Source organism: Amblyomma americanum, chromosome 2 (genome assembly GCF_052857255.1).
Source record: "Amblyomma americanum isolate KBUSLIRL-KWMA chromosome 2, ASM5285725v1, whole genome shotgun sequence".
NCBI classification, from domain to species: Eukaryota; Metazoa; Arthropoda; class Arachnida; order Ixodida; family Ixodidae; genus Amblyomma; species Amblyomma americanum.
The window spans coordinates 122,219,265-122,280,490 of record NC_135498.1 but is presented as its reverse complement, the minus strand read 5'-3'; the positions used below and the strand labels follow the sequence as shown (position 1 = coordinate 122,280,490).

At 47.4% G+C, this 61,226-nt stretch overlaps 2 protein-coding genes across 2 annotated transcripts; both read left to right on the top strand.

Moving 5' to 3' along the window:
- The first annotated feature begins 13,851 nt into the window (after positions 1–13,851).
- Positions 13,852–29,144, top strand: LOC144120039 (uncharacterized). The gene is made up of 5 exons (XM_077652515.1): positions 13,852–13,970; positions 19,752–20,022; positions 23,936–23,998; positions 28,809–28,937; positions 29,130–29,144. Exons 1-5 carry the CDS (start codon positions 13,852–13,854, stop codon positions 29,142–29,144), a joined length of 597 nt encoding a protein of 198 aa, XP_077508641.1.
- A 400-nt stretch (positions 29,145–29,544) lies between these two features.
- Positions 29,545–44,802, top strand: LOC144120038 (uncharacterized). Its single transcript, XM_077652514.1, has 6 exons — positions 29,545–29,928; positions 30,483–30,645; positions 35,807–35,905; positions 37,352–37,587; positions 41,147–41,225; positions 44,357–44,802. The coding sequence occupies exons 1-6, from the start codon at positions 29,545–29,547 to the stop codon at positions 44,800–44,802; spliced, it is 1,407 nt and encodes a 468-aa protein (XP_077508640.1).
- The last annotated feature ends 16,424 nt before the right edge of the window (positions 44,803–61,226 follow it).

Here is a 61,226-nt window from a genome sequence, read left to right as displayed (position 1 = left end):
TTTGAAAACAGATAGGGGTACTGCATCGGCAGGCTGGCTGACACGGCAGCCTCCGTATGAAGTACTCCAAAGGGGCCTTCAATGCTTATGTTAGCAATAGGAAGGCACACGCTATTGGCTTCCACCGCCTGTTTAATCCAGGCACACTCCCCGGTGAATTGCCCTGGCTCTACATACGATGGGTGGACTACGTCCATTGTAGCTGCCGAATCTCGCAGCACGCGACACGGCTTTCCATTCACTACAAGATCTCGGATGTAGGGCTCTAGAAGCTTCAAATTTTCCTCGTTGCTGTCCACTGACAAGCAAACAGCTTTTGGGTTTTGGCACACCGCCGCCATATGTCCCGGCTTTTGGCAGTTATAGCACACCGGCGCCCGTCTCTTTTCAAATGCTTTCTTTTGGCGCTCTTCTGCTTCAGGTGCTTCCTCTTTTATCCCCGCGCCCTTCTCGGAAGATTCTACACTCCGTGCCTGCTCCTTCACTTTGAAAAGTTGCCCCCTCTCTCCAGATGCTTTCCTGTTCTGGTATTCTTTCTTGGGGCTTTCCTTTCTGTCGAGTGCACGGCGTGAGACGAACTCTTCTGCCAGGTCAGCTGCCTTCGAGACAGTCGTAACGTCTTGCCTGTCTTTCACCCAGTGCCTTATGTCTTCAGGCAACCGACGGTAGAACTGCTCGAGGCCGATGCATTGCATCATTTTCTCGCTTTCGTCATACGCCTTAGCTTCTTTTAGACATTCTCCCAGGTCAGCCATCAGCTTGTACGCGAAGTATGGGTATGACTCATCCCTCTGCTTCTCGGCGTTGCGAAATTTTTGACGGAATGCCTCAGCTGACATTCTGTACTTTTTCAGCAGACTAGACTTCACTTTGTCGTAGTTGTCTGAATCTTCCTTACACAAGCGGGCAATCACATTGGCAGCCTCACCTGACAATAGAGTCAGCAAGCACTGTGGCCACGTTGCCCTGATAAACCCTGCCTTCTCGCACGTGCGCTCGAAGTATACCAAAAACAGACCTATGTCCTCTCCTTTCCTATAAGGTTGCATGAGGTCTTTCATTCTGACCGACTTTTGCTCTCCTACGCTAGGTGCTATGCTCTCACCGCTTTCGTTTCGAGCCTTTAGCACCTCCAGTTCAAGACGCTTAAGCTCAAGCGTTTTCTCTAAGCGTTTATCATTTCTCTTTTCTGCTTCCCGCTCTGATTTCTCTCTTTCCGCAATTAGCTCCAGACATTCTGAGAGCTCATCGTCGTCTGCCTGAAGTGCCTCGATAGCCGCGATGATGGCTGGCTTTCTTGTTTGGTCCCGGACATCCAAACCCAAATTTTTGGCCAACTCCAGCAAAAGCGGCTTTTTTAATGCTTTCAGATCCATGGCTGCCTCTAGAGCTGCAAGATTTTCACTTTACCAGGAAATATTTCGATTGTAAGGCTAAAGAAGAAGATGCGTCGGATGATTTGAAAAGACGAAGACGAGGTGACAGTGTTCTCGAGAGTTTTTGCCAGCGCTACGCTTGTGTGTCTTTTGCCGATCTGATCCCAGACTGCTGCCGTTGCCGTTCCCGTCGCCCCAGTACCTCGTAACAAACCCCCCGTTACATTTGGTGGAGGTGCTGGGTATCGATCCCCGTACCTCTCGCTCCTGGGTACTGGCCCCCACCGAGTCAGTACTCTGTACCAGCTGCGCCGCCGCAAAGTCGTACTTCCTCGCCGGACCGTTCTACCCTCTCCAGCCGCCGGCCCTCTTCTCCACGACGCCGGTCTATTTCGCCTATGCGACGTCGCCCCACCGCTAACCAGGAGGAAAACTAGGCGCCGCAGTTCCTGAGGCGAGAACTGCGTCCACAACGAACTTCGAAAGGCCTCATCCGTCAGCCGCTAACCTCATTGAAATTTCCGTCGACGGCGTTTCTGTCATGGCGCTTGTCGACACTGGTGCTGCCGTTTCCGTCATGGACGCAAAGCTGTGTAGTTTTTTAAGAAAAGTAAGGACGCCAATTGCTGGACTCTCACTGCGCACCGCCAGCGCTCAGAACATCCAGCCGTCAGCAGCGTGTACCGCTCGCGTTGTAATCCAGGGGACCATTTATGCCGTCGAATTCGTCGTACTGCCCTGCTGTTCTCATGCTGTTATCCTGGGCTGGGATTTCCTATCGCGCCATGCTGCTATCATCGATTGTGCTCGAGCTGAAGTCGAGTTCTCTCACCTGCCCGAAGCTGTCTTGGACACTGCCCCTCCTGGTGCCTGTGTTAAGGCCCTAGTTGCCGCAGACATTGACCTGCCTCCCTGCTCTTCAGTCCTCGTACCCCTCTCTTGCGGCCCGCTTCGCGACGACACTGTCCTCTTCACTCCGTCCCCTATCTTCCTGCACCGCAAGTGTCTGCCTCTGCCATACGCTGTACTGACTATATCCGCTGGCCTCTCCGTACTGTTCGTGTCTAACCCATTCTCGTTCCCCAACGCCTTGCGCCTGGGTGAATGTCTCGGCACGGTACAACCATTCGCGTCTCTGCTCATCCGCGAAGAGACGGACGACGCGCCGCACCTCTCCATAGCCGCACTCAGCCCACCTACTGCTGCGCCCGATCCCTCCTCAACCGAAGCATTCCTTCGCTCCATCGACGACAACCTTCCAGCGCCGCAAAAGGCACAGCTTCTCACTTTACTTAATCAGTTTCGCTCATCATTTGACTCACATCAAAGTTCCTTGGGCCAAACTTCCACTGTCACCCATGCCATCGACACAGGTGACCACGCACCGCTGCGACAACGTCCCTATCGTGTGTCTGTCGCCGAGCGCCAAGTTATTGAAGACCAAGTCGACAAGATGCTCCAGAGCGGCGTCATTCAGCCCTCAAGCAGCCCATGGGCGTCGCCTGTGGTGCTCGTCAAAAAGAAGGATGGCTCCATACGCTTCTGTGTAGATTACCGCCGCCTTAATAAGATTACGCGCAAAGATGTCTATCCCCTCCCGCGCATAGACGACGCTCTGGACTCTTTGCAAGGGGCCGAACTCTTTTCATCTCTTGATTTGCGTTCCGGGTACTGGCAAGTTCCTATGAAAGAAGCCGATCGCCCCAAAACCGCCTTTGTGACACCGGATGGCTTGTATGAATTTACGGTGATGTCCTTCGGGCTTTGTAACGCCCCCGCGACTTTTGAGAGGATGATGGACACCATTTTGCGCGGACTTAAGTGGAAGACATGCCTTTGCTACCTCGACGACATTGTGGTCTTTTCCCCGGACTTTGACACCCACCTCTCCCGTTTGAAGCACGTCTTGACCTGCCTCTCTGACGCCGGCCTGCAGCTGAACTTAAAAAAATGCCGTTTTGCCGCTCGTCAATTAACCATCTTAGGTCATGTTGTCTCTAAGCAGGGCGTCAGTCCCGACCCAGCGAAACTTCGTGCTGTGGTTGACTTTCCCAAACCTACCTCCATCAAAGACCTGCGCAGCTTCCTGGGTTTGTGCTCATATTTCCGCCGGTTTATTCGCAACTTTGCGTCCATTGCTGCGCCTTTGACTCAACTGCTGTCTGGAAGTGCGGATTTATCACTGTGGTCTCCAGCGTGCGACGACGCATACACCACCTTGCGCCGTCTCCTCACGGCGCCGCCCATTCTGCGCCATTTCGACTCGGCCGCTCCTACCGAAGTGCACACGGACGCCAGCGGTGTTGGCCTCGGCGCTGTCCTCGCCCAACGAAAACCTGGCTTTGACGAATACGTCGTTGCTTATGCTAGCCGCACACTCACACCAGCAGAACGCAACTACTCCGTAACTGAAAAAGAGTGTTTGGCGATTGTATGGGCCCTCGCGAAGTTTCGACCTTACATTTATGGGCGCCCTTTTGACGTTGTGACCGACCACCATGCGCTCTGTTGGCTTTGCAACCTGAAAGACCCCTCCGGCCGCCTCGCTAGGTGGGCCCTTCGCTTGCAAGAATATGATATCCGCGTCGTGTATCGCACCGGCCGCAAGCATCAAGACGCCGATGCACTGTCACGCTGCCCCCTTCCAGCCGAGATCGCCAGCCTTTCCACCTCCGACTCTTCTCTGCCCTTGCTTCGCCTCAGCGACATGCCTTCAGCGCAACGCATGGATCCCTGGATCGCTTCCCTTCTCGACTTTCTCGCCAACCCGACGGCTGCTTCACCGTCACGTGCGCTCCGCCGCCAAGCTGCCCATTTTGCGATCCGTGACACCCTACTTTATCGCCGTAACTACAACTCCGAAGGTCGCAAGTGGCTGCTCGTTATTCCACGTCACTTACGCTCGGAGATATGCGCATACTTCCATGCTGCCCCCCACAGCGGTCACGCGGGCGTTTTCAAGACCTACACCCGCATACGGCTGCGCTACTACTGGCGCGGAATGTACACCTTTATCATGAAGTACGTGCGCGCATGCATTCCCTGCCAACGTCGCAAGACACCTCCCCATCGTTCTGCTGCTGAGCTGCAGCCGTTACCATGCCCTCCACGCCCGTTCGACCGCGTTGGCATTGATTTATACGGTCCGCTTCCATACACTGCAGACGGCAACCGTTGGGCTATAGTAGCGGTGGATCACCTTACACGATATGCCGAAACTGCTGCCCTTCCGGCTGCCACAGCGACGGACGTCGCCTCCTTCATTTTGCACCGATTCATCCTTCGCCACGGTGCACCTCGTGAACTGCTCAGTGACCGAGGCCGCGTGTTCTTATCTGAGGTGGTGAAGGCGCTTCTCAAAGAGTGCAACACGATTCACCGAACTACCACCGCCTATCATCCGCAGACCAATGGCCTCACTGAGCGATTTAACCGCACACTCGGAGACATGCTCTCCAAGTACGTCGCTTCTGACCACACGAATTGGGATCTCGTCCTTCCGTACGTTACTTATGCGTACAATACCGCTACGCAGTCTACCACCGGATTCTCTCCTTTCTTCCTACTTTACGGCCGCCAACCCTCTGCTACTATCGACACTATCCTCCCTTACCGCCCTGATGAATCCGAATATCGGCCTGTTTCCGACGCCGCGCAACACGCCGAAGCCTGCCGCCAAATTGCCCGGTCACTCACCACTGACACCCAGCATCGCCAGCGCTCCCGCCTCGACCAAGACCAAACCCCACCGAACTACACTTCTGGTGCACTTGTGTGGCTCTGGATCCCTTCAGGAACTCCCGTCTCTCCTCAAAATTTCTTGCGAAGTACCATGGTCCCTACCGTGTGCTGGAGCGCACCTCTCCGGTTAATTATATCGTGGAACCCCTCACGCCGTCTCCTGATCTCCGCCGCCGAGGACGGGAGACCGTTCATGTCCAGCGCCTCAAGCCCTACTACGACCCCGCCGTCTTGCCATCATCCTAAGTCGCCAGGATGGCTCCTCTTGTCCCCGGGGTGATTGTAAGGCTAAAGAAGAAGATGCGTCGGATGATTTCAAAAGACGAAGACGAGGTGACAGTGTTCTCGAGAGTTTTTGCCAGCGCTACGCTTGTGTGTCTTTTGCCGATCTGATCCCAGACTGCTGCCGTTGCCGTTCCCGTCGCCCCAGTACCTCGTAACAAACCCCCCGTTACACAACTTACTTTGAAACAACATGTCAAAGATAGCCACAATATACAAAACCTTTGTAAGCTAACTAAGTACAAAGCCTGGTGAAACCTCAGTGAAGAAAATCCCAGCACTCACCGAACTGTGCAACCATGATCCCAGCGGAGTCGATCCCGACGCTGCCAACCAGTTGTTGCGTTGTGTCTGCTCCGTTAGCGGACCCAACGGGTACCGAAGAGCCGATCGTCAGAAGTCGGGCAGCAGGCACTCGGGCATCGCGTTTGACGACGATGCAGAGACGAGTCGAGCAATAGAGAAAGCTAACAGAGATTTATTTACATGGTGATCGAAACGATTTCGGTCCCACAATGAGCACTACGGCTAGTTTTAAAGGGTCCCGTGTCCCCAGGTCCCTAGTTGGGGAACTTGGTTTAATCAAAAGCGTCCAATCACTACCCTTTTGGGTCACGTGCACTTTCTTCGGCAACCACCCACCGAGACGTCCCCGACACACCCTCGCCACTTCCGGCGCCTGGCCGTTCCTGCAGCAGCGATGACAAACACGAAAGGCGACCCAGGTGGAAGGAGCGAAAACAAGGCACAAGTCGAAGCAGCACTTGCGAACAGAGTTCCGCACAATGGAAAAGGAGGCGTCTTCAGAACGGCTGGTACACAGGTGGTGGGGCTCGCTGTAAACAACAGCAGCCGCGTCCGCCGCCGGGCACGGGCCACCCAACAGGACACCCAGACACACTCTCGCCGCCTCCGGCAACTGGTTGTAATGGGCTTTGCCACTTAGCGCACGACCCTCTCGGCGCCGCTCTCCCCGATGCACACAATTGAAAACATACGCGCGCCGGGAACCCGAGGAAGCAGCCTGGAGCAGTTTGGCCAGACCAGCGGATGTCGGTCCGAAACCCACTGTCCCGAGGCTCGGGATATTTCGAAACGTAACATGGCCCTTGGGGTACACAACATACTCTCGGAGCTGTGCGAGGCGCGCCTCGTTTCCGAGCACGGACGACTCACCCTTACGAGCGCGGGAAGGGCCATCCTATACAGACTAAAGATGTGCGAACAGCACGCTGAGAGGGACTCGAAAATGCAATTACCCACGCACATCAGGAAAGCTCTTTTGATTAAACCCCTACCCAAGAACATGCACCCCGCGCACCACGAAGGCCGACGCACAGCGAGGGCTCTCACCCTACACACCAAATACGGCCGGAACGAACAATGTGGCTTGCGTGGACGTAGCGGAATACCGACAAACCCTGAAAAATTCGTTTGAACTGGTCGCGGTGAACAGGAACGGCGCCCGGTTGGCGGCCGCGTCGATAGAAACCGCCTCCTCCCGGTAGTAGCCTTAGCTATATCGAATACGCGTGCTGATAATATAATCAACAACTCCAAAACAGCCATTTAATTTCGCGAGGGTCCGTATCACATCTACCTCACTCCGCATCCTTCAAAACACCCCCCTTTTTATTAGATAAGTTGAATTGATCTGGGTCCCGGCCCACTCGTCTAATGCAGGGATCGAGGCGGCTCACGCGCAAGCCCGAGGTTTCGTCGACCGGGAAGTGAGCGTGCCCTCCGACCCGAATTTCACGAGGGACGGGTTGATCTAATTTCATGACATCACCCATCACTTTAGGCTATAGAGGATTGCACATCCCCCCCCCCCCAAGTCGTTAACAAAAGCGCAGGAAGTTACCTGGCGCCGACTGCAAACACGCTCCTTTCTGAATCCGGCAGTGCTTGCCCTCATGTACCCTGGCCGGTACGACCCAAACTGCTATAAATGTGGTGAAAGGGCCATATACGACCACATCCTCTGGAGCTGCGCAAATGATCCGCCTCCGGCGGAGTTGATACAGCTCCCTTCTCCCGAGCGGTGGGAGGCCGTGCTGGTCAGCTCTGACCCTAACATTGAAGTACGGGCAATCGAGCGGGCCAATAAGGTCGCCGCCAGCCATGGCCTAGCGGCAATCTGGTACGTGTCTCCTGCAACCTGCTCTCGACGCAATAAATGTTTTACAATCCAATCCAATCGACGACCTGGAACAGCAAGCGTTGATAATCCAGCAAGTTCGCAAGTCAGCTGTCGCCAGTGGAGCCCTCATCACCCGGCTTCTGCGAATTGATCATCTAAAGAAAAGTTTTCTTTCTATCGCCCACCTGAGGATTTTTAACGTCCACTGACATCTCACAGCACACAGGCGCCTTTTGCGTTTCGCCTCCATCGAAACGCGGCCGCAGCGGTCGGGTTCTAACATGGGAATTTCATCCGCCCACCTAAATTTCTGCCGCCCACTGCTACGCTTGCTTTCTCTTGGAATCCACTCCGTTACTTTTAGCGACCAGCGGTAATCTTGCCTTCGCATTACATGCCACATGCCCTGCCAAAGCCGATTTCTTCCTTTTGATTTCGACAAGGATATCATTAACCCGCGTTTGTTCTCTCACCCACTCTGCCCGCTTCCGATCTCTTAACGTTACACCTACCATTTTTCTTTCCTTAGCTCGCTACATTTTCCTTAACTTTATTTTAACCCTTTTCATTAGCCTCCACGTGCCTGTTCCATAGGTGAGTACCGTTAAGATACAGGTGTTGTACACTTTTTTTTCTTGAGGGATATTGGCAACCTGCTATTTATGATCTGAGTGAACCTGCCATATGCGCTCCAACCCATTCTTATCCTTCTAGTTATTTCCCCTCTCATGATCCGGATAAGCTGTCAGTACCTGCCCTAAGTAGACGTATTCTTTTACCACTTCCATTATCTCGCTGCCAATTATGAACTGCTGTTCCCAAGCTAGACTGTTGAACATTACTTAGGTTTCTGCATGCTAATTTTTAGAGCCACCGTACTGCTCTGTCTGTCTAACTCATTGATCATGATTTGCATTTCACCTCTGAGTGACTCTGCGGGGAAATGTCATCAGCGAATCGCAGATTATTTAGGTATTCTTCATTAACTCTTATCCCCATCTGTCCCCAATTCAGGCCTCGGAATACCTCCTGTAAACAGGCGGTGTATAGCATTGGCGAGATCGTGCTCCCTTGCCTGACGCCCTTCCTTATTGGAATTTTATTGCTGACTTTATGGAGGACTATGGTAATTGTGCCGTTCCTATATGTATCTTCCAGTATTTTGACATAAGGCTCACCTACATCTTGATTCCGCGATGCCTGTATGACTGCTGGGGTTTCCACAGAGTCAAATGCTTTCTCGTAATCAATGAAGGCTATATACACGGGTTGATTATAATCTGTGCATTTCTCTATCACCTCACTGATAGTGCGAATATGATCTATTGTGAAATATAATTTACGAAAGCCTACCTGATCATTTGGTTGATTGAAGTCTAAGGTTGCCCTCACTGTATTAGTGATTACCTTAGTAAATACCTTATGGGCAACGGACAGTAAGCTGATCGGCGTGTAATTTTTCAAGTCTTTGGCCTCTCATTTCTTATGGATTAAGATTATATTTGCGCTCTTCCAAGCTTCTGGTACGGTCAAGGTCGTAAGGCATTGCGTATACAAGGTGGCTAGTTTTTCTAGCAGAATCTCCCCTCTGTCTTATATCCTCACCAGCTGCTTTTCCCCTTCGCATTGCTCCTAAGGCTTTATTTACTTTTTCTTTCGTTACTGGCGGGATGACGCATTGCTTTGCGCTACTGTATCTATCATTAACGTTGTGATTACATTGGCTGCTGTTTAAATTTGGGTAGAACTCTTCGGCTACTTTAACTATCTTATCCGTATTGCTAATGAAATTGCCCTCTTTGTCTCTTAACGCATCCATCTGCTTTTTACCTATGCCTAGTTTCTTCTTCACCGCTTTTAGGCTAACTCCGTTCTTTAGAGAATGCTCGATTCTCGCCATATTAAACTTCCTTATGTCGGCTACCTTGCGCTTATTTATTAACTTCGATAGCTCTGCTAGTTCTATTCTGTCTGTAGGGTTAGGTGCCCTCATGCTTTGACGTTTCTTAATCAGATGTTTCGTCTCCTGAGTAGCTTGACGGTATCCAGTCGGACCATCGTCACCACTTCGCGCACCTTTTGCGTGCGCTCCCAGACACGTTTAGAGCGCGTGGAGGTAGCGGTCTCGGTCACAGAGGACATGCAGATGCCCTCGACTCAGCGTGGCAAGCTCAGTCGGAGACCAGCTACCAAGTGACAAGGAGGTTGGCCGTAGGTGCCCAGCTTTCGCCGGTCGCAAGCCAGAGAATAAGTCGGATCGAAAGGTTCACAAAACAAAACAAAGTTTACACAGCAAAGAGACGATGCAGAGGATTTCACAATCACGAGCACAAACGGCGCGATTTACAAGCACTATGCAATTGGTGCAAAGTAACAATAGAGAGAGATACAATTCTACAAAATCTTTGCACCTAAAGTGCACTAACACAGAGAGAGACAAATAAGGAAAACACAATTTGTTCACCGCGCACTGCGACAGTACGACGACCTGAGGAGCACGACGGGGCCGATCCGCAGATTGGCGCACGTTGCCTCGCTGGTCCGTGGCTGGGCGAGTGGTGTTCTCCCCGGAGTTGAGCGGGCGCGCTTCTCGGAAGCTTAAACGGCGGCTCGGGCTAACAGACGGCGGTTGCAGCCCCTCATTTATAGGCGCAGCCCGCGTCTGTTTGTTCTTCGCGCCAAGGCAGGCGTGCGCATACACGCAGTATCAACTGCACAAGCTCCTTCTCGCGCCGGGCGCGCGACCCCATTGGTCGAGCGCAGAAACCGCCTTCCAGAAAAATTCGGGTCGTTCTCGCCACGCGAAGTCATCGGGGCAAGAGCGAAGGGGAGAGAGTATCACTTTAGCGCGATCAAGGTCACGCTCTCTCCGTCGAAGATGAGTAGAAACTTCTCAGTCTAGAGTAATCGACGCCGCGCGTGGCAAGGGCAGCAGTAGAAAGGGCAGTAGCACCCGCAGAGTTGCGCGCACTCCGGGGGTCCTTCCCGCTGTTGTTTTGTTTTATTTTACAGCGCGCGGGCGCGATTGCTTACGCGCTGCGCCCTTTCTTTCTAATATGCGCCGAATTTTGTGACAACCATCCTACCGCGTACTTCTACTGCGCACTCCGTAATGATAGCGGTCAGATTATTGTTTATTGTATGAATATTAAGATCGTCTTCCTCAGTTAAAGCTGAATATTTGTTCTGCAGCAATATCTTCAATTCTTCGATGTTCCCTCTTACGGCTAGCTCGTTAATAGGCTTCCTCTTCATTAGCTTCTTCCGTTCCCTCTTCAAGTCTAAGCTCATTCGAGACCTTACCATTGTGTGGTCGCTACAGTGCACCTTTCCGAGGGTGTCCACATCCTGAACTATGCCAGGTTGAGCGCATAGTATGAAGTCCATATAGTGCTCTAAGTGGCCTACGTGGCCTTACTGGTAGTCACTGTATGAAGCACACGTAATTTAGTTTTTTCTTTGTATTTTTGCAACAATTAGCATATTTTTGCGTCCTTTGCCTAATGCACATTCGGCACCGAAGCCGTCCATTAGCCGGAAGGTGGGAGACGAGCCAAATTGCTATTTGCTGGCAAATTGCTACAAAAGACGGCGCCACGTACTTGGCTTTGCTTTTTTGTCAGTAGTTTTCACGTCTGATGCCAATAGCCAATCCACTAGTATTATATATATATATATATATATATATATATATATATATATATATATATATATATATATATATATATATATATATATATATACGAAAACTATTTCGTCGCCGATTGGTTCGAACACGAGCGTGGTGTCGATGTGAGGCAGGTGTCCCACGTGGACGATGTTTCATATTCTGCTTTTTGACAGTGAAGATGATGTTAACGCCCGACTCACATCTTTCAGATGACTTTTAAAGCACTCAGTGTGACAATGATTCTCAAGGTTAGAAATCGCAGCCTGACGCTTCTGACATCACTTCTGCGCCAACCTCTAAAGTTGCTAGGAGAGAAAAGAAAAATCTCCTTTGTAATGAACTTGGCTATGCACAAGATATGCATACTTTTCCAAAAAGCGCTGAAAAGAATTGCTGTACACCGTGTGCAACATTAACGCTCATGTATTCTTAGTGTTATAACCTTAATGTTCAAGAGGTGAATCACGATCTCACAAATATTACTACGGGGTGTGCAAGACAATTTGGCGGTAGGGTAAATAAACAAGATACTGGCGGGCTCTTTCTGGATACGAAATTCCTGATACAGAAGTACAAAGGTATAGAAATTCCAATCTCTCAGATAAGACAGAGCGGGCAGAACTATCAAAACTGATCAATAAGCGTAATGCAAGCGATGTAAGGATGTATAATATGAAAAGAATTGAATAGGCTCTAATGAAAATACCTAGCTTTGAAGCGGTTAAGAGGAAGCCGGCCATTCCCTAAAATCCGATGTATGCTGCAAGCGACGAGGGAAATATTATTACAAATGTGAATAATACAGTTAAATGGCCGAAGAAATCTACACACATCTGTACGGTAGCCGATATAATCAGGATAATAATAATGAAGCCAGTGGTGGGTACGAATGAAACATCTCGTTGGTAACAAAATAGGAAGCACAGCAAACCTACACGCACTACAATGAGGGCAAGCGGCTGGTCAGGACGAGGTAACTACAGATTTGTGTGGACAGTGCACGAAAAACTTGTTCCGATGTAGCACATTGTCTAATGACTTCGAGAGTACCGGTATCTGGGAAGAACGCTATCTTAATCCATAAGGAAACGGCTATCCTGGACTTGCAAAAATTACGAACCGATCTGCTTTCGGTTACAAGGGATTTGATAAGGCAATGGCTAATCGATTCCACAGCTTGCAATATTTTGTAAGGCAGTTTTTCTGCAACGAGAATCTTCAACCAAAAATTGTCGTTCACAAAGGGAATTTGCGCGTTATTTTTTGAAAAGGAAGTTGAAGATTCTCCTTAATTTGTACTGGAAAGAAGTTGCCGACACACTACAGTAACGGAAAAAGCTTTCTAGTGCATCCAAAATACCAACCGATTGGCCATCATCTCACCAACAACAATCAAAGAAATTTAAGGCGACTTCCACCTCGAGCTTTCCCGTTTTGTGTTTAGAACGTGGGTGGGAACGCAATGCGAGCACGAGGAGCAAGCCGAGACAGGTACTGGTGAGAGGAAGGCACCATATTGTGACCTTTAGACACATGATCTCTGCTCCTGATGTTGAAGACTGGTGGCAACTGTCCGTGATTCAGGTTTGTAAATCCCCCTTTATCCATTTCTGAAAAAGATTACAACGATGGAAGACGGACAGATATCCCCTTGCGGTAACCCCTGTTTTGGGAAGAGCATTAGGTGAAAACGCAGTCTGTCAACGAGGGTGTTTGGTTAGAAAATATCTTCCTGTAAGTCAGCTTTCCTCCATTTTCGCAAGCTGTCAATTAGATAACCTTAGACTTCAGTCAACCAACGAGCTAAGCTGGTTTTCGAAAGGCTACTTGGCAGTAGACCAGATTCACACTATCAATCAGGTGATGGAAAAATGCCCAGAATACAACCAACCTCGTTTAAATCAATATTTTTTTTCTCTCTCTCTATTAGTCTTCACAGATTGCCCTAACCTCCTGCAACCTCCTCTGCTACGGAAACAGAGTTACACAATTTTTGTTAGGTCATCCCACGCTTGCCATATGCAATCTGCAATTTAAATAGTCACCGCCTGGTGATGGCCAATCCCTCTTGTGGGTATATGCCATTTTGTGAGGGGAACAACAACAACTGTCAGTAGGCACGCGGAAACAGCGATCCTGAAGCTCCCAGAGCTTGGAGAAGACTGCGCTAGACAGTGATGTAAAGCTGAAAGACCCCCCCCCCCCCCCCCCGAACTCAACCAATCCGAGTGCGGAAGGACTGATAGCAGGCCCGAAAAAAAATAAAAATTGCATTGCTTTCTAGACACGCCCTGTAGATGAGTTTTGTGCATGAGCAGCCTCCTCCTCGATTACGGTGCGGCGTATACCTATGTGTGGGCGCTTTGGCTTATAGATCTACAGCGTGGGATCGTGAATTTGTGACGCTTTTCCTGCTGTTTTCGACAAACAAGGCATTAAAGAATCAAAGACTAGTCAGTTCAGTATCTGAAGTCGCGAAAAAGCAGAAAAATAACGACACTCAGTGAAAAAAAGCCAACCCTGATTGACATCTGGATCGACAGCTTGACGTGCAGCAATCGCCACATTCTTCTTTATCCGATGCAAAATCCTCGCGAGAGTGCACGCACATAAGATAGACAACAAAGACGAAAATCGCGATGGCGCATCGTTCAGCACCGCTTAGACGGCTACTAGAAAGTCTACGCCTGAAGCCAAAACCGGGTCCCGTCAGGGTCAGGTCGAAGGAAGTAGAGATCAACAGGGTTATCGCCACTCCGTGAGTATCAGTCACTGTTTTCATTTTAACGTGTGCGATTTTCATTCATAAATGAACGCTGCCTCTCTGAAACGGCAGGCACGAACAAATGAGGTACGTTAATGTCTTTAGCTGGCCTGGTGTCAGGATATTATCAACGCTTAAATGCATTGAGGCTGCCGAAACCTCTCGCATAGGTTGAGGCGCCTTGCTTGCAGCGAATCATCTTTCGTGGAAGGTTGCATACTGGAGTATGGATTACCAACGCTCTAGACAGGCATTTTCTAACAACTAATGCATGCAAGGAAGCAATGGCGACTACTAGGTTGTTCATTTTTTTATGGGAATAATGCGCGACACTAGAAATTGAACGAGACAAATGGTTTGCACGCGACAAGCGCATGCTGACAACTGGGTTTATTCAAAGAAGGGGGTACATTAATAGAATTTATACGCATGCACAATTCATGCAACTCATTACCAGAAGCTGTGTTACATCCGTACGCTCCTTCGCTTTATTAGTCTCGTGGCTCTGAGTTTCTGCCATAAAATGCATCAATGCATCAAGAAAAGAACTAACACAATTGAAATAGCACGGCAAGAAAAATTTATGGAATGTGATTCAGGTCTTGTTATAATATTCCGTGGTCACATGGCGTGAGTTTCATAGGCCAGTGGGGTAGATGTCTGAACACAAGCTTAAGAAAGCATAGCAATAATCTAGAGAAAAAATGAAGGACGCTTAAGCTTCGCCTTTAAGAGTGGAACGCGAAAGCGTGTTGCAGCGCTGCCAGGGAGACCATGGAACGCCATCGCTCGTTCGATGCAACGCCTTGCCCGTTAGACAAGTCGCTCTGCTACGTACAGTGAAACGGACGCGCGGAGCGGCAAACCACGTAGAAGCGCTGTCAGGTGCCTTGCCGAAACGCACGGGACTCAAGTTGCAGTCGTAGTTCGTCGGCGCATAGGTCTCGAAAAACCCGATGCCACGAACGCCAGCATAGCTTCCTAACCGAACGAACGGGCAGCAATCCGAAAGCTTCGTGGTGAACGCGCCTTGGATGTGCGCTGCGTTGTTCGCTGCTCACCGCGTGATTCCTGCGTCCACGCACGTCCCCACTGCGCCAGAACGAGACGAGCGGGAGGCGCTGCCGTCGTACGCTCCCTGCTGGGGTAGTGGCGTATATTGCGAGGAGGGGGAGTGGTTTTAGTGGGCGGCGCCTGATGGGGCTACGTGCGCGCCAAGCGAAGAGGAAAAGTAGCGAAAACGTACTTTGCTGCTTGCTGAACTGTGACAACTGTAATTTCCATGTTCATAATTACTAATATACACCACAGTACGTGTCTCTAAAGCACCCTTCAAGGCAACACCGCATTCACTAGACGCACCTTTGTTCATTCCAAATCATCGAGCTGGCGCGGCTGGGTGGTTAGCGTGCCCTACCTTCGCACTGATAAGCAAGACGACGCGCGAATAGACGCCATAATTCGCAAGGCAACTAAGCGAGCCCTCGATCTCCCGGTGGCTACCTCTAATGCCAAACTCAAGGGAAGGGGGGTGCTAAACTCCTACTAGGAGCTGCGGGAGGCCCACCTCGTCAACCAATACACGCGGCTCATGCAGACGGCCCCCGGGCGCCGCCTGCTAAACCACTTACACATCCAACACGATTGCACTCCAGAGGAGGCAGAGCGCATCCCAGAACTGTGGCGCCATAAGCTCTGGGTCTCCCACTCCCCCGTAACATGGACACCGACATGCACGAAAACAGACGACAAGCGTGCGCTTGGGCTCTTGAGAGACAATACGGCTCCTGACCCGGTGTATACTATGTAGACGTAGCAGGGCCATCGCCCACGGGATATTACACGGCCGCTGTCGTTCACCAGAAAATGCACGTTGGTCGACTCTCCTTCCGAGCCCAGAATTCAATATGAGCCGAGGATGTAGCGATAGCGCTTGCTGCCGCCTGCGCCAATTCGAGAATCATCATCACGGACTCCCGAAAAGCATGTGATCATTACTTGGCAGGGGAGATCTCCCCCTTAGCCGCTGTATTCTAAGACGGACTGTCACTGATCCAACACAGAAAAGAATCATTTGGGCTCCTGGCCACCAGGGCTTACGAGGTAATGGGGCCGCTGACGCGGCTGCCCGAGCGCTTACTCACCGGACTCCTCATCCCAGCTCTTCTGACTCGGAGATAAACCAGCCGCTGCTGCGGTTCAGGGAAACCATAACACAATATAACGACAACCCCCGCCTTTTCCCGGTCCCCGAAAAATGGCTCAGTAAGACGGAGGAGCGAAATTTAAGGCGCCTGCAGACAGGCACTCTGCTTTGTCCTGCAATCATCAAACATTACGATCCTAACACGGATGGTCGATGTCCGCACTGTGGGGAGACCTGTGATATCTTCGACATGATGTGGGCATGTAGTACTAAAAATCCCCAACTCCCCCCTTCCCCAGAGGCATGGGAGACTGCCCTCCTCAACTGCTCCTCGCTTGAGTCCCAAAGGGCTCTGGTGGAACGGGCTCGAGACGGGGCCTCGTCATGCGGTGTACCGAACTAGGGACGCTGACCCTGTAGCGGGGCCACCCTGTGGCTCCCAAACTCTATTCCACAAAATAAAAGTTTTCACCACCACCACCACTCCGGAGGCCTGGTTCTATTCCCCAACTCAACCAATTTCCTACTCGGTTTTATTTCTTAATGCTTCTGTAATTTTTCGTTCACGGCCACCGCCGCTGACGCCAACGGCACCGGCCTTTCTGCAACACGGAGCCCTTAAAGCTGTAGCTCTAAAATAACAAACCCTGGACACTTTGCCCACATTTCGAAAGACACGAATGGGCACCTTGCTTTAAAAAAACTACCATCTTATCTCGCGCGAGGGGGAAAAGGTAAGGGAGATAAACGAAGCTTTTGAGATATCGGACGTCCATGTCGACAAGTGCGTAAGCACATTCTTTGTCATGCTAAAAGACGAGGAAATAAAGACAGTAAAGAAGCAAAGGAGCATATGGTTGTGACACAGCAGGTGTTGCCTGAACAGTGAGTTGCCTGAACTTTGCGTGAGCATGGATTGTATTGAATTAACTTTTTGTCAGTGCGCGTTTGTCCTGTGCAGCCCATTTCGCTCATCCAATTATTAGTTAAGCACGTTATTTCCTTTAAAATACTATTGCATCTGGCGCAATTTAGCAGAATAATTAAGCATATCAATGATTGTTTCCTTGAAGCGGCTTCCTGAAAACCCCCGTGAGAGCTGCCTCTTCTTTTATCGTAAGGCTTTGCTCTTGGTATTAGTGGTGCGTCTTCAGACTGCCAGGGCAGCACGTAAAGGATAGTGGCACTAGGCGAAACAATGCTGCGTTCGAACTGTACGAGAGGAGGGAAGAGCTGATGTGAACCACAAGAATCAGCAGTGAAGGCTAATTTCAGGTTTATTAAAACGATGCAGTAAAAGAAAGCCACATTAATGCTTACAGTGCGTTTTACCTGAAGCGCCTTTTGTGGAGCCTAGGAAGTCTAAACTATTGCCAGAAACAGTAAAGAGGACAGGATTTGAATGTGCCATTGAGAAATCCTAAGACTGTATTGTTTCCAAGCTTTCCCTCATTTTTGCAGCAGGTGAACTTTTACATTAGCTTTCCACTTCAAGGCTAACTAAGTAGATTTCACATGTGCTACTTTAGCTTCCTGGTATAATTAGCGCAACATTGAGTGCCTCCAAGTTTTACGGAGCGTAACAAAAGTGACTCTTCCATGCTGAAAACAGCGCACTGATGCTATCGTGGTTCGGGAGCCACGCTTCACCGCCAGACGACTAACGAGAAGGGCGAGACTGTGCAGAGGTCAGAACTCAGGGGTAGGGAGAAGAAAATAATGCTCAGACGTTCATACGACGCGATGCGAGAAATCTGCGTTACCTGTATTTATTGTTAATTTCGCTTAAACGTTGAGCGCATTGTCATTGCGTTGTTGAATTGGGTTTCGCCATCGCTTTTTCGTTCCGGTTCTACGTGGTTTGTGGTGGGCGCAGGAGTCTTGAGATTGAGGGGGTGCTGAGTGAGTGATGGCCGGAGCCCTTCTGAATTGTGTTGTGGAAGCGGGTAGAGCGCACGCACGCACGCACGCACGCACGCACGCACGCACGCACGCACGCACGCACACACACACACACACACACACACACACACACACACACACACACACACACACACACACACACACACACACACACACACACACACACACACACACACACACACACACACACACACACACACACACACACACACACACACACACACACACACACACACACACACACACACACACACACACACACACACACACACACACACACACACACACACACACACACACACACAAGCACACACACGCGCACGCACGCACACACACACACACACACACACACACGCACGCACGCACGCACGCACGCACGCACACACACAACACACACACGCACGCACGCACGCACGCACGCACGCACACACACACACACACACACACGCGCACACACACACACACACACACACACACACACACACACACACACACACACACACACACACGCACGCACGCACACACACACAAACCCACACTAAGCCGCGGCGGTGGCTGGGTGGTTATGGCGCTCGGCTGCCGGCCCGAAAGACGCTGATTCGATACCGGCCGCGGCGGTCGAATTTCGATGGAGGCGAAATTTTAGAGGCCCGTGTACTGTGCGATGTCAGTGCATGTTAAAGAACCCCAGGTGGTCGAAATTTCCGGACCGCTTCACTACGGCGTCTCTCATAGCCTGAGTTGCTTTGGGACGACACACGCACACGCACACACGCACACACGGATTTTTTTGACAAAATAGACTCATTGCACACGCAGTAAATCGCGTTTTCTGTAAAATTATTTATTTACTGAAGGTCAGAGGAGCAAGTTGTTTGGTTGGGAGGGAAAAAGCCAGGTGTGAATACAATTCAACGCATTAAATACAGTCCTTAAAAGGATGTTTCCATGGCTTGACCAATCGCGCCCCGCCGGCGAACGTGGGCAGGTCATCACTGGAATTTTGGATTAGGCGAGGATGTTCAAGCGCATGAGCAACGCTGCCACTACTCTTGTATTTCGCAGAAAACATAAGCACGAATCCGATTCTAGGCAGTCAAGTCTGCCGATTAATGTCGAGTGCGTTGTTCCCGGAAATGTCAATAATTATCATCAGTCTGACAGCCCACTGCAGGAAAAACTCTCCCATGCCTCTCCAATTAACGAGTTAATTATTAACGGAAATGTCCACCCGATTGCTATGCCCGAAAACAAAGGAGAGGACGCTCAGGTGACGCAGACACCTGCCGCTTTCCACATGCTGCGGAGCAATCCTCAGTCACTAACGTACGCAGAATCGCTTCTCTTGACAGCTGGCACCGGAGCTTTCTTACCGCGTCGCAATTTCTGGAAAGGGGGTGCAGCCATCATTTAATCCTCCGTTTTTTTAAATCTATTGGGTAGTTGCGGCGGTTCTGTCCGGTACCTTGTCTTGCTGCGAGATGTTCCTTGTTTGGGTTCTATAAAACACGTGTTATCTTGGCGAACGTGCTTCGGAAAAAGGCCTCTCTCAACAGCTCCAAAGTTTCGGTCTCTAACGCAACATTTAACCCTGTTAGCCACCGCGAGTATTCCACGTTCTGCCTGCGTTGAAATCTTTTTTTTAATCCAGGAAAAATGCTCGACACAAACAATCATCCCTCCCTGATCCGCTGATCCGCTTGCAGCGATGTAGCGGCTCGGGTAATAGGAATTCCACGTGCCGAGAGCCGTGAGCAGCCGAGCCCACGGCCGAGCCTCGCCAGCGACCAAGATTTACTGCACCGAGGAACGCCGTCTGATACCGGAAGCCGTGCGCCGACGACTGCCGTTGAAAGCGGCGAGGAGAAGGGAGCAGAGACATGGGACCTGCAGTGGAGAGTGGTGTTAATGGGACTCTGCGTGATCGCCTGCACTCTGTTCGCGACAGTCGCGTACTACGCTTTCGGAGGAGGCACGGTACGTTATCTTTCAGCTCAAAGGGCATTTTTTTTTGTTCGAACTGATAACGAAAAACAATTTCATGCGAGATGCGTTCAGTACTTCTCTTGCGCAGCGCAAGCGTAACTTGGCTGAAAGCGTTACGGCGTTGGACGCAGCTTGAATCACCCTTATCTGGGCAGGGAATGCTTTTTTTTTCATTCCTTATTGCGTATCGCTTCCGGAGCGTTGGATCTAGCTGGGTGGCAGTCGCTGAAGAAAGCACTGCCATGCAGCATGAATTCATCGTGATCAGCATCATCAGCATGACTGCGCCCACTGCAGGGCAAATGCATTTTCTATGTCCTCCAATTAACCCTGTCCTTTGTCAGCTGCGGCCACCCTATCCCTACAAACTTCTTAATTTCCTCCGCCCAGCTAACTTTCTGCCACCCCTGCTGCACTTCCGTTCCGTTGGAATCCAGTCTGTTACGCTTAAGGAAGATCGGTTGTAATAATTTTTGGTAAGAAGTGAAACGCTATTCAAGCCGAAGGAAACACGTGTGGGGACAGCGCGCTGTAAATGCAACCAACAGAAGCTGCGTGTGTGTGTGAATAGAAACGGTTCGGATTTAGTCACTGAAAGGCGACGTACTAGGCTGTCGATTTGTAGTACATGTGGCCGCTGATGAAATTTGGTGCACAGTAAAAGATAATAGTGGGTGCGGAGAAAGAATATTGCACGAATGTTCGCGTACGTTCAGTCTGTTCGCGTCTGGTGCCCTAATTGTAGGCATGGTGAAACAAAGCAAAACTTAGTAGAGTGATACTCAGGGGCAACTTTCTGTGGTTGTGCAGCGGAAGCAACGAGCGCGCTCGGCTAGCTCACAGACCTGTGTCTTTGGCTTGCGCATGCGTGCGAACAGCGCCCTCATAGCAGCCGGTGTCTGGGCCTCGTAGCTTCCACTGCATAGCCACAGAAAGCTCTCTCCAAGTATAGTCAGGACGTCACTGCCAATATGAACACCAGTATATATATATATATATATATATATATATATATATATATATATATATATATATATATATATATATATATATATATATATATATATATATATATATATATATATATATATATATATATATATATATATATACACGTATGGTTACGAGAGTAGGTTATACATTGGCTACCGCAGAAAAACGATTATGTGAAGTATATATGCCAACATTCACCGAAACCAAGGTGCACAGGGGGATGTTTTCTATTTTTTTTAATTTGTAGTGCGGATCAAAGGAAGAATAATAATTTGATTATTCTGTCCCTTAAAGAAAGTTACTTATAAAGCAGCAGAAAAGAATCACGATATTCGGAGGTCGTGGGTTCGGATCCCACCGGCTGTATGTTTCTTTTTTCTGCTGCTTTGTAATCAATTTTCTTTAAATAATTTCATTGGCACTGCAAATTCAAAATAGTAGAAACATTCCCCTATGCACCTTTGTCTCGGTGACTGTTAGCTTCATTCATATATATATATATATATATATATATATGAATGAAGCTAACAGTCAGCTAACATATCAAGTTTTCACTGACCCGTTGAGCAACCCTGACTGCTTCCACTATATATATATATATATATATATATATATATATATATATATATATATATATATATATATATATATATATATATATATATATATATATACCAAAAGTGATTTCTGGCAGCTGATTTGGTCAATATAATATAAAATCACCAAAAATTGAAGAAACATAACAGGATTTAATTCACGACGTGTCGGCTGGAGGATCAGCCTTTTTCGAAAAAGGCTGGTATATATATATATATATATATATATATATATATATATATATATATATATATATCTATATATATATATATATATATATATATAGCCGCCGGTACTCAGTGGGTATGGCGCTTCGCTGCTGAGCCGAAAGACGCGGGTTTGATCCCGGCCGCGGCGGTTGAATTTCGATGGAGGGGAAATTCTAGAGGCCAGTGTACTGTGTGATGTCAGCTCGCATATTATATATATATATATATATATATATATATATATATATATATATATATATATTATATATATATATATATATATATATATATATATATATATATATATATATATGTATATGCGTGCAGACAATGGAAATGAAATGACGGGCTCCTTTGACAAACATAACAAGGAAGCTAACAGTCATCGAAACCAAGGTGCATAGGGGAATGTTTCTATTCATTTTGTTTCATTTCCGACACCCAGCAAGATCTGGCTTCCACCCAGCAATCGGACTCTTACTGTCGCACGCTGATAGAACGACTCAACGGTACTTCGCTTACCCCGAGTTATCGATTGCGCCGTCAACTTACCAAATTTAAAACGCAGGGTGGACTGCTTTATTGGCATAACCACAACCCTTCCGGCGAACCGTGCTTGCCAGTAGTTCCCCGTTCTCTTCGCCGCCAGATCTTGCATCCTTTCACCACGATCCCACCCCTGGTCGCCTTGGCTACCACAAGATTTACGACGGAATCAAGAGCCGCTTTTTCTGGCCCGGTCTCTCCACGAGTGTTGCCAAGCACGCTGCCTCTTGTGAGCCATGCAAACGCCGTAAACGGTCAATGTCACCTCCAGCCGGCCTACTTGAACCTCAGCCCTGTCCTGTTCGACCTTTCGAAGTTGTATGCATTGTATGCTATAAGTTGTATGCTATACGGCCCTTTACCGTTGACCGCGGCGGGAAATCGCTGGATCGTCACAGCTGTGGACCATCTCACCCGATATGCTGAAACCGCAGCTATACCGTCTGGTCCCGCTGCGGAGATTGCACGCTTTTTCTGCGAGACATTATTCTGCGCCACGGAGCTCCTCATGCTCTTCTGTCTGATCGCGGCAAGCCTTTCCTCAATGCAATCATGGCCCAAGTTCTTCACGCCGGCAACATTGTTCACAAGACAGCCTCCGCCTACCATCCGCAAACGAACGGTCTCACCGAACGCTTTCATCGAACCCTTTCCGATGTGCTATCCACATACATTGACCCTCGTCACAGTAACTGAGATTCCTTGGTTCCTTTTGTCACCTTCGCCTACAACACTGCAGTTCAACGCAGGACCCGCTACTCTCCGTTTTTCCTGGCCTATGGTCGGTCTCCTACATTCATCCGGGAAACATCCTTCTCTGCACCTGTTCTCTCTGGCCTACCCTCCTATGAACAATTCACTTCACGTATTGCCCACTGTCGCGAACTTGCCAGACCCAACACAGAGGCCGCCGAGACTGCGCGGAAAAGCAGCTACGACTCCGCTCACCATGTGGTGCCATTTCATCCCGGTGACGAAGACTTGCTCTGGAGGCCTATCTGCACGCCAAGCTTGTCCGACAAACTTCTCAGTCGCTTCATCGGCCCATACACGGTGCTCCAACAAACTTCACCTGTGAACTATCACGTGGCCTCAGCGTCTCCTGTCGACGACCGTCGCTGTCGTGGAACTGAGATTGTGAATGTGTCTCGGCTCAAGCCTTTCACCCATCGTCCTCCTTCCCTTTAATTCCCGCAACCAGGATGACTGCTTTCGTCGCGGGGGGGGGGGGGGGGGGGGGGTGGGGTGGCGTGAGCACTTTTCGTCAACTTCATCCACATCTGTGATTATCCATCATCACCCTTCGCTTTATGGGAACTTCATCCTCATTTGTGAATCATCATAAACGCTCGTTCGTGGGTTCGTTCTTCGACGCCGCTATTGGCAGTGCCAGAAAAGCTCGGTCGCCCAGCTTACAATATATGTAATGGACCCAACAATCGGGGCGACTGTTGGCGTCCCTCATGTAATTGTATACCGCCGCGGATAAAGCCAGCCAAGTCCCTTTTCTCTTAACGTGTTCCCCCCCTAAGTTTCTTTTTGTTGCATTTTGACTGCAGGTTTCGACCGATGCAACCATTGAAGTTGGTGGCGGACGTCCGGAAAATAGAAGCGACGAACCGGTACGTACAGCCGAGTTCGATCATTGCGCTTGTCTGTTTTCGGGAAAAGCAAAGCTTATCTGCAGCAGCGCGACGGCGAAAGAAGATTGCAAGTATGTTACTCCTTGACCTGGAAATTCACTGGTATATGCTGGGATAATAAGCGCTGTCCACGTGACCTAAGTCCTATTAATATTATTGCTTCTTTTTGCCATTCGGTACCCTCCCACCCACCCCCCCCCCCCCCCCCCCCCCCCCCCCCCCCCCCCCCCCCCCCCCCCCCCCGCCCGAAAAAATGAAGAAAAAATGAGCGTGCGGCTAGAGATCTTATTAAGTCGGCTCGTGTGCTCAGCCGGAGTGACAAGATTCGGCAGTCACGTAAATCGGAAATACTTGAGCGTTTGTTCGATAATGTATGAAGAAAACTTTAGGGATATACAAAGGCTATTAAGCTCATATAAGGGCGAAGATTCGTATACTCACTTCCACCGTCTCAGCAGCAGCAATTTATAGCGTGCAATGTAAGCAGCACTGCGTGGCTATGATGGGGAGTTCGTGTAATAAATGAATGGGGAGAAAAAGCATCAAATTTGCTGAAATGGATGGGTACTCGACAATAGACCATATTCCCACCATCAGGAAGGTGATAAAGAAATCCGCAGAATATGACCAACTCCTATATATAGCCTCTATAGATTACGAGAAAAAATTTTACTCATTCGAAACTTTAGCAGTCATGCAGGCATTGCGGAATCAGGCTTTAGAAGAGCAGTACGTAAAAGTACTGGAAGATATTTATAGCGAGTGTACAGCTACCATAGTTCTCCATAAAGAGGCCATCTCGCCAATGGTATTAATAGCCTGTTTACAGGACGTATTCAGAAGCCTGAATTATGAACAGTCGGGAATTAGAGTTAATGGAGAATACCTTAGCAAACTTCGATTAGTTGACGACACTGGCTTGTTAAGTCACACATATTATGAACTGCAAAACATGGTCAATGCGTTAGGAAGAGCAGTACTGAGGGTTCAAAAAGTGATATGCAGAAAACCAAACTTAACTTCAATAGTCTGTGAATGGAACAGCAGTTTACAATTGGTAGCGAGGTGCTGGAAGTCGTAAGGGAATACCTCTGCTTAGAACATGTAGTGACCGCAGATCCGGATCTCGGAAAGGAAATTACTAGAAGAATACGGATCAGGTGGCGCGCATATGGCAGGTTCTCTCAGATCATGAATTACAGTTTAGCAATATCCCGCAAGAGCAAAATGTATAACAGCTGTATTTACCGCTACTCAATTATGGGGCAGAAGCGTGGAGGCTAACGAGACGGGTTCAGACTAAGTTAAGGACAGCTCAGTGAGCTAAGGAAAGAAAAATAATAGGCGTAACGTTTAGAGACCGGAAGCGGGCAGAGTGGGTGAGGGGAACAAACTCGGGTTAATGACATCCTAGTCGAAGTGAAGGTGAAGAAATGGGCTCGGGCAGGGCATTTACTGCGAAGGCAAGATAAGCACTGGTATTTAAGGGTAACGGAGTGGATTATAAGGGGAGGCAAGCGTAACAGGGGCCGGTAGAAGGTTAGGTGGGCGGATGAGATGAAGTTTGCAGGGATAAAGTGGCCGCAGCTGGGAAAGGACAGGGTTAATTGGAGAGATATGGGACAAGCATTTCTCCTGCAGTGGGGCGGAGTCAGGCTGATGATGATGTGCTGAAATCAGCGCCGATATGCGCTTTGTGATTTGTGCAAAGAGATCTAAAAGTAATTTTTGCTGAAATGGGTCGTGATGGTAAATTTTTCTACGGACTGTGTTTTGGGGAAGTTTAATGTGTGGCGGCGCAACACCGCCCTATTATAGAGTGCGTTTTGAAAAAAAAAAAAAAGGCCTATTATTAACTGCTCAAGCCGTGTTCCGAGTGTGCATCGCAAAACAAATCTGTCGCAACTATCGTCAATAGGCGCTGATGTCAGGAACAAAGACGCATTTATTTAGCATGCAGATGTGAAGCGCATAGGCAATGCAGTTGTAATAGCAGTCGTCGGCGAGAAGTCATCGGCTACAGGGAACAAGGTGGGTGCAAGTCAAGGTCAAATCAAATCCCACACACGGAAGGCGAACGCAAACACTGCGTTAAACTAAAGCCGAAGGTTAAAATACTCGTGCAAAGTTACGGCTGATGCAACTCGTTTTTCACTTATTTCGCTGGCTGTACTTAGGCAACCTTTCTGGCGCAGCGGGTATTTTAGCGGATTTGCTCAAACTAGTAGAACGCGTTAGCTGCTTGCATTTAGTTGTATCTATAAAAAAAATTCAGGGGAAACTTCAGCTTCGTTTGTCTCACGGGTATGACGCGGTAGCTTTAATGGGTCCCTTCCGCGGCCTGGGGTCCTCTTTGCATATATCTACGCAGACAAGGATACTGTCCTTTCTTTCACCATCACATAACACTTAACCTGCCCTTAAGAGTACAATTCGAAAGCATTTTACCCTGAAGGGCATAGCATTCTCTACATTACATGCAAGTCTGCGGTTAGCCTTATAGCACTCCTCCACTCCTAGCGAAGTGGTGCAGTGGTTAAGCGATGTGTCACTGCCCCAGCAAGTGCTGCTTCACACACAGCCACCGGTTGGGCTTGTGAGACCGAGGTTGGTCTCCGCGGCACCCTTTCGGGACCAGTAATTAATTTGGATGCCACTTGTCACGGTGGACACTTTGCTCACCATCCGGCGGGCAGTGATTACCTCACAAAGTCACGTAACTAGCTAGGTGGCAGGTGGGCCACCTGTTTTTCTGTAGACGCCGCCGACGCCCGGATTGTCGCTGAACAAAACCCTGAACCCTGCTTCTCGTTACATTTGGCTGCGAGGACTCTTTTTCCGCTTCTCGCATGCAGAGCTGAAGGTGAAATCTGTTCCTTAAATGACCTTGAACAGGAGGCGCGCCGTCGTCACAGCTGTGCGCTTCGTAGTCAGGTCCGCCGCTTCGCCGGCCGTCGCTCCAACCGTTCACTCTCGCCAGTTGTCTCACGTGGTTCACCTAGTGACTGGCTCTTGCTAGACGAATGGGCAGCGCTCGCCGCCTATAGATAACGCAAGAGTTACAGCGGGGGAGGGCTGCTGCTCCTGGCCCTACGGGGCTGCGAACTCAAAGGGCCCCCGACGCTTGCGCCGGGGCTGGCTGACTGATGTTGCTGAAAGGAAGTAGGAAAAGGAAAGAGCACGGGCCTGCCTACTGGCTCAAGCCGAGCCACGGTCGCTGCCACGTGCTGAAAGTAGGAGACTTAAAGGATAGGAGGGAAATATAGATAGAAAAGGCACCGCGCGCTAATAGGCCCATAGGCCCCGGGCCGATCCCGGAGGCAGTTCAATACCGGGCCGACCCGTGCCAGAGTGCGTCTAGCACTCCGCCATATTCCAAAAATAAGTTTAATATCTTGGGTCCAAAGACCAGCAGCAGATATTAAATAAAGCATGCTTGCGGCGGGGGTCCTCTTGCAACCGGGTTTGTCTGTTGTGCGTGCCGTCGTCGCCCTTGCCGCTTCGCCGGCTAGACGATGGCTGTTTCGAGGTGCATTTTCTTTCTCTGAATTTCGGTATTTCTCTCTCCCCTATCCTCTAACTTCTCTATCCGCAAAATACAACGGAGGGCCTCAGCATAGAGCCAGTTGGAAAGCCCGTGCAATAACAACAGGAGCCTAGAAAACGCTCACATATGGAGCTAGAACCGGTCGCCAGGACGAGTTCTTCGACAGAGCTTTGGGGGCGCCGGGTTGCTTCTAGCGGTCCCTACGACAGAGAGCGGCACGAAGCAGCAATGGCTAGCTTCCGCTCCGTATAATCTGGCTCAATTCAGTTGAGCCACAGCAACTTTTTGACGATGACGACGAACACGCTTTGTGGAAATACATCGCAAAAAAGAAAACAGGGATGAAGAAGGACAAAAAAAAACGACGCATTCCTTCTCCTTACGCTGCGTTTTCACTATGCGGCGGCACCAACTAGCCCGTCATCTCGCTCTCGTAAGGCAAGCATTCTTTGGCCGGGAACCTCCGCATTAATAGCTATAGCGTTGAAAAAGCATTAAGTGGAATTAGTCCTCTTTCAAGACGAAATGCTTGATGATATTCTCAACGACCTTGACCCGCCGCGGCGCTTCGTAGAGCTAAAGCAGGCGAAATGCTTCTGCATGTAGCTTTAAACGAATGACTTCCTCATTTCTGACGCATCATTGGTAGACGAGGAGAAATGATACGTCACTTGTGAATCAAAATGTGTTGCTGGGGACGCAATCCAACAATTTCATTGTCGCGCCGCGAGTTGGCAGTTCTCAACCGATTATTGACGGGCCTAGTGTTTTTGTATTTGGTGTTGATGCTTCCCCTCCTTCTGCGTCTGCGCATCTGTCGTTGTGTGTATTTATATGGTCAAGCATTAAATACAATCATCTGCTAGTCAGCGCTCGTGTGTGTCTATACTCCTGCTTCGTCTCGGCGTTTTGCGCTGCTTTTTCATTTAAGATGTTCACTTGGTAATAAAAAAATAGCAACGGTGTTTCTGTTGTGTGCTTGCCTGTGCTCTGAGTAAATTGACTTAATATGACAACGGGTAGTATCGTTGTGTGCGTAGTTACAATGCGCGGTAAAACATGCTATGCTTACTCACTTTGGGCACTTGGTTACACCGCACCTATGCTCAACGTCGGCGTGCGGCGAGTTAGATGCAGGAGCCGGGGAACGCGACGCTGCCTCCGTTGTTCGACCCGAGTAAAGGCAAGCAGGGCGAAGATCACGTCGACTCCCCGATCTTCCATTGGATGGGCACGTGCCAGACAAAAGCGTGCCAGCTGCAGAGCCAGTGGCTGGTGTCCATCATGGAAAAACAGGTGGACCCGTGTTGGGAGACCAATGCGTTCGTCTGCGACGGCTCCCAGCTTCCGCTTAAAGGGTCGCCCCCGAAGGTACGTCTCAGCTACCTCAGCTATCTATTCCACAATGCGTACTGACTAGTGTTCCTCGTTGACTTTTAGGCCGCAGCTCTTATGCGCCCGTTGCTGCATTTCGCGTCGTATAGTCGTCGGCGTTGTTGGCGCAGTCGGCGTAGCATGCCACCTGACAGGTCACAGGGCACCCTGTCACCTTTCACGTGGCAGGTAGTAGCAGAGTGAAACGCCACCTGCCGCGGCGAGAGCGGAGGATTGGACGACAGGAAGGTGTATTCCACGGGAAGATGCCAGAGGGTGGCAGCCTAACACGCCACCTGACAGCCTTGGTGTGAACATACGCGAACATCTACGGTCAAATATCGCATTACTGGCTATCGTAATTGTCTGTATTTTTTTTTCACTGTACAAATGCGTCCGCACGCGCCTAGTTAGTTCAATGTTTCACATTACATCTTTCATGAGAGACATTCCCGATGAGCTAACTGTCACCCGGCCGGGAGGCTTTGTGAATCGCAGCAGGAACGCCCACGATAATATATTTAAAGGGCGCTGCTGGGCCCATGGTAGCGTCACGCTGTTTGAGAAGACAGCAAGCGATGAAGTGGTAGACGAAGAATAATGTATGACGCAACACTACGTAACTTTTCATGTACCAGGAGGCGAGAAAAACGATAGCAGCGTCGGTGAAACCTCGACCTCCCCCGCCACTCCCAAGAAAGGCAGCGGGCTGCTCGCGGTCCCGGACGGAAACACGCAGTCTGATGAAGATGATGATTTGAACGCGGCGTGCGTGAGCTATGCGTCGAAGCCGGACGAAGGGACTGACAGCGTGAGGGAGTTCATGGCCCAGTTCGGCCTCGACCTGGCCACGATGAAGGAGGACGAGAGCGAGGGCCCTCTGGACAGGATGACCCAGCTGTCCTTGCAGTTCGGCGTGCACACGGTGCTCAGACTGGAGCGCCGCTACAGCCTCATCGTCGATCCCGCCACGCCGTTCACCGTGGAGGTGAGACCCGTGGGAGATAGTGCACGACACACAGTGCCGTTCACTGCTAAAAGCAGAAGAGGGAATTTTGGCACGATATCAGGAAACGCCCGCCTCAAGTGCGGAAACTGTAAACACGGAACCTGAAAGACTATTTTTGATCGATCTTTATTGGCTGAGTTCTCGGTGTGTGTCATGTAATACGTAACTGGAGCTCATAATATCAACCTAATGCCACTGACAGCCTCACTGCAAAAACTAGAGTATACGACGAATACGAACGGCTTTAATGCCTTTTTTAATGTTTACTTCATCGTTCTGACGCCGTGCTGACGCGGAAGCTTTGAACTGTTGAACTAAATGAACTCGAATCAGTATTGCATGGTGCTTTCTTCGGAAGCACAGCGACAAACTGACCATTATTGTTTGTTTTCTGCGAAAGCATATATGTAATTTTTATATTGGACGGAAGTGGTGCACATCACTTGCGGTGTTTTTTTTTTTTGGCTTTTCACTGAAGAGCTGTGAACGAAAGTTCTTTTTGTCTTTGATTGGCTCCTCCTAAATACTCTCAGATGGACGTGAGCGAATTTTCGTCGGAGCTGCAAGCGAAATGGAAGAAGGTCAGTGCAGAGAACTGGAAACCGTACTACAATGCCTGCTTGGAAGGTTACGGACCGCCGCCCGGCGCCGAACGCGAACAGCTCATTAACGAGCTGATAGCATTGGACAAAAAAAGTGAGTGTGCACAAATTTGCGGTGGCTGCTTGACGTATTTTCTAACACTTGTTCCAAAACCATCGCAACTTTCAGCAATGACCATCTATGAGAGAGGTAAAAATATAGAGCCCTCTTGAGTGACATTAACAAGACTTTTGAAGCATGTGAACCTCCAATCGCATTTTTACTGCGGTTTCAAATAGGAAAGCAACTGGGCTTTCCGTTGTTTAATTTCTTGTTCGTCAAAAAATGAAAAATTGGAGGTGAACCGCAAAGGCGTCCGTGTGCTGTGCGATGTCAGTCCACGTTAAAGATCCCCAGGTTGTCGAAATTAGTTTAGTTAGTTAGTCCTCAGACGTTGCTGGCACATACCCACTGCGGGGGAGTGGCCAAGACACAGGCGGTTAATTGCTGGAGACAGGAAAGTTTTGACGGGATTATTCCCGAGCCCACCACTATGGCACTTTCTTCCTTTCTTTCATTCCCTCCGTTATCCCTTCCCTTACGGTGCGCTTCCGGTATCCGCCGATATGTGATATAGATACTGCATGCGCCATTTCCTTTCCCCAAAAAACAATTTTGAATTTTGTCCATGATTGACATTTCCAAAATAGCGTTGGGGCTATAAGCAATGCGCCGAGTGGTCTATCGTTATACCACAGGGAGGAAGAAATGCAGTGAACTTTCGCCACTACTTTGTATTTTTACGCGAAAGCATTTTATTCTTCATGGGAGGGAAAACCCGTCAGCGGAAGTTGTCCGCAAAATATGTCCACAAAATGTGTCCACAGGAAATGTTCCCACTCACATGACCTCATTCGAAAAAAATTGCTGTGGTTTAGTTCTGGTTAAACCTGAAGTGACGCGATAGCTACATTTGGCCGAGTGAAACTAGCTCAGTCGAACTAATAATTAATAATAATAATTGGTTTTTGGGGAAAGGATATGGAGCAGTATCTGTCTCATATCTTTGGACACCTGAACCGCGCCGTAAGGGAAGGGATAAAGGAGGGAGTGAAAGAAGAAAGGAAGAAGAGGTGCCGTAGTGGAGGGCTCCGGAATAATTTCGACCACCTGGGGATCTTTAACGTGCACTGACGTCACACAGCACACGGGCGCCTTAGCGTTTTTTTTCCATAAAAAAGCAGCCGCCGCGGTCGGGTTCGAACCCGGGAACTCCGGATCAGTAGTCGAGCGCCCTAACCACTGAGCCACCGCGGCGGGGCTCAGTCGAACTGCAAAGTCCGTCTTTCGCCGCTCCGTTTCGCTGGGCGTCCCTTCATCATCTTCGTCCCACTTGACGCGGCGCATGCGCACAGCTGTTGCAGCTCGGGTTCGCCAGCGCTCCGCGCCGCCCGCAGCAGCAGCTGCTCCGCACCACGTGACCAACCACGTGACCAACGGCCGCACCACGTGATCAACCCGCGTGACCAACCACCTGAACAACGGTATCGCCAGGGAGCTCTAGTGGTGCCACGCTGAAGGGTCGAAGAGGTGGCGTAGTGTAGCTATCGCTACAGAAACAAATTCGCCAGTATTAGGGTTCGAGCCTTAATAGCAGGCGGGCGCCAGGCGGGTGCGCAACGCATACGCCACGAAGGGTCGTCGGTTCAAGCGTGTTTGAGGGGCACGAACTGAAGGCGTTGCAGTGTGTGACGGGAAAGTTTGTTGGCTATGTGTAATGATGTTAGGCAACGATGACTCACAAAAAAATATTGCGGACGTCATCCAAGGATCACATGTCAAGTGTCACGTGACCACGGTGAGTTTCAACGGGTATTCTTTCGTATTTCTCTAATCTAGCAGACTGTAGGGCTTTCTGAGTTTTTTTTTTCAGGAAAAAATAATCAGTAGGTTTTGCATGCGCCGCGTGGTAGGGACACAAGTGAACTAGACTGTAGTCCTCAATTCCTGGTAACGTCTGCACTGCAATGGTGCAGATAGTAGTTAGCAATTCTGGTGCCTTGAAAGTATGAACAGCTGAGTCATAAATACAGAACAGGTTTGCCCGGAAATATTGAAGCACTTGAAGCGAATCAGCCCCGCTCAGTCGCTATGGTCAAAGAAGACGACGACCCAGAGGGGCATAACTCGCTTGCTGACCGAACGCTTGGCTTGGACCGTTGTTGGGCATCGAAACTGACCTAGGTTCAGTTGAGCCACAACCCTCTCTTACGCAGTAGTAGAGTAAATGTAGTTTCAGTTCGTTCTGAATGGTGCTTTCGTAGCGGAACTCATGGCCAAGCTCCTATCAGAATTAATTATTAATGCGATATCGTTAAGGAGCTCCTGTCCCGAAAATTCCAGCTTCGTTGTCGGCGGCATCATTGACGGTGAGCGAAAAGCGCGCGAAAAATCTTCAGCGAAGCAACCTAGGAGGCAGATGGGTCACTTAGGTCAAGCGACCTAAGTGACGTCGTCACAACATGCCCGCGGAATTGTGAGCAAACTGCGCACAGTGGAATATGATGGGTTAAATTATTGATTGGTGTCGAAAAGATACTCAGGAATAGCAACCTGGGTCGCACAAGCCCTACCGGTGGCAGCGTCTGCCATCGCAGGGCAGTGGCGCAGCGCTTAACTGCTGCACCACTGCCCCAGGAGTGGTATGAGCACTCCCAGGGATCTATGAATCTAGTGTAGCGAATGACCCATTCCGCGTGTATGGGCTCTAACCTATTAAAGCTATCGCGTCATACACTTAAGTCGAAGCTTATGTGCCTCCCCCATTTCTTTCTAGCTAGCCTGGTCGTTGCTTTTTCAGCACGGGCCACACCACAGTTTTCTCCATGCCAAAAGGAGCGGAAATTTTTGAGACGACCTGTTTTTTTTCCATAATATTTTGACCAACTCTCCTCCCTTTTACTTTTGATACCTCAGCAAAAGCCCCCTTCTTTAAAGCTGCCAAGAACTGCGGTGGCCTGCCGCAGAGGTGACAACAATGGCACTCCACGCCCGTGTTCTACTTTCGTCCTTGCGCAGTTCTGGCCTGTGAACCATGACCTTAAATTGGTAACGGCCTCTTTAGGGTTCACAATAAAAACCATCACAGGAGCGCACACGAGGCTATTACAGCATTGTGGGAGACAGCAGGCGTCAGAGATCAAAATACCGAATTCTGAATTCAACTCCCACGAAACAGCAATTCACTAGCAGTTCTTTTCCGAGACACGACAAATGTGGAGGCGTGATTTTCGACTGTCAAAGCTCTAATCAATGGAGGGTCGCTGTTACATGTTAACTGATTTGCAAACGCGTTCCGTTATTAGCTGATACCAGCTGCAACTAGACAACTACACGCACCAAAGTGACTGCGTAGAGTTGAAATTGCGTGGGTTACATGGCGAATTCATCAAAAATTTGCACCGCCGCGGTGGCTCAGTGGTTATGGCGCTGGGCTGCTGACCCAAAAGGTTTGGGTTCGATCCCGGCCGCGGCGGTCAAATTTTGATGGAAGCGAAATGCTAGAGGGCCGTGTAATGGGCGATGTCAGTGCACGGTAAAGAGCCCCAGGTGGCTAAAATGATCCAGAGGCCTTCACTACGGCGTCCCTCACAGCCTGAGTCGCTCTAGGACGTTAAACCACCATAAACCAGGAAACCAATCATTAAAAATTGCTTTCTAGCAATTTGGCTACACATGGTGCCGCAACACCGGGAATGCTTGCTAGCTGTCGAAAATGTTATTGTGCCATATGCATAATGAATTTCTCTACTCATTGAAAAAACGGAGAAGATTTATTCAGAAGTACTTGACGGCCTACGCTTTCACGGCTGGAATATCGGCAAAATATGGCCGCAATGTTCGTGGCGCACCTTACGCGTAAATAATTTTTATGCTTGCAAGAGGTTGTATGCGTGAACGGCCACCCTTGCGGCTTATTCTTGTATTTATACTTAGACATTAGGAGAACTCGTCAAATATTTGTATCCCTTGCTTTTCTTGCCTTTACCTATCCGAAATTCCTTGTCCTTTTCACAGGGCTGCCACCTAAAGTAGGCGGCGCTAGCCTCGCTGACAGGCTATGCAGAAACAAGCTTGAAAAAGCAAAGCTACTTCATCAAAGTCGCAAACTTTAGCTATTAAAGTTATACAGCTCCTGCTAGTGACATAGTGACAGAAACGCGCTTCGAGCGGCGTACTGAAATCCATTACTAATAAAAGTAAGAAATTACTATCAGCATATGATCTGTGCAGCATTGGAAAATTCGCAACAGGGTTCAATAAAGTCAATAAAGTCTGCGCTCATCTACAAAATCTCACTGCTGGCCTTTGCAAGGGTTAATATTCCTCTTAGCGTTGGATTTCATGCAGGAAATCGAAAGCAGTTTAGGTGTTCCTAAGTGCGACAAACATTTCCGAATTACTCACAAGAATGCCTTTCTAATGCGCTAACATTCAGAGAGAACACAAAGTGAACAAGAGGGGGGGGGGGGGGGGGGGGGTGGGAGGGGGCGGAGCCTCAGGGAGGTTATCCGGGTTTCGATGAAGACAAGTACTCTTGTTAAAACGCTGGCAAGCTCCCAGAGGCTTCCTCCTCCGTTGTTCATTTTGTGCTTGCAAGAAACGCATCTTCCAACCCTCTCTCAACCAATCAGTTCTTCGCATTTCTCCGTTGTGTGTTTGCTTGGTTGTTTGAAGCCTGCTTTTTGGAAGGCTGTCCACATGCCCTGTGGGTTTGTGCGCAAGCTTCCTAGGTGCCCAGGCCCAGGTGCCTTGTCACGTGATCCCCTGAGACGCTTAGGCGCCAATTAAACACAGCACACAAAACATAACAATATCTTTTCTTTTCCCATCTTTTCTTTTGGTCGGCGCCTTCTATTTTCGTCATGTACCTTCCCGACCAGACGGCTTTCCGTCAGACATTAGACTTCAAGCATATTCGTCACGCATATGGCCAACCCATCATCACTGAGACACGACGCTACGTAGATTGTGAACAAGGCTCCCGTGGGGGAGCCTAAACGTCATCCCTTATTTACTTTTGGTCGGCGCCTTTCATTTTCGACATATATATACACACCTGGGATGTTGTGATGACATTACAAGGTTACGTTACCTAGGTTGCAGGTAGGTGATTAACAATGCAGAACAGTGGCCACACAGCGCTAGCACACATTATTTGAATTTGGCTCAACCACACAAGTTTACCGTCACTCTTTTTTTCCGATTATTTCAGTCTCAGAGGCGTTGCAAAGTGAAAAAAAGAAGGCGGATTCCCCGGTTTACCAGCATTTCACCCTCCAAGACGCTGCTCAGAAGATGGGCGCATCAGCAGGTTTGTGAGAATAGGCTACGCCTGTTATAAGCGAAGACCATGTTATGTACAGTACCTTTCAGGTTTTGTTTTACATTCTTCAATTTCTGGGCACGTTTACGTATGGGAGGTTTAGGCACGCCTTAAAGCAAGATTTAAAGCGAAGTTTTAATGCGAAAATAATTCCTCCGTGGAGCCATGACGTACACCAAAAACGAAAATCCAAAATTAGGTGTTTATTGGTTGCAAGGTTTCCGCTTTCAGGAACAAAGTAATACCTTGCGCCCGGGAAAATTCAGTAGAGTTTTAAGTAATGTTCGTCAGGTGCCATAAATACGTTAATCCTGCACTGCACAGAAATTCGGCACAAATATGAAAATATGCTTTATTAGCTTGTTTCCTTCGTTCCCTAAAGAGCAAATATGTGCGAATCAGTGTCTCTGCGATCATGGGTGACGTGCCACTAACGGCACGCCACGCCCGCCCTGAGCCTGTGACGTCAGAGTGAAATCGGAAGACGAACGTCGTGATGGCGGCCCATCTTACTTTATTGTTGTAGCGCTCTAAAGCATGACGCTTGACCCGCTACGCTGTGTACTGAATCTAGCTGTAGCAGAATGCATTTAAGGACTGCGCCCATCGTGAGCCTGACCCCTGTGTTGTTTAACTGCGTGTGATAGACAAGCCGATTAGGAAGAACCTGTCACCTTAGATGATCAGTTTCGCTATTGCTGCCTCGTCTTATGTACCACCCCACCCCCTGATTACTCCCGCCCCCAAGCCGACATGGACTACGTTACAAGCGCCACTTGGCATGCCGGGAGCCCCTTATGGCTCAGGCGCATCTGGGAAACATTTTCTGCTGGCAGCTGGTGAATGTGGGCGTGTCGGACACCTTTTGCGATTTATGTAATTCTCGCTCTAATCCAGCCGACAGCAAACCTGTAAGAGCAGCACTTAAATGCATTCTGCTTTAAAAATAGCAGGTAATACACTTGTGTATAGGCTGCACTCTGCGCCGACTCACTCTGTCCTCCTAAAAGGCTTTATAAGGTTTTCACTTTTAGATAACCCCTTTTAACTAACTGTTACTGCATACCCGCACAAATGATGCATTGTATAGACCATCAAGCGCGCTAAAGTGTAAGGCAGTGGATTAATATATAGCACATGAGTATGCGACCTTGCGCAAGTCTTCTACTAGTCTGGCAGTTTTTGATTGCGCGCGGATCAAAAACCTCCCTCCCGCGATAGTGTTCACTCATTGCGACATCTTTCCTAACAGTGGAATGCCATATTCTCATAGCCAGCATCACACGTAGGGTGCACATCGTGTTGTATGCCTTTCGGGAACACAAATTTGCGTTGACCTATATGTAATTCTGACTTTTTAACCAGCGACTGCAGTCGCTTATTGCACGGTAGGATGCTCCTATAGGAGAAATATGAAGCCTATCAATTTTCCAGACGCCTGGCTGGGTTCCATCCGAAAGCACGGAGCCTCTGCCTACGAAATGGAGACCGGAGTAATGACCACCGCCAATGCCCTCCTCACTGCTGGTGCTGCGCTAAGCGGAAACCAGAGCTTTGCCGCACGCAAGGTCATTGCCTGGCATCTGCTCCGAAACCTCATCGCTCCCAAGGAGCACTGCTTGAGCGCCTTCAAAAAAGCTCTGGGCACCGGAGGGGGCAATCCTACCTTTGTAAGCAACAAGAGCTTTAACATCGTTCGTGCTAATAAGGAAATGTTAGAACTATCGCATTAAATATCCTCTATGTAATAAGTCATGTAAGCCGATGGTCAAGGGGTACGGTGACCGATTCGGAGTCGGCTGCAGTGACTAACACACGGTGTCCCTGACCAGCGAACTTTTGAGTAGAAAAAGGGAGTTGTGGAACTGCACATCACGTTTAATCACCGTTATGTCATATACTTAACACGTGTTTCCAGTCAGGGGTATTTCCGTTATTGCTGAAAATATCGAAAATAGTAGCAACATTTAAGAAATGGGATAAAGTAAACGTTGAAGAGTATCTTGCTATATCTCTTTTATTACCTATATCTATAATATTAAAAAACTACTTCGGCAATGCTTAAACAATTATTTCCGGTACAATAATCTTAGATAATGTCTCAAATAATTCAAAGTACGAAACACTTCACAAAGGATAATAGAAATTAGTTTTGCTAAACCTCACAGGAAAAGTGCGCCAAAACATAGAAAATTAGCTTCTGTCCATGGGTATATTTGTCGACCTAACCGACGCTTTCGATACATTGAATCATTCATTAATATTAGGTAAACTATACAGGTATGATGCCAGGGGATGAGACTACATTTGATTAAAAGCTGTGTAATGAATAGAGAGCAATGTGTGGCAGTGAACCCCAAAGATACTGAACTAAGGGAAACTAATATTGGGGTCCTCCAAGGAGCAGTATTAGACCAATTTCTGTTTTTAATATTTGTTAATGACTTACCATCGTACGTTGCACATGACTGTGCGTACACTATACGCCGACGACACCAACATATTCATGACTGCTGAAAATTAGGAAATTATAGGCACCCTCGCTCAAAGAACTATAGTAAACTTTCTACAATTATGCAAGCACTACAATCTGATCTCAGTAAATGCAACTTGGAACCGGGAATGAAATGCCATCTTCTCCCAAGAAACCACTGTGGACGTTGTGGTACCTTCAGGTGAAGCACATGCGCTGCATGATGTAGCACGCGCTGTCCTCTTTTCGGAGATTTGACAGTGTAGAGGACACAAAAAGCACACGAAAAGGTGCAAGAAATGGCAAGAGTATGAGTATTAGGAATCGACCATTATCAATACAAAACAAACGTTTACAAAATCATAAGAAACCTATAGCGTTTGAACCGCTATTACCATGTGCGCGCTGATACCTGGCCTAGTAGGAAAAAAAATGTGGCAACCCTATAGCTCTCGGCTGCAACCCAATATTCCCGGCTGGCTAGCGTTGACATGAGAAGCAAGCTTTTAGTGCTTGATATTAGAACATCCACTCAGAAGCGTCTTCTACTATAACTTCTCGTTGGCGCCGCAAAATACAGCCTATAGAAAGTGACTCTGGCCCTTGGCGCTGCGGGTCGTTCTTATGGAGGGCCTGTAGTCAAAATCTGTCACAGCTTCAAGTTGTCAGTATTCTTCTGCTTAAAAGTGCGCACGCTTGAGTAACAGCACCAAGTACGGACAACATGTCCGCAGTAGAGCTGTGAAATTTCTGAATATATTGAATGCTATAAAAAAACTAAAGAAAGTTTCGTCTACTAGATATTGAAAACATTGGAATGATACGCAAAATAAGAATGTGAAGACAATTTATATCCAGGCACGTCAGAAATTTGGCACCGAAATGACTTTATCGTGGATAATTCTTACGCAGCTGTGGCCTAGTGGTTTGAGCATCCGCCTCTCATGCCGGAGGTGCGGAGTTCGATCCCCAGTGCCGCGGGCACCCGCCGGGGATGCAACGGGTACAAGCTTTCCCCTGCCTGGTGCTCGGATTTTTTCGGGTGAAACGATAGGGAAATGGGTTTTACCCTAGCTTGAGTAGAAGAGAAAAAAGCATTATGTCATGGCGCTCGTTGGCCGCAGTTGCCCTTGCGCCATAAAAATTCATCATCATTCATTCTCATTCTTCCTGACATGTATGCTATGTTTCCTGATGTTTTGGCTTCCCGAACACTACCTTTAGCTGGCGTGTGGTAGCGATAGTGGAACTTCTCAGTTCTATGGCGAGCAAAAGGAGGTGAATACTGTGCAACGCTATAATGTGCGAGAAGTGGTCGCCGGAGGGTTGTCTCTTCATTCCCTTCAAGATGGCGTTTGAAGGATTCCGTCAGGTCGCAGTCTGTTAAGACGTCAATCTAGCGAAGTTGTGAGATCCGGGGCTCTGCTGTCGAGAGCTGACTTCACTAAGGAAAGGAATGGCGCTGACAGACAAGCCAATCAGTGTTCTTTTTAAAAATGTCTTTTGAGTAGCAGTAGAGTTCCCGAAGATGCTTGATGAGGTGCTGGCGCAAACTATATATATCCGTTAAGTACCGATGCTGGTTTTGAGCCTTCGAGCTTGGAAGGCTCGCATTCGAGCAACGGGCAATTGCCCTCGATAAGCCGACTACTGTTTGTGGCTAGATATGATAGGATGTGGAGGCAAGCAGTAGAAAAACTCTCAGAAGAATATAAAGGACTGTCCCGTGGTATCTGCCCGCGTTTCAATAGAGGAGGACATTCTGATCAAATCACACCGTGTTTATTACTGCCATGCTTGGCACACTTAGTGGTTATTTTATTTTCCAAAATGTGAAATAAGTCCTATAATGGTGTCAAGGCCGCAAAAGAGTACAAGCTCTTTTTTTTTTCTTGAGGAATCATATTTTTGCGCATGTATATGTACTAGCGAGGAAATAGCAGCTGATGAAACAACACAGTTCTAAAATTTGCACCACATGTAGCCACACCGTCACGCAGAAAAGAACTGTGCAACATTTATCGGTTAGTTCTTCCTTACCAACTGGAAAGTCCGCATCATGTAATACTGATCTTTGAATTGTTTTACAGCTGAAGCACAGCACTAATGGAAGCGAACTTATTCGCTGTCCACCTGTCCATCATGATTTGAATTTTCACTGAAATAATTGTTCAGTGCCTAATTTACAGGGCACCTTGACCATGTTCGTTTTCTTTTTGTTTTCCACGCCTAAAAGAAGAACAGAAGAAAAGTTTATTGTATTTCAAACTTTTCGATTTTTCCGAGCGCCCCCGTCACTAGCCCGCAGTGTCGCCGGACAATCATCACGGCGCAGAGGGTATAACACTCGGCAAAGAATGATCTGTCTCGAGAGTATTCCTTTCGGATAGAAAGTGAATCTATTTCACAATGCTACCGGAACTGGTTCTATTGACAATGGTGTAACTTGGTCTTGGTCAAATGTTTTAGAGGAATTCCTCAAGGTGGAGTTCCCACTTCGAGTTATTGATCAATTCGCTGTCACCCTACCATGAGCCTGCCGTCCCGGTTAGCTCAGTTGGTAGAGCGACTGTTCCGGTAAAGTGGTGGTACCAGGTTTGAACACCGGACGAGGGCGAATTTTTTCTTTAACTACGATGTTTCTGAGAAAGCTGCATAGCTTTCCTTTGTAGCCGTATGGCGGTGCTTGTGTGGATGCCTATGAGTAATTACTCCCTTTTTACATATCTGTAACTCGTATCTTATCTTCATTCAAGGGCACCCCGAGTGCTGTGTGCAGCAGGATACTAAACTTCACCGCATCATTTCGTGGCTCGGCTATGAGCCTTCTTGAAGGTAAGCACTGCTCAATACTCCTGCGCAACAACTGTTTGTGCGGCGTACAATGGAATAACCGATCACTACTACGCAATACACACAAGACTGCTACGTGTGCTCGATTTCCTCGCCGCCAACATGCTTTTCACTTTTTTCCTTCTTTTTTTACATTTTACCTACAGCGCCCGAAGAACGTTACAGCATGGGGACTGCAGCACAAGAAGGAATGCAACTCCATTAACAAGCGCAGTTGCGTTTAACTCCCCCAATCACAATTCCCAATAGATATGACAAAGCAGTTCGAAACTGCTTGCCCTGGCTTGAAACTTGCGAATTTTAATACTGTGTTCTTTGAGCCTAGAAACGTACAGAGGCTGCTTGAGATAAGTATCTCTATTAATACCAGTTTTTCTCGGCACTGTTGTACAAAAGAGTTGAAGCCTTAGTTTCCTTCGGCGGGAGGCAAGTGGTTCCAGCTGAACTATCCTTTCATTGCACTAACGCTATCCTTTCTTCTATATCATTCCAAGATGAATCTCGATGCACGTCTTTAATATTTTTTCAGTGCACTCAATGAGCGTCTTCTTCGCATGGTCTTAAACCGCACAGTTAAATTCCAAGATATGTCTAACGCAGTTCATATAGACAGTATTTTTTAACAACTAAAATTCATCTGAATGAATTTAAGTACCCTATTAGTCCTGACAACCGCATTCAACGTCTGCCTTCCATGAGCAGCATGAACATAGCGTTATAACTAAATACTTATATGCACCCTCTACACGTATCAGATGGTTATTAACCATATGCCGGGAATAAATTGTCTTCTTATTTTCGGTAAAGCAGACATGAATGCACTTAACATTTAAATTCATAAATGGAACATCAAGCTTGAATTCGTGTTAAAACGGCTCGTAAGTATGAAGTAACCTAATTGCTGACAATTTTTCGAAACGCTGAGTTGTCGACAAATAACCGCGCCGAAGGTGAACTGCGCTCAGATATATCGTTTACATGAATCAAGAACAATAGTAGTACAAAAACCGAGCCTTGCAGAATGCCTGACATCCATAGCCCAGCGTACATGTCCTGTGTTCCTCTCCTGGTGTCTCGTGCTTTCGCTGGTGAAGTTATGTCTGAAATGCACCAACTAGCCCACATGGTTACCTTGCCATAGCCCATACATTTGCCATTTAACACAGCACACATCTTTCGCTGAAACAAGCAATTTTCTATCAATTTTAGTAAATATAAGTGAATGCTTTTAATTGAAAGTTACCGGGGTGTGAGTGTGACACTGTACCTAAAGCTTAATTGAAATACAAAAATGTACAGTCTCTTTGCCGCCCTCTCCCCCGTCGACACCTGACGCTGAGTAATGATATAATTCGGCCCTTTTGGTGCTGCAAGACCTACCATGGAGAAGTCTATGCTGTTCTTTAAATAATAAAATTTTCTCTCCAATCTGCCTGAATATCACTGTATGACCAAAGCTTTCCCATGCTATTGATGTTAATGATATCGATAGATAGTTATTGGCATCCCTTAAAGGGACCCCCTTGCGAGCAGACAGACACATGACCAATTTTCCAGTCATCCGGCAAAATGCCTGCACTGAAGACTTTCTGTAAATTAAATAAATGTAGGAAGAAATTGATACCAGATATCGTTTTAGAATACATGTAGAAATACTATCGGGTCCAACTACTATACCATCGTCGATGTTTTTCCAATAGCCTCTGAATGCCGCCTGCCCCAAGTTCTACTGATGGCAATGGAGGGTCATTTTTCATTTTTTGTACAGCGTTGAAGTACTGTTTCGCTAAAAAGAGTGAAAGTAATTATTAAGGCAGGTTGCTTTAACTTCATCTGAGAGTGTTTTGACTATTATTAATTAATTCTTTTTCTTACCGGTTCAGATCCGCGCACTGTACCTCATCGCTTCTGCTTTACTTCTATGTTCTTCACTTCCATTTTTTCTCTCTCCTTTCCACGCGCGCAGATTTATTTATCTTTTGTCATTATCGCTGATTTTCATACCCTGCAGTCGTTATCGGCGAATGTTGCAAGACTACGCACAGGCTACGGCCCGCAAAAAGCCAATTTTGGCCCTCCGAAGAGTGGAGACGATGGCGCTAGACTAACACCAGCATCCATTCAAACACAGACTTAGCCCCACAACCAGCGTGGACCACATGACCGCACATGGCACATTCCCGAGACCTCCCACTGCTCGCTCCATATTGGGTCACAATCTGAACAGAAAACGACTCCGGGCCTTTCCAATATCACGCTTGCCGGCCACGCCGTCTGTGTACTAGAGAAGACTTGTGCACACTGTCGCTGCGTATCACATCTCATCGCCGCGTATCACATCGCTGTATGTCGCACACCTGCTTTACAACCGAAGGTCTGCGCAGTCGATAATCTGTTTCTCTCCACGCTTGGACGCAGAACATGCGCCTATATTTGAGGCATACTCATGGAATTCCCCCCCTCTAAGTCTCGAAAAGCGCGGCATATGTACACCTTATTCTCAGCTGCTGAGCGATGCAGTGCCATCCTTGGTGCAGAAGAGTATTGGCCTCCACACGGAGGGCGACGGTGGTGACATTCACAGGGAACTTTCTTCCATTTTCTTTTACTTGTTGCGTACTCTCGTGGGCGTCGATTACAACGTCGCCTGGCAGGCACTCTTTAGCAGTGAGTTAAAGCGACAAGTGATGCAGCTGGCGCTCTTAATTATTCTCCCGGGTGATAGGATTCAAGGAATAGAAATTTTTGTAATTATTGAGATACCATGGTAGAATTAACGCAAGGTCCTTAACGAGCTCAACTAAGCACAACCGTGTATCCGAAAACATTGCCAACGATGGGAAAATGCTCTCTAGAAAGAAATAGAAGTTGCTGCCCTGCTCATTCACTCCCTACCCAAATATGTATAATTCCGTGATATTTTTGTGAGGTTCATATGGCGTAGACAGTGGCTTAGAAAAAGTGGCTATGCGGGCCGGTGATGTTACTCTGTAAAACACATTTCCCTGTTCCGTCATGTGATCCACAGAGTGTCGTGGGCATGGCTGGTCTTGTGTGCGAGAAGGTGCTATATTTCCTACCCAAATGTTTTCAACACCCTCACCATGTCGCAGGCAACAACTCAGTGTCGATTCGGCGCATTCTGGACGTGACCGACATGATGGCTCGGATGCAGCGCACAGCGGCCACCATCGTCCAGGGGACGACTGGGTCGCTGGCCGCAGACACGGGCGCGCCCACGAGAAGTTCCATGTTTCCCGATTTCGTTAACGCTGCCTCTGGTATGGCGCCACGCTTTTTCGCTGGCGTGGACGTCATCGCCCAGGGTAACTTCGTCTCCGACTGGCTCCGGCGACTTCGGGCCTGGTTCGCGCTGCCGGCACTGTTCCAGGCACACCTGGCAGACATGGTGGCCACAGAGGCCACGTCGTTTGGACGCTACCTAGAAGCGCCCTACTACTATGAAGAGGGACTGGCCGCGTACAACTACGCCGTCCTGGGGCAGGCAAGTTACGCTTCGATTGCAGTGAAAGACCGGACGATGCTTTGTGAGCTGTGAATGCTTTTACTATATTCAAATCGGGAAATAGACTCAGTTAGGAAAAGTAATGCGCAGACCTGATAGCCGCAGGCCTGTCCCGGCAAGTTTGCTGGATATGACAAGAAAACCGAAATAAGTTGACTGAGAGAGAGACAGAGGGGGATAGGGGCCGGCTTCAATATTTCCTCGAATTAATTGACACTGGTGTAAGATAGAGATAAATGAAAACCAATACCAGGGGCCTCCGTCGTAAATTATTTTTCCGCGTACGCTGAATGCTGCCGACGATTTATGTGGAGGTCTGCAAACGCGTGAGGAAAGTCCTTATGAAATATGCAGTGTTTCAACGTCACAAGGCTGATACAAACGCTGCAGTGCCTGACACGTCTGCCCACTGGCGGGAGGGCCATAGATGCAGAAGAGGCGCACCGTCGTGCTCTCAACGCTGCACATATGCGGCAGGCTAGGGCCACAAACGTGCGCCAGGTCAAACAGAAGGCGAACGCTCTCGTAAGGCTGCCATCCAACACGTTGCACGAAATTGTGCTAAAGTCGATGCCAGAAGATTTCACACACCATAAAACACTCGTTGTAACTCTCCCATGCGGAAATACAGGGTGTTTCGCCTTAGACTTTACACAATGTTTAAAGATAGGCTACTTGAATTCGAAAAGCGCTTTTTCCAGCATACTGTTATCAGTGGTGTCGTACATTAGAATGCAGTTAAAACATGCTAACTAGCAGGCAGTTCAACTAATATTGAATAGTTAACTTTTTAACTATTACAGTTAGGGTCCTTAATTACTGAGAGGCGTCTAGCGCACCGTAAGTATACATTTCTATCAGTTTTTAGAATTCCGAAAATGCGGTTAAACTCTGCGCTGTGGCTGCACTGGAGAGGTTGCTTTGCCTGCAAGCTTCTCGAAAGCGCATGTATTTAAGCGCGATGTAGCCAGAATTTGATGGGCCTCAGCGCCGAAGGTGACTGCGTTTTCGAAATTTTAAAAGCTGATACGGGTATTACGTACGGTGGGCTACACACCTTTCTATAATTGAGGAGCCTAACAATAACAGTCAAAAGCTAACTATTCAATATTACATAACAAGCCTGTTAGTTAGCAAGTCTTAACTGTATTCTTATGTATTACACCGTTGACGATGAGAGTCTGAAAAAAAGCGGTCTTCTAGCTCTAAAAAGTTATTTTTAAAAATTATGCTGTCTAAAGTCTTAGGTAAAACACCCTGTAAAATGATAACCCACACACGCGTGGCTACAGCATTCAAAGCAAATGCAACTATAGCAAAAGCACAATTTGAGCCTCCTAGTGCTGACTATCCGCACTACAACGGCTGTAATTGCCATTAAATTTTCTCACCAGTATAGCTGCGGCAAAAACTGAAATTCCCCCAACGCGTGGATTAGCCGACAAGCAGTACCGGACACTGCCAGATGCGGCGCGTGCCGAAACGTTTAATATTCTGGAGCTTTGAAATCATTAAACAATTTTCTGGGTTTCTTCGTAGCAGGTTGCCGTATCCATTTTCAAGTCTCTTCCTGTGAAAGATCATCAGCCTGTTAGGGATCTTTAACTGTGCGTTATGTCCCTCAAACAACTTCCTATGTTCAAGCTATAGGCATGCGCGCTAACACTAATTACAAATGATTCACTAGATCCTGGCTAAAAAGTATCAAGTTACCAAATGTGTGCTGTTACTGTTTACGCTTTCTTTCATTAATCAAAACTAGCAGGAAAACATGAGCAGATGAGAATCTCTCGCGCAGTTCTCTACTCTTCATTTACTTGTCCGTGATGCTCAACGCGAATTATTTTGCACACTGTGTAAGGACGTAAGACGCGAATGCTGTTTCTCGAGGTTGGCGCTGTGATTCGTACATGGCGCCTGTGGCTTTCTTGAGCCGCCAAGTAAAGCTGTTAAACTTAGATGAACATACAAGAAACAAGGGTCAAAGTCCTTTCAGAAGGTGACATTGCAAATTTGTATTGTTATGCTCCAGCGTGACTTCAGAAATCGTGCTGCAAGTGCAAAAGGCAAATTTTTTGCCTCGAAATTGTCGGTGACCTTCAGAAGAAAGCAGAGGTATTGGCAATACTGTCTTCATCACCTGGGAAGGTTCACTTCATCCAAGAGGTAAATTGTTGTGTACTTCCTATATGTGTGAAGCGGTCCATAGTACACCTTTGACCTGCCACCCGCTTAAGCTTGCCGTCTGAAGCTCGCACTTTGGTTTCTAATTTACGCAATGAATTGGTCACTATGACACATCTGCTGTGACAGAAATTTCGGGGGCCTTAGCAACCTTATCAAATATGTCTTTTGTACAAACTGTTTTTTTTGTGCGAAAAATCTCTTTTGCGCACTGTACTGGAATGATGTATCTTGTTTGGGCAGGCACAACTTGAAACTGTCGTAGTCATGGCCGACAAATATTATGACACTGAATGTTACTTTTGCCTCCGGGACTATTGCAGATCATCGCCCATCGAATCGCCAAGAAACTGAGCAGCGAAACCGGGTCAGCCAACAAAACGGGTTGGGCGAAGTTCTGGGCGGACAGAGACCTTCTCGACTACAAGTCTGTCTACTGCCTGTTCTACGGCGGAAATGAGGTTAGATAGCTCGCAAACCCTGTGAGCTTCATCTGCAGTTGCAGAGGCCACATGAGAGGATTTTATGTGGCAATGTTCAGTTCTTCTGGAGGAGCTTGTAGAAAAAAAGCTGCAGCTTAACGGACCATGTTTAATAAAAACATAGGGTCACTGACCAAGTCAAAATTTTAAGGAAACGTATTGACGTTTCGGAAGCCCTACGGCTTCCTTGTTCACAATGGGTGAAACCAGGCAAAAGCATGCGTTTATATCTTATTCAAAAATGCGTCGTAATGATCTTGCGTAGTCAGCAGGCAGATTTCCTTGCGTCCGATTTAGTGTACCGGGAGTGGTTTGTATCATCAAGGACTCTAGATACAGGCGTCTAGAAGTGATTCGTTCTCTGGCAAGCACACGTGCCCCGTCCCAATTGATGACATGTCCAGTCTCTTGCACGTGTTCGGCCAGAGCGTTAGCAGCACTGCGTCCTTTCGCCACGTCATTTTTGTGCTGCTGGATCCGTCTGCACCAGTTTCCGGATTCCCCGATATAATTCCGGTCGCAATCTTCACACGGAATCTTGTACACGACCCCAGGATATCTGTCAGGGGGAAGCGGGTCTTTCACATTGACGAGCTCGTTTCTAAGCTTGCTTGTTGGAACGTGGGCAACTTGCACGCCGTACTTTCGGAATACCCGACCAAGTGCTTCACTGATATGTGGCATGTAGGGGATGGAAGCGCGTTTTGGCTTAGAAGCATTGGCGACGTCAGAAGGTGGCGGTCGCTCCAGTAGTTTCTTTTTTGTGTTTGCACCATGTTAGATACAAGTATTTCGGCTAGACATTCGCTTTACATTTCCGCACATGTTTCGATTAGCTTAAAAAAAAATTACACAGTAGTGGGAAGATTTGTTTCTGCAGAAATCGATTTTAGTATTCGCTCTTTAATGCATTTTGCGCGATTTCTGCTCGAAGCACAGTTATTGCTACGTTGAACACACTTTGCTCCCGGTAGTAGACAATTCCCACTTCCTGAAACAAACATAGTGTCACGCCATTTTAGTGGCTTAGAGGCCCATTAGAGGCTCATCGCTCGAAAACCCTAAATTGCCTACTGAAATCCCGTAGGCTAGCTCCTGCAAAAATATTTGGTGATATCATGTTACGTCATGGAAGGGAGCACTTACCGCTGCTTATTCAAGTTTCACATTGGATTTGCATTTCAAGCTTGGCTTCTTCCATCCACTTAATAATTTTAATTTAACGTAGGAAGGAGGCTGTAAGGACTGCAATCCTGCGGTGGATGCCGCGTGTTCGAAAATGCCGCGGAGGTGTCTTTTAAGCATAAACCGCTGGCCTACAGCGTCGCTAGATATTTAGACACGAATACCGGGCTCTCTGGCTCCGGCTGGAAGCTGTTTAATCCTAAGGCGTATCTTATGCGGTCATGTGCTGTCGCGTCTTTGGAGAACCTCGTTTTGAATATCCAAGGCATATCTGTTACTATGCCGTTGTGCGTGGACCTCTGCAGGCAGGCCTCATCAGCATATTAGCACATTAGCAAGAGGAGCAGATGGCTTGCAACTGCAGGTAACTGCATTAAATGTATCTGCGGGATTTGCAGCGAGCTCGTAGGCGATTGCGTTAGCTTTTCGAACCTTACGAATTAGCTTTCTCACCGTGCTTAACCACTGCCGGCTTTCCTAGTTGAGGTTCTTTCTTCTTAAATGGCAGTATAATTACACTTATTCTTGGTTTTCTTAAGTCTCACTACTTAGCCTTGAAGTAATTTTTATGCAGTACTGAACTCAATGGACGCTGATAGATACTATCGAAATTGCTGCAATTTATCAATTCTCAAATTCACGTAAGAGTACGATTTCCCTCACATGAGCAGTGATAGCGGTCTCAAAGACCGATAAGTGCCTTGCAGCGAGATTCGCAGGAGGCAAATTTTCCGGTGATTGGGACGAAGTAATACACCTCGCGAAACCTGATTGTCGTCGCACTGAGCGTCCGCGTCATTAACGTGTAAGCAGAACGGAACCATACCCACCAATTCTGGACAAAAGCATTTTTGATTGGGAAACCATTTATGAACGCAATTTCTTTTATATAATATATGATTTCGCTAGAGCAATCAATACATCCGCAAATCACCCAACGGCAGGCTTGTACTTTTAAGAGCGTGAGCTTCTTAGTAATCACGCTTCGAGATTTCGTGGGGTCTGCTACCACCCTAAGATCACAGTGCCATCTATGGCAGCAACTAGAAAACAGCGTATCACACATCAATACTAGTAGCGCCATCTACAATAGCATTGTAGAAACAACCACCTGCTGCGTGCCAATGATGATGTATCCATGCAATATGGTGGATAGGGGTGGAACTATGTGAGCATGACGTCAGGGGACGAAATGGCGGCATAGTTTCGGTTTTTAAAATCCAAGAGGGCGGCCATTAAAATTCTTTGAGCTTGTGCGGACGTTTTCCTCAGTCGTCCCAGCCGGCGACAGCAGCGCCGCCGCATCATGCTTTCATCACAGATCGATGTGTGTTGGTCTATATGCACTGCTGTCTGCTCTTGCAATAGACAATGAGTGGTGGTGATCACTTAAGTAGGCACAGCTTTGCAAACTGATTTCCGGAATCCATCCGAGCGAACGAATTGCGCAGGATTATTACTAAACTTGATATATGTTTATATCGTCTACGCTGTCACATCGAATTTTCTTCAGACTGTAGCAACGCCTCCTGTATAAAACTATGTCAGTTCTGGCGCCACACAATAGGACCGCCGTGGACGCCGCGGTTCACGTGCCTCTCGCAACGCGGCGCTGCTAGCTGCCACTACGCCGTCGTTCAGTACACTGGTGGAACATGCACGCCACCCATGTCGGTTGTAGAATTGCATATCGCACTACATTTAATTTAATTCGTCGAGTTTGCTAACGAAGCGCTGTTCAAGTGCTTTTATCGCGAATATTTTAAGTGATACAAGCGATATGATTGCGTGGCATAGCCGCCGCTTCAGACGCGAGCAGTTTCGTTTGTTCTTCCAGGTGTTGTTTTGATGTCGACTAGCCCACTAGCCAAACACTTCAGCGGTCGCTCACGGAGCTCGGCAGAAACGCAAAGCGTAATAATAGCCAAAAACTGGGATTTTCCTCGATTTTGTGATTTGCCCTGCTTTTTGACAAGCTTGCGGTTCGTTCCCACGAACCAAATTTTCTTACACTCAATCACATAATACATTTAACAATCGAAGATTTATTTGCAGTACTTATCTCAACTTGTCTGCCTGCAACTGGTCACATGGCATGCTACAATTTTAGCAGCTTCCGTGACAAATGGTTTCTCAATTTGCATACATCTTGGCGACTGAATTCTTGTCTGTGATATTAAAAGCATATGGTTAGTCAGCAGCGGTTCTTCCTGTGGCCTGGCTCTTTGTTCTTGCGTACCAAAATGGCCATGTCCACAAGCACGTCAACGGCATGTTCCACACTTGTTTCTAGTGGTTTGGAAATGAATTTTCTGCGAAGCAGCATTATGTCGGCAAACCGCTTGAGGTGAAGTACCTGTCAAAACAGACACTATAATTCTTTGGTTGGATACTTTAGTCCATCATGCACGGCCTTGGTTTACAATCAGCCCATCAACAGGGGCACTGCCCTTTGGTTTTTCCACAAGTTGAATGTAGGTCTCGCAGCTGAGCCTTTCTGACAAGGCCCTGGCCATATATCCACCAATAAGGGTATACACTAGCCACTTCGGGGTTGGGGAGCCATGGTGTAGTGCAAAGATCTCGCAATCTGTTCTTAGCTGCTGATGGGAAAAAGCTCTCGCTTGTACAGCTGCGTTAATTTCTGAATCTCTTCGCTGGAAACCACCGCATCAGTACAGAATGAGGCTGAGCTGTTGACATTGCTTCGAACTGATGCAGACAGAATACCGGTCTTCAACATCTTCTCAAGTCCACAGAGTACATCCCATGAAACACATAACTTCTATTAAACGTCTTCAAACAACTCCAAACATCTAGAAATGTCTAGCTCTAGACTGAAACGTTTAAAAAACATCCCAGCAATGGAGGTTTATCCACAAATGGTTTAAAAACGTGCTGACAAAAGAAGTTTATTCACAAACGTTTCAAAAACATACAAGAGAGGTTTGCTCACAAATGTTTTCAAAACTTCTCTAAATATACGTTTTCCACGCAACGTTTTAAAAGTTTATCTGACGAGAAATTTACTTGGGAACGTATTCAGATATGAAACTGCAGATATGAAACTGCAGGTATGAAACATTTCAGTGTATGAGAAATTTGCAAGGCGAACCCGTGCAAAACAAGCATACTCTACTTCCAGTGTTAATGCCAAGCAATTCAGTTTTTATAATGGACACTTGTATAATAAACTTTGACAGAGACTGATGAAGCGGGTTTTCTTGCCTCATTTGCATTTGTATTTATGCTGCAAAGGGCAGCTGGCTGCCCTTTGCAGTTCGACCTATACTGCACATATCTGAGCAAACAAGATCTGCAGCTCTGAAAAAAGCATGAGCACTAAACCTAATGAAATAGTCCGGTAAAAAAAACAATGGGCCCATGTTGGGCATACCGTTCATTTCCAATTGGAACCAGTTGGACCAAATTAATTGGTCAGCCAGTTGGGCTTATGGATATAATTGGGTAGTTCATTTGTTCTCCCTAGTTCCGGCTGGGCATTCCACTTGGTTCTGCGTTTCCAACATGATTATTCAACTGGTTTGTGAGGTTCCCATTGATTTCGGCACTCACAGTTAGTTCGCCCAACTGGAATCATTTCAAACCAATTGGGGCTCCCAGTTGGAACAAAGAAAACCAATTGGAAGCTGATCTCCCAACTGGAAGCTCCAGTTGGTTTCAGCTGGGCTATCCAATTACAAAATCTAAGTGTAAGTCAATTATATCCTTCATTCTGTATATATATATATATATATATATATATATATATATATATATATATATATATATATATATATATATATATATATATATATATATATATATATATATTTAGCTGCCTATAAAACAGAAGCTTCTGCTAATTAGGTTCTTGTAAAAGCCATAGTAGCAGCTTAATTTCTTGAATTCTTCTCATCAATTCCACCATCACTGCAAGCGTTCTTAAATTAGATAGTTTCGCCTAACGTTCACCCGCCACTGGCTCTAGCTAGACGGTATATATAAGTGACTGCAAAAGGGTGCTGTGTGGATATACGTTGATAACTTGTGTTGGTATACAGCGTTGGCCATTTCGTCTGGTTGGGTGGCCAATTATTTCTAATTGGAAGCACCAGATGGGCTCAGTTGGTTGAGCCCAATGAAAACACATTTGATTTGAGCTGAAAACACATTTGATTTTCGACCCATTGGTTTCAACTGGAAATTTTTCAACTGGACCTATTGTGTTTTTTTTACTGGGATCCCAGTGGTTGATTTTAGAGGGTTCTAAATATATAGCATACTGATCTTGAGTCTATAGGCTTCATATATCTGAAAATAGATTTCTTCTAGACATTACTGTATACTTTTGTAGACGTTTGTTAAACGTTGCGTAGCCCTTCTTGTGTTTCGTGGGATTCTTCACACGCATGGCATCATTGCAACCTGCTGTCCTTCGATGGAACCCGAACAGTGTCTCAATCGGATATCACTCGAAAATTTTCGAGTCAAAACAAGTATGAACTCCTTTTCCTTCAGAAGGTAACGAATGCAAGCTACATTCGATGTTGTTGTCAGGACCAGTGCTGTGTATGTCTCATTGGTAAAGAAATTTTGTCATGGTGGCTGTCCTCTCTCAGTCTTTCGATGTATTCAAGGAAATCAGCCATTGCAACCTTTAGCCATCGCTGGTGCAACTCGAGCTCGGCAGGAATCTTGTGGAATGATATCACGGTGTCTTTCTTTTTTTCCCTTGATGTGCACATATATAGGCAGCCAGCAGTACCTCATTATGCATGCTGTCAGTACACAAACGGAAGGAAATCAAACGTCACGGCCTATTCCTGCGCACGTTGACCCCAGCGAATAAAACTTTGCCTTGTTGATCTCGCACGAACGCGCCCAGCAAGCCTGCGCACGGCCGGGCCAGACGAAACTAGTGTCAACCGGCAGCGCCACGAGCGGCAAGCGCCGGCAAATGGGAAAGAGTGACAGGAAAGAGTGTGATTCCGCAAGAGGGGCTCTTCTGCCAGGCATAGTTTTATAAAGGAGGCGCTGTACTGTAGCATTGTATCCCGGGCCATGTCGTGAATTAAGCCTGCAAATGTATTACTAACACAGCCTAAGATGATTGGGACAAGTTAAAGGGAATTGTTTTGCGCCATCCATACTTTTTTGTACCGCCCATTCTGAAAATCAATTTATGTCGCTTTGCGCGTTTATCGCTATTGTTTGCTCACACGTACCTGTGCATTTGCAATTTTTTGCAGACGACTACGAAAACTGCGGAAAACAGTACGGGGCCATCTCACAGGCCCATAGAAGAGGATACGTACGTGTCCGACAGGCTTCACCACATTCGGGCGTCACGCATTGCGTACCTGGCCTTCCAAGGTCTGCCGTTCGCACAGCGCCAAGTGCTCCCCGGCCTTATGCTGACTCCCACCCAAATCTTCCTCGCCACCCACTGCGCCTTCAGCTGTTTGCGGAGTGAACTGCGGGAGGCTTCGAGCGATCAATCGCCGAGCTTATGCATGGTGATCTTCATTCATTCGCGATACCTAGTCCCGGTACCATGCAAGCAAGGCAAGGAGCAGGCCTTCAATCCGTGCTCCTATATTTGAACATGTAGCATTCGCGACGTTCTTCAGCGACTGTTATTAAGCAGGCGTGATTCCCTGTAAAAATAACACACCGGTGCCAGTGGGAATATCTTTTAAGAGTTTAATGCTTGTTTCATTCGTTCATATTTCCTGCCTTCGGCACGCGCAGAAGCACCGGGCTTTCTGTGGTGGTCACGTAGCTATATATACTGATCCGAATTGTGTGATAACCATCGCATTGTGGCCAGCTTAATTGTTTTCCAAAGCACTGATAATAGCTTGAGGCGTATCTACGAAATGAATTATCCTCTTCCCAGTAACATAGAGGACACGAGCCTTAGCCCTCGGCTAGGAGTGTAGTTAGAACTTATGTTGTCCAGAATATATTCAAGTAATGACTGAATTTATTGCATCTTAAATAGTAGTGCACGGGCACTCATATGACTAGTTGCGCTAGTAGTGAAATTGGTTTCAGAAGTGTTCTGCACACGCTACGCTGGCGCTGGTACAAAAGATGGCGTGCCAGAACAAAGCAGATAATAAAGCAAAATAAAGGAGCTTTCTTATCGTGCTTGAAAGCTATTTATCAGTCTTCCTGCTTCAACACCAATAAAATACTTACAGCGCCATGGTTCGTGTTAAGCAGCGTCGACGGCAGCCGGAGTATACGTATTGGTCTCCTCACGAGCACTTCTGCGTTTAAGGGGGGGGAGGGGGGGAATTCGCTAAAAAATTTTTTTGTAGTCTTTACCATCCCGACCCTCCGTGATGGATTTATTCTTCAGCCGCATTGTATATCTGACCGTGTTGACCATCGCCATAAGGTTGGTATCAAGCCATGCCATACTAAAACCTTTCTTTCCTAATTTTTACCTCGAACCTCAGAAGATTGGAACTGCCTTCCTTGCGACAATGTTTCCATATATGATAACACCCGTTTAAAAGGTGCTTCAGCTAACATTGTATAATTAGGAGTTACCATGCCTTGCCATGCTTTGTTTTTTACTTTTTATTGTGCACTAATGCTTTGTCCACTCACTCCTCTCTAATTCTTCGGTCCCGAGGGTAAATAAACAAATTCATTAGACTCGCTCGGTGCTGAGTGGGGATAATGGACGTAAGGCAGTGTTCACTGCCTCAGGCAGACAGCGCCACTCGATGCAGTTTCCAAGGCTGCCCTGTGCATGGCCACTGGTCCACATATCGTCAAAGGTGAATGAACTATTTTGTTTCAAGTGCATTATGAATAACGAAAGTCGCCGTCGTAAAAATCGCTCTTAATATGACGAGAACTCGGAAGCCAAGTTCAGCAGCAAGGAAGCGTAGCGAAGTGTAAGCACAAGAAGTGTCACGCATTTGGACAATTCATAGTGCCCACGTACGGCATGGTCCGCTTTACGCTTCACGCGAGCACCATCCGTGATATTGTCGATAGCATCTGCGAGTGTCTCGGTCCAATCGGACTGACGACATAGTCTGGACAGTGGTAAATGCATGCAAAAGGTCGCATCAAGAGTAAGTAGACGAGGGACTCACCAAAATAAACTTGTCCATCTTGAACAGGAAGAAAAATCACGCTGGCTGGCATTTTCCGGTCTTCTATTTGATTTATTGGCTGCGGAAACTCTACAGACATGAAGTAAATCGCAAAATCGAAATTTTTTATGACAGCTGCTGATGCGGCTGTCGAGACATGGCGTTGCAGAAACCTGCTCAAGAGCTCTTTTTGTACCCGTCTCAGAGTGTTAGAAGAATGTAGTGTGCACAGCTTCGTGATATAAAAGTCTGCAGGGGGGGATTTGTGCACCCGATAACGATCTGAGTGTTGCTTTTACAAGGCTCTCCTAGTGTACTAAGGCAAGCCGAAAATCCCAGGCTCTTCAGTGTGCGTCATCGTTGTGGACAGTGCGTTGGAGCAGCGCAGCTGTAGGTCCACGTGGCTGTACTCACGAGCAAACGCTGACATCCAGCCATACAGCTCCTGGCAGCTGCGGCAAGGTGTTTTCTTGGCAGCGCAGAACGCCGCTCGAGCCCTCGTCGTAATGGCAACGCAGACTGTGCTCATTTTCGTTTGCTTTCGTCAACACATCTAGATGGTTTTTCGTTCGCGGTAGTAAACCACTGTGGACGGCCGTTGGTTGTGTGCTCGGTCAGATTGTCTCAAGAGGCCGAGGAGACTGTCATAGCCTTGACGATGGTCTCCACCTCTGCAAAATCAATCTTCAGCGACTCTAAATCTGCAATTCGTAATTTCGCAAAGGCCGTGTCTGCTCTGCCACCCTATCTCCTCCACTCCACCGATCTCTAACTCCGCCCGATCCAATTGAGTGCCCAGCGCACTCATCCCATCCAGAGAACGAGGCGGCACACAATCATGCCCGACGATTCGTCGACCGCGATGTGGTGTCGCCCGTCATGCGGACGGCGAGAGATCGTATGGCTACTTTTCATGACATAATCATGCACTACCGCTTAGGTAGACTTCTATATCCCCCACACATATTTCTCTAACCAAACCCCAAGAGGTTGCATGGAGGCAACTCCAAGCGAACACCTTCCCCAACCCCGCGATATATGCCCGCGAGGCACGCTGAACTCTGGCGCCGGCCCGAGCGTCCGCTGGGGGCTGCAGCCGAGCAAGCCTGAGCAAGCCCCGCCGACCGAGTAGCATCGCCGCCGCTGTTTCGTCGAGAAGCCTTGTCTTTGTGCTTGCGCTTCCATGGGTCCGCGTCGCAACAACAAAAATTACTGTGTAGTAGGTGTAACTGCAAGTGCAGCAACTCACCAGGCATCAAGTTTTTCTCCTTCCCATTGAGACCCTGGGAGAGAGAACGACTCCAGCGTTGGATACAGCTAGTTCGTCGTCAGAAGTGAGATTTCGGTTCTTATTAATGTCATTGAGAATATACTTAGGAAATCGGCACTCAGAGGTGTTTTTTATATATCGTTTTGAAGCAACTGCATGAAGAAAGAAGCTCAAATTGCTATCGTCGTGCCGTGAACAAGCTCTAAAGTAAGTGCAGAAGCGCCCGCACGAGTAGACCAAAGCGGTCGAGTACTATATTCACGTCTGTCCTAGCATCGTTTAACGAAACCGCGGCGCTCTCACAACGACGCTAGCATCGCGAACTATATGCATATTTTCCACTCCCCTGCGCTTGTCGCCTTTTAAAGCGTCTATTTTTAAAATGCTGTTGATCTTGTTTTGACGTAGATCCCAAACCTCACTAAACGTTTGAAGAGGTCGTGTTAAACGCTTCGGCGGCAGCCTTTGCATGTTACTCGGGTTCTTACTGTACTTGTTTGTAGGTTATATTATGGGCTCTGGGAACTGCGCTTCTTGCTTTTTAGGCACTGTCAGCTTGCTGCTCTATCATGAACAACTTTATTGCGCCTTTCTACCAAGTTTTTTTTTTCATTTGTACTGTTCAGTGAAGATGGGACGGGTTGGCTTCCAGCGAAAAACTCAAGGATATGCAGTAAGCATTTTGTCGGCAATGTCAAGGCCAACGAAGAAGGTCATCCTTCACATCATCCAAGCATCTTCTCGTCTGTTTACAAGAAGAAACATACTCCTGGCCCAAGCAGATGATTTGAAAGGTACACGCGTGTTCCTCTAAAGCGTAGAGTGCTAAATCCCTTCCAGTTAAAGACAGGCTGCGGATGGTCATTGTGATTTTTATTGTTGCATGCTGTTTGTAGTCAAATGGAAAGGAAAAAGAAGAAAGCTGCAGGAAGGTATCAGGATCCTGCCCCGCACCCGGATTCACCTGTCCCTGCCATTGATTGCTCCGCAGAACAAAGCTAATGAAATTGCACCTATGGAATGTAGCCTAGTAGATGCAAGATTTTTCTTTTCCTCGAGCGATGAATTATACGTATTGGACTCCCACACAAAGAAAAATGTGGTGTTATGTGGTGTTTATCGGTATTTCACTAATGCAGGCTTCTACAATGACAAATCACCCAGAGTGCGTTACTGAAGAGCTTATCTTTTTCTCCGTTACTTCTAATTGCACCGAAAGCTGCTTTGTATCCCACAAGACATCATCTACAGTGGAGCAAGGAACTGTGTGTGATATCGACTTTTGTGACAAGTCCATTGGCCCAGTGCATAAGCAGCCCTACTTCAGTGGGTTTAAAGCGCTGTGTAACGATGTATCTACACTGCAGTCATTAACAGCAGTGTATTTAAAAATTTTTACCCTTCTGCTTAGTGTTTTTCCTGCCTCAACACAACGGGTGAATGAACTTTCTCTTGAAGACAAACTCCTTTTGTTTTTGATCAAGTAAAAAAACATGGCCTTCCATTTTCCTTTCTAGCAACATTGTTTTCTATTCACAGCACGACAGCTTCCCGAATTTTCAAATCAATTCTTGCCAACCTCAAATCAGCTACAAAGACCTGGATATACGAGCCGTCACGGTTAGCTGTACAACGAACAATGCCAGCTAGCTTTTGTGAGCACTACCGCATGTGTAGAGTTATTACTGACTGCACAAAACTTGAAACTGAAACGCCACCAGGCATTGAGAAGCGTAACCTGTGGCATTCTAACTACAAAAGACAGTATACACTGAAATATCTAATTGGCATAGCTCCTAACGGGTTGGCAACATTCATTTCTGAGGGCTTTGGAGGCAGGACCACATATGCAGTAATCACCACTGAGGGCAAATTATTGTCTCTTCTGGAACCCGGTGATGTTGTATTGGCCGACAAGGACTTTCCAGCCATTAGAACTTGGGTTGGTGCACAGCAAGCAACTTTGGTAATGCCGTCTTTTGCAACAAGTCCTCAGTTTACCGAGACCGAAGTGGATGCTACTTATGAAACAGCATCGGTCCGCATCCATGTAGAGTGAGTGATACAACGACTGATGATATTTCAAATTTTAACTAACAGAATTCCACATGAATTGGGTGGACATGTTGACGACATCCTCCACGTGGTTGCTGTTATTACTAATGTTAAGCCTGGAATCTTCTCAAAGAATTACTGCAGTGACTGATGCGTTGAACCAATATTGAAGTGCCCTAAAACATATTCAGGAAAACAAAATTTAGGACGACCAATGACACAATTTTACCATCATGGCAAGTCCCTTAGCTTTTAAACGCCATCATTCATTAATTGAAATAATGAAACGGTATCCCAGCTTGTCTCTGCTTGAAAAACAATCAAAGCTATTTTTTCTGTCTCAGCAGTGAGTGCATTTTCATTACTTTTTATGAACAGCGAAAGCCAATCCGTCCTTTTATGTTTGTTTCATTACAACACTGTCAGTGTGTTTTGTGATCAATGCATTATTTGTCTATTTTTTCTCGTTTTCTTTCTTTTTTCAAAGTAGAACCGTTTGCTATGTGTTTGCTGTTGCAATGAGCAAAACTGCTGTACCGTTACTTGTGTTGCTTGTGATGTGACACCAGTGTGGTGATAGGGGCCTATAAAGAAGATTTATGTCTTCCTTTTTGCCGCGGCACTGTGGCAATGCTGCATTGTATTGTCAATAGCTGCAATGAACTCAAATTGTTAGCTTCAACTTGCTGGACAGGCTGGAAGACGGACAGTAAGCACAACGCAGGATTGCGCTTGATTTCAACTGTTCATTGCACTGAGACACTATTACAGTAATGAATGTGGTACTTCACATGCGACTGCCTAAAATGACTGCCGTGGAGCCATTATAAATAGTATAAATAAAATGTACTTCATCCCCATGTAATAAACGACTGCTGAGCCTTATGGCCAGTGAAAGCGCTGCTTGTTGGGGAATATCATATTTTTCTGCTTTCGGATATTGCCTTCAAAAAATGTTGAAAATAAAACTGACGCAGCTTTGGGACTGCCGAAGACAGGAACCTATTGTCCCTTACAACAGGAATCGTGAGGGAGTCCAGACTTGAATATACATAGAAGTAGCACTTTTCCAGGCCAAGAACATGCAAGCTAACTTGTATCTGTGTGTAATATGGGTGACTGCATCTTAAATTCAAGTCTTTGTCGCCACACAGGTACTTTAGCAAGGGCCTCTCTGTCAACTTCTGGTTTCTCCTGGTGTAGGGACATTTTATTTCCAGCAAAACTGTTTCACCGTCTTGATCCCTGAAATCACATTTTGTTTAGTGAACGACAAAACATGTTTGTGCAACTGCTTACTTGAAAATCCCGTCCGGAGAGCACGCCAACCATGGATCGTCTGAGCTTACCAGAAGGCCAAATTGAGACCCTTGTATCTTGTTCAGCCTCAAATTTTTTTCTCGCCTCTGTCTCCTTTTCCAAACCATATTGTAACGCAGGACCAGTGAACTGTGTTTCTGACACAATGCGTCGAGCACGGTCATAGAGGTGTTCTTCACTGCAGATCAGTACCCTGTGTGCCTGCAGAAGAAAACAACAAAGCTTTTTTAGCACTGGCACATGCACATGAACACCAGAAGAGGTTCTGTGCTGCGCAAAAGAGAAGTTAAAGACTACTGATATGCCTTTCTGGCTGTGATTCTCCAGAATCTTTCATTACTCCAAAGGCCTCTGTCTGTCTGTTCTGGAGCATAAGCCTTTGATGTCCTTTGCATCCACGATCACGCACTGCTGATATATTCCTTGCTCAACCCCTATAAGCCTGCATAATTTAGATAAATACTATCGTGATACAAGATCGTTAAATAATAATTTGGTCTTTGAAAAAATGTTTCCTTAATTCCTAAATAATGACATGCTGAATAAAGAATATAAAGGAAAGTTAAGCCGTTTAAAAATCATTCTGCCTCCGCTTTCTTGTAATTCATAACAGTGAAAGCTTTTTCCTCTTCTGGGCGATTTCAAAAGTTGTAGTTCCTTTTCAGAGCATTCGGAAGCGGCTGGGGCGACTTCGTCGTTGGGTAGTGCCTCTGCGCGAAGCATGTCGGTCAACGGACATTCGATGTCCGCGAAAAACCTTATCACGCGGCCAACATCAACGTTTTTCGCACGCAATTAAACGTAAAATAAGATTACATTAATGTACATTCGCAAATATCA

What these genes read in the sequence shown, in the direction of transcription:
- LOC144120038 (XM_077652514.1), top strand. Translation starts at nt 29,545, where the DNA reads ATGACGCAACACTACGTAACTTTTCATGTACCAGGAGGCGAGAAAAAC. An exon ending in GAGGGGGCAATCCTACCTTT is followed by an intron (nt 37,588 to 41,146) that starts GTAAGCAACAAG and finishes TCTTCATTCAAG; the next exon opens with GGCACCCCGAGTGCTGTGTG. An exon ending in GGCTATGAGCCTTCTTGAAG is followed by an intron (nt 41,226 to 44,356) that starts GTAAGCACTGCT and finishes ACCATGTCGCAG; the next exon opens with GCAACAACTCAGTGTCGATT.
- LOC144120039 (XM_077652515.1), top strand. Translation starts at nt 13,852, where the DNA reads ATGGCGCATCGTTCAGCACCGCTTAGACGGCTACTAGAAAGTCTACGC. An exon ending in AACAGGGTTATCGCCACTCC is followed by an intron (nt 13,971 to 19,751) that starts GTGAGTATCAGT and finishes ATCCGCTTGCAG; the next exon opens with CGATGTAGCGGCTCGGGTAA. An exon ending in AAAATAGAAGCGACGAACCG is followed by an intron (nt 23,999 to 28,808) that starts GTACGTACAGCC and finishes GGCACGTGCCAG; the next exon opens with ACAAAAGCGTGCCAGCTGCA.